This window comes from Impatiens glandulifera, chromosome 2, assembly GCF_907164915.1.
Source record: "Impatiens glandulifera chromosome 2, dImpGla2.1, whole genome shotgun sequence".
Taxonomy (NCBI): Eukaryota; Viridiplantae; Streptophyta; class Magnoliopsida; order Ericales; family Balsaminaceae; genus Impatiens; species Impatiens glandulifera.
The window spans coordinates 48565122-48637078 of NC_061863.1; the positions used below are offsets into that span (position 1 = coordinate 48565122).

Consider the following 71957-nt stretch of genomic DNA (forward strand, 5'->3'; position numbering starts at 1 on the left):
CTTATTCTGCATGCATGCATTTCTCGTTTATTTTTTCACGAGCATTGTACCTATATGTTTCTTTCACGAGCATTGTATTTTGACTGATTATTTGCTAATGATATTTACAAATGAAATCATTAATGTGACAAAGATTGTAACACATGAATGTGACAAAGATTGTAACAAATGTTATGAGGTGTGTGTATCTCTTCCAACTCAAGTAAATGACGTGTGTATCTCCTGAATTTGACAAACTAAGATATATAAACTAATTCCTCTTATTTAGGAAGTATTGCTGCTTAATTACGCATTGGATTTTCATACCTTATTCTACAAGTTTAGTTTGAACTGGCATTGTTAACAAGAGCTTATGACTCAAAAGCGTTAGGAAGTTGCTCATAATTGTATTACTATTAACATTTTCCTAATGCTTTAAGAAAACTTTTATTACTGTCACCACATAATAGATTCCATTATATGGATAAAAAATGGCTGGGGAGCTTGAGAAGTCATTATTGGATCATGAGAATTTCACCCGTAATGGGATTGATCTGAAAGTACATATAAAAATGATAGTACAATGTGATAATTAACTGGTGCCAATCCAACAGGAGCGGTTACCTTTAGATGAAGTATTTGAACAACTGAGGACATCACTGACTTTCTTGTGAAGAAGCTGAAGTTCTATTGAAGATATTTGGCCCTAACAAACTTGAAGAAAAGACAGTAAGCATCCAGTCTCCCTTCTGGTTAAACTTAAAATGTATGAGGACTGAGAGTTATAGGCATTTGAGTGTTAATACTTGCACTCAATATTGGAGGGGAATTGAAATGAACTCAACTACCGTGCTTGAACTGGATGTGTAAGTCACTACATGCATGTATAACTTTTTATTACTAGTAACTCACTAAAACTTACGGTTGCGTCTCGCGAAATCTCCAGGGGAGATTAGGGCTTCCAAGGGGTACTCTACCAAATGCTCAATGCATCAATTGAGGTTCTCATAATTGCTCAAGTCCACTTGAAGGCATATTCCCACAATAATGGTGGCGTTGTCACTCTCTTCTGAATTTGGTCTCTTCCGTCGTAGTTAACACCACTATGTAGTCTCTGCTTCTCTTTATTAAATTTTGAATGTTCAGTGATAAAGTTCAACAAAATAATCAAAAGAAGGTGGCTTATGTAAAAATTATAACTAGCTGGTCATTGCTCAATGGGTCTCTTCTTCTTAAGAATGTTGCCCATGGCTTTTTCAGTTTTCAATTGAGCAAGCATTTGTATTTCATTTGAGTTGTTACTTGCTAAGTTCTTCAATCATCAATATTATGAAAATATAATACTGGTAAAAGTTCTGGCATCATTATATAGGACTTGTAAAGTTAAGCTAAACTCAAACCTGCATTCTTCTCCAATAATTAATACAAAGGGCTTCAAAAAACTTGTGAAAGCTACAACAATTTTGTGAAGTTCTAATTTAGTTATCATTTTCCAAATCATTCTGTAACTTAACCAATTTTCTAAATAAGAATGTTCACTTTCTCCCTCGAATTAGTGTATCAACAATGAGTCTTCCTCTTTCCATTAAAAAAATAAAAGCTTGTCAAAAGGGAAAGACTTATATAGAATTTTTAAACTATAGTATGATTGTGTGGATCGCAGCAGCGGTATCTTGTAAGAGACTTTCTAGTAAAACAATCTTTGTGCTTGGCTCATAAATCTATAAAAGAATCTCACACCTGCAAAAAAATGGTAAAAAGATCATTCGCGAGACGCAATCGCGAGACACATTCGCGAGATGCAACCATTCGCGAGACGCAATCAACAATCACGATCACTCCGCAAGGCGAATCAACATGAGACAACACCGCATCCAACTTCATCAAAATCTACATTCAATCAAGGAGAATCAATTAAACACAAAAACATTCAACTATAAAGGAAATAAGGGTCAAATTAATATGTTTGTCGTTCGTCGTTCGCAGTTGTCTTCGCCATTCGCATGTGAAGAGAAAAAGAGAAAGGCGATGAAGAGAAGAAGAGAAATGCGGCAGTCTTAGGGTTTAGAGCAGAGAAGAGAGAGAATGACAAGAAACAAATGTAAAAAAAAAAATATTTTATAAGAGATGAGTTGCGCACTTGCGGGGCAATTTTGTCAAAAAAAAATTAAGTGGTCACCCGCGCAATATAATTTATGTGTTGGTCACCAGCGCATTTAAAGCCATCTTTAAGGTCATTTCGTGAAATTTCCCTCGTACGATGATGAAACTGAGTGAGAAGCTATATTATATTTCTCTGCAGAACTCATCCTCGGTCTACTCAAAGACATTATCTATTCGTTTCACAACTATTTTATTAAGATTTTGTTATATGTTTCCGCTTAAATCTAAAGGACAATCGGCTCATAAATAGCAATTTTTTTAAGGATTTAGCTATTTCTGCTCATATTTCAAATAAGATTCAACAATTTTCACAATCTTAGATATCATTACAAACAAATAAAAAAAGACAAAGGAAAAGAAAATTAATATAATATGAGATGAAAAAGGGTTTACTTGAAACAGCGAGAACTTAAAAGAGATGCATCTGGAAAAGCATGAGTAACAATGATGGAGTGATGGGATATTTTCTGCCCACCATAGTGACGACTGACGACGACGATGGAAAAGGAAAGGAACTGTCTGGAGAGAGAGTATTCTACGGTTCTACCTTGTGAAAGATAAAAAGACAGAGCGAGAAAACATTTGGGGTCATTTTAATGGCCGTCCCCAACAGGGCATAGAGAAATTTGGCAACAAAAGATCCGGACTGAAGTAGGGATAAGCTTAAACCCCTGTAGCCAATGAATAGATGTGTCTCTAAATGAGAATGACCTTCATTTCATTGCTTGTAACAGTTATAAAGGAGACAAAAAAAATGAGTAACAATAAGATTGAATATCTCTTGTGATTTAAATATATATTCTAAATATATGAATTATTCTGATGTTACCTTACAACTTAATAACACGGTAACACGGTGAGGAAGCAGACACCTAAGAAATCATTGAAGAGATAAATACATTACTATAATTTAGCGTCTAATTTGTATTCGTGTGATTGAAAATATAATTGTTTTTGTTATTCCAATCTAACGAATACAAAAACGCTAAATCTTAATAGTGTAGGTATCTTTTTAAAGATCCGGACTGAAGTAGGGATAAGCTTAAACCCCTGTAGCCAATGAATAGATCTGTCTCTAAATGAGAACGACCTTCATTTCATTGCTTGTAACAGCTATAAAGGAGACAAAAAAAATGAGTAACAATAAGATTTATCATCTCTTGTGATTTAAATATATATTCTAAATATATGAATGATTCTTATATTACCTTACAACTTAATAACACGGTGAGGAAGCAGACACATAAGAAATCATTGAAGAGATAAATACATTACTATAATTTAGTGTCTAATTTGTATTCGTGTGATTGAAAATATAATTGTTTTTGTTATTCCAATCTAACGAATATAAAAACGCTAAATCTTAATAATGTATGTATCTTTTCAATGACTTCTTAGGCGTTTGCTTCATCACCGTGTCATATATTGAGAGATAAATATTAGAATCATTAATATTTAAATCACAAGAAAATATTAAATCGCATCAATTACATGTGTCTCCCTTGTAACTGTTACAAGCAATGAAATGAATCACATTCGTATGGTTTAACTGTTTATAAGATGAGGTCTCTTCCAAGATAGATCTGCATAAAGAACAAAATGCATAAATATAAATATATATATATATATATATAATTCCTAAATTAGTGTTTTATCCAAAGATAGACATCTCTATAGAGATTAAAAATCTATACTAACAGAAAATAAATTTGTAAGGTGACCTACAATTCATGTGATAAATCACAATTTAACTCAGAATCATATCATATATATCACAAACCGATGTTGAAAGATGCAGAAAAATCATGGTAGGAACGAATATATACATTTTTTCTTATATGTAACGTCTATGACCTAATCGGCAGTCGACGAAAACAACAAAAATCCCTAGCAGAAACGAAGAGAAAGATAGAACGAATCAGACTTCTTACCTTTTAGGTTTTTGCCAACAAAACGCTAACGAGACGAAGAAGATGAGCTGCCGCTAGAGAAGATGAAGAAAACCCTATCAAAAACAAAGAGAAAAAACTAATATATTAAGAAAAATTGTTCTTATAAAACGACGTCGTTTTGTTAACGGTAGATTTGCACAATCTGAAATAATTGATCGAACTCCCAACAAATGACTTATCAAAAAATAATTATATTATTCGGATTTAAAAAATTGTGACGCACAAATTTGATTTAAACCAAAAACAAATAAAAAAATTATATAAAACAAATTATTAAAGTAATACAAGTATGCTTCCTAGTTATAGTGATTTTTGTTTTTTATAAATGAAATTATTTTGAATATAGATAAAACAGAAAAATACAAACTTACATACTAAACACTTTCAAAGATCGAATATTTGTGAAATTGAACCATTTGTTTTCTTCTTCTTCATGCTCAGGAGGACAGTTCAGACTTCAGATGGTGTTTATCATCCTTGTAACTCTATGCATTGAAATTTGAAACACACTCTGATTTTGCAGCCGCTTAATCTCCAAGTTATCTTCTACAGCTTCACGGCGAAAAACATCTGAACAGCGCGATTCTTATTATTATTGCGAGATGTTCCGATCCAAACATAGATCCTTACATCTCTCCTGCAGGAGATTCTACTTCCATCTATGTCTATCTTCCTTATCCAGCACCAACGCGTCTCATGACTCACAGTTGCGTCAATTGAACAAGAAAATCATGCAGTTAAATCGAGCTGGTAGGTTTCAAGAAGCCAGGACATTGTTTGATGAAGCGAATCACAAGAATACAGTGACATGGAATTCAATCATAAGTGGGTACGTTAAAACCCGTGAAATGATCAAAGCGCGCCAACTGTTCGATGAAATGCCAGAGAGAGATCTTGTGTCATGGAATACGATGATCTCTGGGTATTTATCATGCCTTGGCCGTGCTTACATTGAAGAAGGGAAACGATTGTTTGATCTAATGCCAGAAAGGGATATCATTTCTTGGAATACAATGATTAGTGGGTATGCAAGGAATGGGAGAATGGATTATGCATTACATTATTTCAACAAGATGCCTGATCGGAATGTTGTATCATGGAATGCTGTAATTTCTGGGTTCTTGCAAAATTGTGATGTGAAGAATGCAATTGAAACTTTTAATAGAATGCCAAACCGTGATGCAGCTTCTCTTAGCGGTCTTGTTGCAGGTTTAGTTCAGAATGGTGAGTTAGATAAAGCAGCCAGCTTTCTGCATCAAACTGGAAAAGATTGTGTTGCTGGTTATGAATTGGTTGATGTTTATAATACTTTGATTGCTGGGTATGGTCAGAAAGGCATGATTCATGAAGCTAGACGTCTTTTTGATGAGATACCTTCTAATTCTCCTGATCATCTGCAGAGGAATGAGTTCATAAGAAATATGATATCATGGAATTCAATGATCATGTGTTATGTAAGGTCAGGGGATGTTGTTTCAGCAAGGGATCTATTCGATCAAATGGTTGATCGAGATATTATTACCTGGAACACCATGATCAGCGGGTATGTGCACATTTCTCAAATGGATCAAGCTTCCGATCTTTTCCAGAAAATGCCCAACCCCGATACTCAGACATGGAATACAATGATCTCCGGTTACGCACAGATCGGTAAACTAGACCTTGCTCGTGATTCCTTCGAAAAAACTCCACATAAAAACTGTGTTTCGTGGAATTCCATTATATCTGGTTACGAGAAAAACAATGACCACAAAGGAGCAATTAAACTCTTCATCCGGATGCAATCAGAAGGCAACAAACCTGATCGACACACTTTATCGTCCCTTCTCGCTATTTGCTCCGAATTCGTATCATTAGAACTCGGCGTCCAGATCCATCAGCTGGTCGTGAAAATCGTCGTACCTGATTCACCCTTAAACAACTCCCTCATCACAATGTACGCTCGATGTGGAGCCATTGATCGAGCAGAATCAATTTTCGACGAGATGAAATTTAAAAAAGATGTTATCTCATGGAATGCAATGATTGGAGGATACGCAAGCGATGGATCAGCTACTAAGGCTCTAGAATTGTTCACCATTATGAAGAGTTATAAAATCAGGCCAACTTATATAACATTCATCTCGGTCCTGAGTGCATGCGCGCATGCTGGTTTGGTGGAGGAAGGGCGAAGGCAGTTTAAATCGATGGTTTGTGAATATGGGATTGAGGCGAGGGTGGAGCATTATGCCTCGTTAGTTGATGTTATTGGGCGATATGGGGATTTAGATGGGGCTATGGATGTGATAAAAGGGATGCATATGGAGCCGGATAAAGCTGTTTGGGGCGCGATATTGGGGGCTTGTAGGATGCATAATAATGTCGAGTTGGCTAGATTTGCGGCCGATGAATTGATGAGGATTGAACCAGAAAGTTCGGCTCCTTATGTTTTATTGTATAATATGTATGCTGATGCAGAAAGGTGGGAGGAAGCGAGTCGAGTGAGGATGTTAATGGATGATTGTAAAATTGTAAAACATCGAGGTTATAGTTTAGTGAACTTCTCGGCTCGATGATATATAACAATCAAATTCAATTATCGCATAAATTCCAATGACAATTCAAACTTTATAGAAAGCGAATTCTGAAAACACATTTTTCAGAATTTTTATTATAGAAAAAAATAGAGCAAATTCTTATAACAGTCTGTTGCTTTTAAACTGAAAAACACATTCTTTTTCATAAATTTTTGGATAATAATATTATAGAAAAAGGAAATGTTTAACAATTTTTTTATTAAATTCAACTAGTTACATGTTATTGAAAATAATAATAATTTAATGATTTAGATATTAAATTGTATGAATAATTTATAAAAATACTATTCAAAAAGTCAAACGGTTATACCATTAAATTTATTTGAGTATTAAAATATAACTTGAACCAATTAAACTATAACAAAAAATTTATACTTAATATATTGAGCAACAGATACAATTATTGTCAAATGATAATAGATCATTTACAAATATCACCTAAAAAACAATATAAATCATTAAAACATACATATACAAGAGTCTACATATGAAATATTAGTTTGATGAGTAGTTCTTTGTTGAAATAAAAATAATAATTTCAAATTCGATTATTTTATCACTTTTACTGCTAAGAAGGTTAGCAACATATACTCGAAAAATGATTACTAATATAATCGGAATGTATGTGCAGTAAATGACTCACTCTTAAAGAAAAATATTATTCGAAATAAAAAAATTCTAGATAAAAAATCTAATAAAATACACCCTTATATATTAAAAAAGTCATAGAACTAGAGGAAAAAATTATAACTTATTAAATAAAAAATAATAATAATCTCCACGACATAGGTTTGAATGATTGAAATTCTACATACTTAGATAACGAGTTACCAAATGATTGATGATAATGTTAATCATAGCTCATTAACAAAACAATTTTAATTACTTAATTAATATAATCTTCACAAAAAACACGGAGATTGCATGTGAGCTGGTGGCGGCGGCGACTAATTGTTGGATTTACTAACCTACCCTCCCATGCATGGCGGTTACCAAACAAAGGTACCCATTAACACTCATGACTCAATTCCTCCAGCTCACCGCGGGTGAGGACAATTCGGTCATCTTCCCTCCTTCCTACATTCTCTCCCCCACCATTTATTCAGCACTTCTCCATACGATTTCCGACATTCCCCACTTTCTTTCATTCGAAAAAACAGAGAGAGAAATGGAGTATTTGAAGGTTGCAGAAAACAGGGGATCGCCGAAGAAGAATGAAAGCCGGAGCCAGAGGGCGTTGAAGAACAACTTACTGGATGCGATCGCTCAGGCGAACAAATGGGGAGCTAATGTAGTCGTAGTTTCTCATAAGGACGATGATCATGGCGGATCGGTGAGGATGAAGATCGTACTGAAGAAACAGGATTTGAAGAAAATGTTGATGTCAATTAGCGGCGACGGCGGCAGCAGCAGCAGCAACCTGTCTGATTCGTCGTCGTTGTCACTTGAACAGAGAATGAATTTGATGAGGAAGAGGCAGTTTCTTAATAGGGGACGTCAACCACCACCAAAGGACGGTCACCGGAGTTCATGGACTCCTATTCTTCAGACCATACCAGAAGAAGCTATGTAATTAATAGTAACTCTGTTTTTTTGATCATGATTCATTTATTTTCTGGATCATAATTCAATTAAAACTTGTTTCTTTTTTCAATTTGAAACACACATACTAATAGTTGAATTATATTATTTTCATTGTGTAATTTTATTTTAACTTTTAAATAATAATTCATATTACTTTTTACAATAGTGTTAATATAACAAATTAATGTATATTTTTATTTAAACCTAACATGAAATTTGAGAAAGCCAACTGTATAACCCTCTTCTTTTTTATAAGGAGAGCGCATTTGAATATATTAAAAACATTGACATAAAAAAATAACATACAAACGTGCCTAAAAGCCACATGGACCGGACACAGGGTGGACCTCCGGCTCTTGGGCGTGGTTTGGGCACTGTCTGGACCGTGGTCAATGGGTTTAATTAGTGGTCAATGCGGACATCTTCTCGGTCAGGACGGAATCCAAGATGCGGGATTCCTCGATCGGATGGCGAGTGCTCGGTCGCGAGGCAGGCAAGGGACTTCCTCGGTCGGATGGCATGTCAAGCGCCTAGATATTTCGGTCGAAAACCAGGTCAAGGCCAGAAACATTGGTCGACCAATCTACAATTTGAAAATTACATGTTTTTGGTTTTTAGTTTGGAGACTTCAAACTCCAACCCAACGAGCAGGTAGAAACCTTCCTCTCATCATATAGAATAGGTTTATAGTGTCCTGATGTCATCACTCTGGTAACTTCAACAAAAAAAAAAAAATGGAAGGAAGAAGAGTTCTAAGGGAAGAAATGATATGTTATTGCATTTTTTGCTTAAAAAAATGATAAAATGTGCGGAAAGAGAAGAAAGAGAAAAAAAAAATAATAAAGTGTGCAGAAAGAAAAGAAAGACAAAATTTAAGTCATTCAGATTGTCTCACAGATTGTGTCACTGAAAATTTTGAATTTCAGGATTTGGGAATTCAATTCGAATTATATGTTTATAGAAGCTTCCTTAAAGTTTATTAGAACTAAAACTAATAGATAAAAAACTATTTAGCTTTGTCTTTACATGATTTTTAAAACTCAAATCCAAAAGTTTTTAGTCATTTTTGAATTTTGAATAAATATGCACCAAATCACTCGAGATTGGTTCCAAAATGTCATTAAATATCATCTACAAATTATTGGGAAGCTTATTAGGTTGTCATTAAAGAGTCGCTACACGTTTTCTTGAAAATTTGAAATCAAATTGAACGTGTTATATTTAGAATGATTAAGTTAAATTTAATTCGGCAAAGTTCATATCTTTGAATCAAATTTCAATCAACAAATTGAATAATACTATGTATTGAAAAACACATTAATTGAGATGTATAAATTTAAAACTTTGTTCATAAATAAATTATAATATTAATGATAACTTCAATTCTAATGAGTTGTTAAAGCTTTCGGCTTGATTATAATCTAGGTTTGAAGTTTATTACAAAGTTTTTAGAAAAAATTGAAAAGCTTGAAAAATAATAATGGCGGATTTTTGTAAGAGAAGACTTAAAGGCTAGGCTTATTTTCTTCATCTTCATGAGGAGGTCATTTTTATAGTTGGACCCGAGCCAAGCAAGTGGTTAAGTGTGTTAAATTCGAAACAAAAGTCATTAATGGAAGCAACTTGTTTGGCAGAATTTTATCTAGCTAATGTGACGAGCTAATATCATATAGAGGAAATGATCATTTTTAATTTTTCCTTTTGGTCTAGAAATGTTGAAGTTGGACTTTATCATTGTTTTTAAATAAGGCTAATGTCATGAGGATGAAGAAAATCTTGCTGCTTGGACGCTCCATTGGTGTTCTATCGAGGTTGGGCGATTCGTTTCTACTTAGGTTAATTTGGACAAAAACGACTTTGGTAGTTTAGTTTTCTCTCCACATTTATAAAAAAATTAATTAAAAGATATAATATTATTCTAACATATATTTATTTTATTTTATTATTTTATATTAAAAATTATCAAAATTTTAACTATTTTGAATTTAATTGATACCAACATTTTTTCAAAAAATTTAATTATTTTAGAATTAATTAATACAATATTTTTGTACAATAATTATTTATTTTATATTTGGCCTAAATTTTAGTTATTTTAGAATTTAAAGAATAAATGTTTGATTTGTGTTTTCCGAAATTTTAATTATTTCAAAATTAATTAATACATTTCTTTCAAAATAGTTATTTATTTTATTTGTATTCATTCAAAATTATCTGAAATTTTTTTAAATAGTGAGTGTTAAAAAGATGGTGTCTCTATCCAAAATATTTTTTATAAATCAAATTAATGGAATGGATCCAGAAATATTTGGTTTCCACTAGGGAGAATGTGATCTAATATTGGTGTGTTTGTAATTACTGCAATTTTAAGCACAATTATATTTTAAGTATTTTTAGATAAGTATGATTTATTAGGTAAAACCCATCTGGCTGGCACTGCATATGCACATGTGCATTATTGAAGTAAGAAGGTAGGAGATGATTAGATCATGATATTAAAGACTTAAAGTTAGTATCATTATTATTAATATATATATTAGATTTCAAAATATTACCATTTGTAAACAAGTTTTTCATTGAAAAAAATCAACTAATATATTTTTATATATAATAATTGAGATTTCAGAAAAATGCTGCCAAGAAAATCATTAATTTATTAAGACAAAATCACAATAAAAAAAAAATTAAAAACAAAAAAGTCTATACAAGTATATATGTTTTACCAATATATTATGTGAATGATATCCGCCAGTCAAAACAAAGCTTCAAAAAGGCGCTTCGCTTTCATTCTTCTCCTCACCAGTCAATGGCAATACCTCATCTTCTTCCTCCGATAACAAACTCCTCATTGAGCTCACTACGACGTCGTTTACTCCGCCAAAACAACCAAACAATCCTCCCAAACACTTGTCCTTAAGCTTTACAAGGAAACTCCGACTATCTACCTCCTCCAGCGCCGACATCGGCTGAAGATAAGACAACGCCGCCTGCTTCACAAGCGGATCTTTGATCGTAATCTCTCTCCAACTGTCCAGTCGATGACTCGCCATCGGCGATATCGAAAGCGATGAAGATATAGGAATCAAATCCTTCAGACTTGTGTATTCGGACGTAGTCTGTAATTGTAATTCAATCATCTTCATCTCTATATCTGAGATTTTGAACGCTTCTCCGATTGAATGCTTGACGCCGTTGACCTCTACAAACTTCTCCGATTCAGGTTTTAAAGGAGGATCCGAATCGAGATCTCCTATAATCATCACTGATGTCTCCATAGAAGATGAAACTAATTAGAATCTATTCGTATATTACTAACCTGTAATAACTGAATTTTCTCAATTCCGGCGGCAGAAGGAATAATTCGATCCATCATGCCTCCTCCTTCATCCAAATCTAGAGAGAGAGAGAGCGGTTGCAGCAATGGTGAAATAGAGAATAGTAATAGTATAGTTAAAACGTGAATGGAGTTGAGAAGAGCATTTTCAACGTGATAGAGAGAGAAAGTAGTTAGAGGAATAACAAGATGACACGTGTACAAATAGTGGGATGTGTGGGACCGGCTAACTGATTTTTAGGCCACGGTCAGTTGCTAGACAGCTGGCTGTTAGAGTTCAGTAAGCGCGTGGGCCCACCTAACTTCTTCTTCTTCCCTAATATGAACGCTTATTTTTATTTATTTTTTTGGGTATGGACGTGGCTTATCCTACATCAGCACACTTTGAGGTGCTGGACAATTATAGATACTATATGAACTCATCTTCAAATTTAATATTTTAAAGAAAAACAAAATGTAAATAAAATTTAGTTTAAAAATTAAATATACTTATTTACTGCACATTTTGTATTTATGCATATTATTTTAATTAGATGAATCATATTTATTAAATTACAAAAAAAAAAAAAAAAAACAAATATTATGTGTATCCTGACAGTATTAAATTTTTGTCACACATGAAAAAAACAATAAAGAGAGGAGCTTTCAACCATTGAACATGAAACTAGTTTAACATTAACTAAACTAATAGTTAAATAATAGAATTTATTTAAATTAAAAAATAAAATATTTTAATATGTTTTTTCTAATTTTGAATAAATTTATATATATTATTTTAATTAATTAGTGATTTTAAATTTAGTATTTTTTTAATTTTGTTGTGTATAACAATGTAATCTTATAATTCTAATTGACTAATATTATCTATAACAAGATAAATAGAATATTGTGTGTTATATAAAGTTAAATAGAAAAGCCTAAACGAAATATTAATAATGTAATCTTATAACTCTAATTGACTAAAATTTTATTTTATAAGTTTTAATATATTAACAATTATTTAAAGATAATAAATTATGTTATTAAAAAATTAATAGAATTATTGTTGAAATATTATAGTTTAATAGTTTATTAAAATATATTTTTTCTATTAGTTGAAGCTATTGTCTTAACTGTTATTGTGTGTCAAATATTAATTTTTTGGGGGGCCCTCTCAATAAATATGACACAAATTTATAACTTTACACTATATTATTTTTTAGATTTTTCTTAAATTAAAAAATAAATTTGAGTTGGGCCTGCTTGCTTATTATAACCATTCAAGATATGAAAAACTTCATTGTTTTCACATGAAATTCCATTTTTATGTTTTTAATGAACTCAAGCCATTTTGATGGATAAGCTGAGCTCTAATATGAGAAAAAAAAAACAATAATGTAATTTTCCCAAAACATAATCTTTGGGAAAATAATTTGGAAACTTACCATTGCAAATTAATAATAGAAAAGAAAAGAAAAGAAAAAAAGGTTTTTTTCTTTTTTTTCTTTTTTATACCTCTCAGAATCTGATAGCAAAACACTCTAGTTGCCGTACTGATACAGAACCCAATCCAATGAAGTATCCTTAAAAACATCGCACAATAAATATGATGTCATATGCAAGAGTCCCAGATATTTTGTTATGGCTCGGATGGGTTGAAGACACGGGTGGAGCCACTCATTGGGTATACCCCTAGGCCTCACTCCTAGATCTAACTAATTACATTATATAACTAATATATATTTATTCTATTAAAACACTTAGATTTAATATATTTATATAACTAATATATTTATATAACTAATATATAGTTCTAATTAATATATTATATAATATATTTATTTTATTAAACCATCTAGATTTAATTTTCTTAAATTAATAATAAAAAAATCTAACCAAGCAATATTTTTGTTCACAAATAACCTCCTAATTTATTCATTCCTAAATAAATAACTTACTCAATAATATATAATTTATCCCTTTCTAATTAAAGAACTTATAACTTATTCATTCTTATTTAAATCTAGTTACGTACCATTAAACTATATAATTTATTCAGCTTAATTAAAAAAAAATATGTCTCAAAAAATAATAGTCACCGTCATAATATGAAAATTAAATTTTTTTCTCACTACTCTTAGGTCTCTATAATTTGTAAAGCTAAAATGCCGACTTAGATTAAAATTCATTCTTTTATCATCTTTGTATAATTTCAATTTTATAGTAATTTGTGTCTACGTGGATCGTTTTTACATTATTCATGTTTCGATGATAATTTTCTTAGTATCTAATATATTATATTTCAAAAAGTCGTAAATCTCATCTTCGATAGTAAATGTCATGTTTTTTTTTTTTTTTTTTTTTTGTATATTTGGTCTAAGATATTTATTTTTCTCTCTTTGTTTTATTTTTCTAATATCATGCTTTGTTTCCTTGTACTTAATTGATTCATTCTTTTTAATATATTAAAGACTATTTAAAAAATATTGTGTTATATTAGTTTTTGTAAAAATATTTTTAGCCCGGATAGATTTGAAATCCTGACTCCGCCCTTAGGTTCAAGACGTAATTTCTTAATTTTTTTTAATTTAATTATTATTTTCTTTTTTAATTTATAGAATATTGGAACAAAACTCAATTATCCACTCGTTTTATATTTTTCCTGTTATTTTTTTAAGCTCATCTTAACTCGACGTTCCTGATCATATGTTTTTGTCTAGAGCTTATGTGTTTTATTATTGTCTAGTCCAAAATATATATATAGTTTTTCCGAAATAAATGTTCCGTTTTACTTGACTAATGAGATCAACAAATAATTAATTTTAACACATACAAATCAAAAATGAATTAAATAAAAAAAATCTTATTTTATTCAAAAAAAAAAGATCTAGTAATTTTTAACTTTGAATCGACCTTATCTACTATTGCGGGCGGCGGATAGAGAATGTCCTATTTCAATCTAGCAACTTGTTTAGGAGTGCACAATTCGGTTGATCTCATATAATAACATCATAGCTCTATTATATCTTTTGTTTCATTTCTTCTTACACAATCACAAACATTTTTTTTATTATGATGTATCACTGTAAATTCAATGCGTAATCTCAGCATTATTATCCTCAGCATTATTATCCTCAGCATTATTATCCTTGAATAATCTCATTTTTCAATTATTCAATCATTTCATTTGACCAAGTTTAATGTTAGTCAGATTAGTCAACATTAATATATAATGTTTCGATCCAAAAACAAGATGTTATTTGTAACAATAGTTTTGCAACCAGCTTTGTTGGTTGATTAATTGGTCTCATTTTATTCATGAAATGAGTTGGATTGGTATTAGTCTAGTTACGATAAAATCATTTTATTAGGTCAAATTTACTTATTCGATTTAATAAGTAAATCGAATTAAAAAATTTTATAGCTCGGATCTTTAATATAATATATATATATATTTATTTATTTATCATTTCTTTGGCTTAGATCTACATCCATTCTGATGAAACATAATCATACATCACTAAATCAAAATATTCTGATAGTTTTTCATTTTTTGTTGTAAGGGAGAGGCGTATGCATTGCATATTCATCTTAACAAATTTGACCATAAAAAACATATTATTATTGATTGAGCACAGCTTGTTTGATAGTGGCTTGCTTCCTTGAATGGCCAAACCACCTGTTGCATTAGTTTCAAAACATTAAAGTACTCTTGTAACATTTATATAAATATTTAGCAAAAAAAAATGTAAGAAAAAGGTGAACCTGATAATGAAATTAAAATGTGTGATGAGAAATTTACACATCCACATCACATATTATTGTACTATCTTCCTTTTCTTTCTTAGAAAAAATAAAAAAAATATTTGCATTATATATTATTATATTTATTATTCATTCATTCTTAAACTAAATTATTTTATTATTATAATTAATTTTTATTTTATTTTTTATTTTTAAATTTATTATTAAATATAAGTAAGTTAGTTTGAGAAGTTGAAAAAAAAAACAATATTAATTTAAAAATAACACCAAATCATTTCTAAATAAAAGAATAAAAAAATAACGTAACCCCACAATTTGATTGGCTGAAAAAATAAAATAATTTATCTCTCTTATCTCTTTCTTCACACTTTTATTTTTTCAACCAATAAACACGATATTCACTCACAAATTTCTTTTATCTATCCATGCTCAAATAAATAAATACAACACATTTCTTTTTTAACACTTGTGTTTATTTAAAAAAAAAAAAAAATTATCTTCAAACATATCACTACATCAAGACAATTATAATATATCACAATCATAAAGATAATTTATTAGATTAATATGAAGAATTACACTTAATTTTTTTTTTAATAATAACATAGTTGAATAAATAACTCCAATAACTGAAGAGGACCCATCCATCATCTCAGGCTCTCAAGTGCTCTCTATACAGTAAGCAAATTGTCTTCAAACCACATATGGCTGCAGCCGTTACGGTCCCGCCCAACCGCGCCGTCCTCCGGTTCGACCCTACAGGTCCCGCCCGATCTCGACGGCCTTCCACTGCTGCTTGGAATTCCGGCTGTAAAGTGACCAGGAATTGGAGTTGGAGCGGCGGCGTATCCTCCTCTCCCTCCCGCCGTGGATTATCAACGGTATTACTAGCCGGCTACAGAGCGGACGACTCGGCGCCTTTCGAGATGTCGGTTGAAAACGCTCTGAAGCTTTTAGGTGTACCGGAAGGAGCTTCTTTTGATGATATATTGAAAGCAAAGCGTACGATTATTGCCTCCTGCAAGGACGATCAACAAGCGATTGATCAGGTGATTTCGCTATATCCTCTGGACCTTATGCGATCAGAAGTAATTTATGCAGTATAATGATTTTGTTCTAGTATCATGTAAAGGAAACATATACTTTTTTTATGGATACTTAACTGAAAGTTAGATTCGTCTATAGGACGGTTATGTATCTTGTCAAACTTGAGGATATTCGATTATTTTGTATTTGATTGGAGTTCATGTCAATTTGCTTAATCATTATGGTCTTTCTGATTTTTAATAGACGGTTTTTGAGATTGTATGGTGCAATAGAAGAAATTGTACGACTGTTTTGCATCTAGGTCATAGCTACTTGCAGTATGGATTTTGTTCAGTGAGGAACATAAGATACACACTTCTTCAAATTCGGAAGTAGATGCATTTGATTGTCTTCGCAGTAATTCATAATATTGATTTACACAAAGCTAACTGCTAAGGAGATTCAGATGCTTCTGCATACTGGTGGGCTATTAAGATAGATTTATGTGTTTCAAATTTGATATAATATTAGTATTAGAACATTTTGAGGGAGTCCACCATTATATAATGTATTATCTCACAGGGGTCAGTGATAGACTGTCTTTTTCCTCCTGTCTTTGCTGCATCTGTAGAGGAGCTCAAGTGCAATATATAATGAACTATTTTGAGTATCCTATGTGTAAGATAATGCAATTCCCCTGTACTTTGGCTGGAAAAGTTTCAGTCCATGTTGAAAAGAATTTGAACTTGCTAGTATTTTCTTATCATGAAAAAGATACATTAAGGTGGAAATCTATGATCAACGAGGCATTAAGCATATAGCCTTGATTTGGTCAACCTTCTATGCTAATATAAGAACTTGACTAAGCTATATTTTTTCTAAACATTGGTAATGTAGCAGTAGATTTCTATTTAAGAGATTTGGACAGTCTTGCATTAGATGGGTGAAATAAATATTTACTTTTGTGTTCTTGTAAGCTCTAAAGCTAAAAGGTTTGTAACTTGGTCTCACATGACCGTTTTTAAGGTCACTATGTAAGTACATTTGGTTGACATCCTAAGCTAATTAATTGTTTCTTAAAAACTCCACTTAGCAGTGGATGTATCAGATTTACGATTTTATGACTATTTATCGCACTGAAGACCTAGTAACTTGATAAAAGTCTGTTTGATTGTATATACCCTGCCTGTGATGCCTCTTCTATGTGAATCTCCTTTAGAGAAATGTTTTTGTTGTAGCGTATGGAAAAGACTTTCATTTCTCTGAACATCTCCAGAAAGTGTCATCTTATCCTCAGAGTACATGATTCTGCTGCTCTATGATTGCCAGGTTGAGGCTGCTTATGATATGCTGCTCATGCAAAGCTTATCACAAAGACGAGCTGGAAAAGTTGAAAATAGTAACATTCTCTATGCTGATGTGAAACCCATTAGTGCACATGGAGATAATTCAGTATCTCAGTGGCTGCAGGTGTCCACAAAAAACGCATTCATCTCCATTGAGACACCGTCTACTGAGGATTTAGGCTTACAGGCAGGTGCATATGGCATCCTAACAGTGCTGTGTTATGCCAATGGAGCTGCCTCGCCTAATTCAGGAGTGTATGCTGGGGCTGACGTTCCTGGACTAATTTTGGCCACCAGTTTTGGGGCAACATTGTACTTCATGACCAGAAAGAATATTAAATTAGGTAATGATCCTTTGTTGATCATTATTTTTTTTTGTCTTTTACCATGGCTGATCATGAAACCTTGCACATTTCTCCAATAATAACATTGATACTTTCTGGAGCCTGCTAATTACTGCAATATGTAGCTTGAGAGCGATCTATGTACCCTACTATATTCCTAGTGTCAATTGGCTTACATCTTCCATCAAATTAAACAACAGTAACTTAAATGTTGTTTTAATCACCTCCGTTTATTTTGTGTTATCCAGGGAAAGCAACTATTATATCAATAGGCGGTCTTGTAGCAGGTGCAGTTGTTGGGTCTGCTGTTGAAAGCTGGTTGCAGGTTGACATTGTTCCGATCCTTGGCATACATTCCCCTGCTACCATAGTAAGTGAATTTATTCTCTTCTCTCAGTTATTGGTCTCCCTGTACCTAAGGTAGGGTGATTTCGATATTCTGCTATTAAGTGCATATGATATAGCCACTTGTACAAATTGGATGGTGTAAAACTAAAACCCGTTTTAATAAATGAATTTTCTGTTTGTGTAAGCTGTGCAATTTTCCATACTGTTCGTTTAATTTCATTTTATAGACACTGATTGCAGTATATAAGGAAATATTAGAATAGCAGCTATTAGTAATAACTTAGGCCTTGAAGGAATTTGAGGGTTTTCTTTTGTTTTATGAACTCTTGATATGACTGAATTGTGGAACTGGTTGAATGTTAGTGTTAATAACTTTGACCTTGTTTGATGTAAGGTTATTTGAACAACCAATTGGTTATTCTAAATAACCTTATTTGATATAAGTTATTGGGTAATATATATATATAATGATTTAATAAAAGATAAGAGGATAGTTTCATAGTTTGGCTAATGAGCATAGTGTTGATTAGGTAGCAATTTGTATGGAATTATCAATTCTTATAACTTACATCCAACAAGGCCTTGGGCTTCCCACTTCTAAGAAACTTGTACATTCAATTCCCATCAGAATCTCTTCTTGATAGCACGAGGGGGATCTTAAATGAGTATCTTACACCAAAAAGTTGGACAACATTACAAATCTACATGATAAACAACTAACTTGATTGTCAAAAGTACAAATCACCCAAAAAAAAAAAATCCTGCTAAATGCAAATAAAATGTTGTCTCAGCAAGTTGCTTTGACATAATGCATACAGTATAAAACTAATAACAGGGCGCCCTAATTTGGTTATTAAAATATAACCTGTCAGGTGCTGCCACCTTCATTCTGAGAGCCTTCTATACACCCAGTTTTTTCATCTTTTTCATTATCCATGCCATGACTGAGAATGTCTTCATACATCCTTAGAGTAGCTCTAGAGAACTCTGTCAACGACTGAAAAATTCCACCTAGGCCTGTCTGAAATCCGTTAACAGTGATCCTCCGAGTTTCTTGCATGCAATTCTGGTGTTTTTCCTTCTCTTCATCTACCCTCCTCCTAAACCCATCCAACATATCCTTCTTCTCTCCCAATAAATCATCATGTTGCTCAAATGGTTCTTGACTTGGGTAAAATTCCAAAAGTTTTGGCTCAGACATGATCCTTTGCTCCATCTTCTGGAACAAAACAATCTTTCTGTCTAACTCTTTTGCCAATCTATCTGCTTTCCTTTTCTGCTGCTGTTCATCCCCTTGCTGAACCCACAGCGCCCTCAAATCCTTCCCAAAGCTCCTCATCGAGTATGCAACAGCCTTGTTAGGCAAGTTCCCTACTCTAGTCAACCAGTCATTGCAGAGCGATAGCAAAGGGGGACCCCTCTGAACTCCACATAATCGAGATGAACTCCTTCCTCTAGAATAAAATTCGACCTCTGGTGCAATAAACAAAGACAGCCATCCTTTCAGAGCCTCCACATACGCCTTCTGTCCCACCATGTATTGCATCAAACAAGTTTTCCAGTTCTGAAGCTCAGTCTCTAGTTGTAGGGTTGCCAGCCGATGAGAGTTGTTGCAGAACTTCCCATAGGTAGGACAGTTATAAGATTTCACTTCATTAATAATCTTGCTCTGGATTTCATGAGATTCCAAAAGAATCTTCCAGTTTCTCATCAAACTGCAGAAATTTTAATAAAAAAAGGATGTCTTTTAAGTTCTATAGGATAAAAGAAAACTATCTTCTCAGCTTTTCTTACCCTTTCAATAGTTCAACAATTTGAGGCTGCAATTCTTCATCTCTCAGCTTCTCGATTTTGTTTGAGATAGACTCGGCTCTCCTAATTGCCACCACGATCCTGCTATACAGATCCTTGACTGCGACCTTTGTTTTATCCACACAAATTTCATCATCTCCTCTGGCATCATGATTCCTTAATTGACTGCACTTCTTCTCGTACAGTTTTCTTGTGCTGTCTCCAGACTATGGAACAAACACAAACATGTCCCATATGAAATCGGTAAATTCATAATAATGATAATTGTGTATAATAGGGAAGGTGTGTTTTTACCTTGACCTCTTCGAAAAGCTTTTTCTCCCATGCATATAGTCGTCCTAGAGTGAAGGAATGGCTCCCGGAATCCATTCCACCATAATCGTCGTCAAACAGATCATTATTAAACTCGTTCCATGAAGAACTTCTAGAACTCGAAGCCACCAGACTTTTGCTGGAGGATGACCGCGAAATGGAACGCCAAGTGATAGCTTGGATAAGTTTTGATGAGTTATCTGCATCAAATGAAATTTCATGACAACCAATGCAGACAAAAGAAATGGAAAAAAAGGGTTTAACCTAAAAAGCTCCAAAACGGAAGATTTTGTAGATAAAAAGATCGGACCTTTGGTTTCTTCCAAATCAGGTTGCATATGAAACCTAGTGGCTTCCAACATTCTGGAAACTTCTTTACCGGAATCGTAAGCTCTTATGAAATGGTCTTCAATGTCCTTGAGAGCTTCTAGAAGCTCTCTACCACTCTCTTGTGAATCAACAACCGTTAAACCATTTTGCTCTGCCTGGCTTACATCATCCTCTACTACCTTCACAGCTTGACTTCCATCGCATTCTTTCTCTACGTTCTTCTTCACTTGTTCCTGTACAACATTATTCGCGTCTTCTTCTTCTTCATTAGTGTTCTCTCCTTCCTCTTCCAGCTCTGGGATTCCTTCCTCTTCTCTAACCAGCCTCACATCCTCGTCTGAGTTTCGTCTGTACCCGCTTATCATCTCTGGTCTCATTTCATCAAAGGGGTTGAAGAAATCCCAGCCGTAATCTTGCTTTGGCGATGGCATCTGAGTGGGCATTTGCATATAAAAGTACCCACATTGTGGTCCTTCCTCTTCCTCTTCTCTGTGTAGAGTTACTTTTTCTTCTATGTCCTGTTCAGACGATCCATCAGATGTTGTCGAACGAAATGTTTCACAGCCAATGGCTTTCTGGATGGGCTCAGAAGGTGTTTGCTGAAGGAAGAGAGGATTGGAGACCATGTTTTCTTTCGTTGGAGACGAAGGAGGAGAAGAAGAAGAAGGGGGTGGTAAAGTGATGAGAAATGGCGAAGAAGGTGAAGAATGTCGAGCAACAAAGAGATTTAAAGCAGCTGCGACTCCATAGAGTGCTCGGAAGTATCTGCAATGGGCTTCTGCAAGAGCATACCTTCTATCTACGGCTAGCTTAAGCTGAGTCTTTCTCTCTCTACAGATAGAGACTACTTCTTCTTCCTCCAACTTGGAGGCCACACAACCCATTATAACACTACTTCTTCTCTCTCACTCTCACTGTGTTTTCTCACTGGCCAAGCCAAGCTGCTAAAGCTAATAATAGTTTAGCAGATGGTCCATTGAACTGGAGTGTTGGTGGGCAGGATTTTCAGTGTAGAAAAGAGCATTTGATGGAATATGAAAGATTTGGTAGGAGAAATGTTGAAGGTGTTAGAGATATGGAGAAGCTAGTATAACAGCCGTTTTATCTTGTGGGAAGAAGAGTGACTGCAAAAAATGGTGGTCATTGAGTTAGAGAGAGAGAGAAGAAGTAATGGCAAGGTGGTTCAGAGGGAAGGTGGTCTTCCCTTTTCTTTTTTTGTCGTCTTTATTTTTTCCACCACCCCGAGGAGGAGAGTGAACACGAGAGAGAGAAAGGGATGGAGAGAGTTAAAGCAGGAATCTAACCAAGGTGATGACTGGTGAGAGAGAGAGAAGGTAGGGGCTCGAGGAAGAGAGTGTAGTAAGCCGTGTTTGGATGCCAATATTAGCTGATCCTTGATTAGTCCTGTCCCATCCACTGAAGAAAGATTCATTCATTTTCTTTCTCAGTGGCGGGGGAGTGTGTAATGAAGAAGAGAGAGAGAGACAGATTAATAATAAATGAAGGGTGGGGATTGAGCACAGAGATTTTTGAAGAGAGAGACTGGCAAAGCCTGACTGAATAAGTTTAGAGAACAGAGGAGTCAAACTTGGTTTTAGTGGGAGACTCTGTGAAAGGAACCCTACCCATCTTCCATCCTGTTGAGAGAGAGAGATAAATTTTCATTTCTTCTTCTTCTGGAAAATTTTAAGGGTTAACTTTGGCATCTCATGTTTGTCCAAACCAGAAGGTGTCTCAAAAGTTGTTAACCTTTTGTGTCTTTGCATCGGCTTTAGCGATCTTAGCCTTGAAAACCCAAAAGTAAAACATTACTTTTTTTTTATTTTCAATTTTGTTAGTAAAAATGGGGAAATGGGGGAGATGATATATGTTAATTGAATTCCTATTAATATAACTGTAGTAAGGGTGATTATTGTGGGTAGTCTTTAAATTAATGACATATATCTCTTAATGTGGAGATAGTGCATGTTAAACCTTAACTTTTTGAGATTTTCAAAAAGTTTTCTAATAATCTTACTTGTCATGTTGGGATGAATAAGAAAATTGATTAGGGTGTATTTTCATGATAATTTTAGTAATTTGTATTTATTGTGACTTTCATTTAGGAACTTTGAGGATAAAACAGATAGGAATAAGCACATATTTAGGAAAGGTACATAGGACTTGGAAATTGTGGATCAAAGAGGTTATGATGGCACAAAACAAGGAAAATGGTGCATTTCTTATATGATATCAAGTATAAGCTAGGAAGTTCACAAGAATTTCCCCTGTTTTCATTTTGCCATGTTAGGTTTTCACCTTTTTTCTAATTTCTTTAATTCATGGCTTCACACATTTGAGCCCGTAAATAGCATTGTGTAGTCCACAAACATGTTTGAAAAATCAAGATTATTGAAACCTGGTAGTTATACCATATATATTTTGAAAAATATAGATCTAACATTGCATTGATGAATTCTTCATTGTCTTATCGAAACAAGAGATATCACTGTAATCTTTGTTTGGATTTGAGTTATTTAAATAACTCATTTAAATTTATTTAAATAATTTTGTTTGGTATTAGATTAAAAAAAATGAGTTATTAGTGAAAATCTTTAAAAATATTAATATTTAATGAATAAATATTTGTTTAGAAAAACAAATAGAGAGTATTTTGATAGATAAATTGATTAATTTAATTGATAAAAATATGTTAAAATTATTTAAATAACTTAAAAGACCATGTGGAACTTTATTGTAATAAAATGTTATCATATTCCAGTTGTAGTGTTGGTAGGGATTAGGTTTAGTTGAATAATTTATGAATTATTTAAAAATCTTGATTATATTGATTTTGAGCAAATAATCTTAAAAAAAAAAATACTAATATATAATTATAAAATAGAGTATTTTAACATATGAAATAATGTTATATTTAACTTTTTAGAAGGCCCCATATTAGTAGATGGAAGAGTTGTAGAGTTAGTGAGACACTTCCGCCACTTTAGTTAATTATTATTTGAATAGTCCATTTTTAGATAAGGCTACTATGCAATTCATTCATTCATTCAGATAAAAAAAGAAAAGGTTTCAAGCTAGTTTGTAAATCTGGTGTCTGAGTGAGACTGGAGTGGTGTGGCCAAGAGTTATATATACATACATGTAGAAAGCTTGTGTTTGTATATTATGAGAAGTCTTTTTCTCATCAAATGTGTTAATAGTTTATGATTTAGGTTCATTGAAAGATGAGCCTAAATTAGAGGTCATAGTAATAATAGTTTTAATTACTTTTTGGGAGTATGTAAATAACCCTTTTTTGGTTAGTCACGAATATGCCTGACATTTAAAACAGTGTTAAAGACAAGTAAAAAGCTGTCCATCTCTCTTTCATTCTGGTGTACCTCACACCACTCCTGTCCTTTTGCCTTGTAAAAGCCTGGACCTTGTTGTGTGTAACCCCAAAATAAATGGGACCCTTATCTGGGTCCTTATAGAGTTAGACCCATTGATGAAAACACTACCCATCATTAATTTACATAAGCCCAGAAAAAGAAGATATCCTTCATCATGAACAACAACAACAATAATAACAATATAACTACATTCAAGTAAAATAATAGAGTAGTCAGTTTTATTGGGGTTTTGAGGGGGTGGGTGGGTGTTTCAGATACCCAATCCAAGGTGTGATAATTATAACTCTAAAGAATTCTTGCAGCTACTAACTAGTAAAGTAGTATTCACAAATTTTCTACCAACATAATCTTCTCAATTAGGTGCAAGTGTATTGGAAGGAAGGGTTACTCCACCCCCTTTCACCGATAGATGACTACTGCTGCCGCGACTCACCACCATATTCGTATTTGAGTCTAGAAACACGACCATAACCGTTATGTCATCGTGGAAATGCCTACGCACTCCTCTATCTATCTTTTTCAAATCCGAGTATCTCATTTCTCTCTTCTTTGCAGCTTCTAGTAATGCAGCTTTCACTAACCTCCTACCAATCCCCTGCCAAAATCCCATTCAAATTAGGAAACAAAACAAAACAATTTGAATTCGTAAGTTCTGTTATGTACTCTTACATTGCGAGGATGGCTTTGAACAATATCAACAGCCTCTTGATTGCTCAAGTGTTCCCAGAGGCCATCCGATGCAAAAATGATAAATTGATCATTCGGCTGAATTTCGTGCACAGTTATTGTTGGATCTGAACTCAATACCGGCCTCTTAAATGGCTCGCGAAGTCTAAACTTTGCATACAATGGTTCCTTATTGTACTCTGCCTTCTTTAAATATACATCACCCATGGACCTTGAAACCTGCAAAATTACCATGATATACACATCATCATCATCAACATAAGAGAAGCCTACTCTAATGAAAAAATGTGGGTATTATAGTAACTACTACTTGCCTGTATAAGGCCCTTCACACGCCATACTCTGTGCTTTAAAACTACAATCTTTGAGTCATCAGGGTGCAAAGCTTTCAGTTCTTGTCTAACAGATTCTATAGCCACGTTATGTTCTGCTGAAAGCTGGATAGACAAAACCTCACCTGTTGATTTCACAAGCCTTCCCAAAACAGCTCGGGAATCGCCGAGATTGGCGATGTAGAGATTTCCATTGCAGATAACACCCACCAGGCAGCATGATCCAACAGCAGCAATCTGTGGCTTAATTGACCATTGTTTGGCAACTACTGAGAAGAATCCATCTTCAGTTGCTTGGAAAGCTTTTCTTATTACTTCAATTGACATGGATTGATTTTCTGCTGTAAACCCTGCACGGTTTTGAAACATATCATCATCAGGTATAGATAGATAGATAGATAGAATCAATCAATCATATAATTTCTTACTCCTGAGATGATGGAAGAGATGTTGATTGATGTATCTTGAAGTTTCTGGACCACCATGGCCATCATAAACGCCAATAAAAGTTCCATAAGGACCTGAGTCGTCGTCAAGTGTGCTGAGGCAGCCAGACTCAAGTTGGCTTTGATCCTCAAGCAAATTATTTGCTTGAACTACGGCCATGGAGAAATCTCCATTACTGTGTTGTCCAATATCTTTGTACCAGAGAAGGCCATCTTGGCGACCAAGTGTTTCTGAACCTGAATGAACGTGACGATCTGATCTTGGCTTGAAACAGGCTTTGAGCAAGTTCATTAACGCAGGTAACATAACCTCATCTCAATTAATAATTCTCCACATCCAACACCGTAGAACAACCATGACAGACAGCAAATTAAAACCACCTTCAACTGTTAACATGTGAAACCATATAAAGAGAAGAAAACACGAGAAAGGTAGGAGTTTGAAAACTTCTTTACAGAAAAGAAAGGGGGTGATTAGTCAAAGTCCAATTCTGGACTACATTTTCATATATCAAACATTACCTTTAGCAAATGGAGGATGAATATCTGAAGTGAAAAAAAGGGTTTATAGATCTCCTCAGGATTCACCGAATTAAATGTTGATTATCGCGTCTTCTTCCTTGGAGAAGGACCGGTTCGGGCTCCACACCAGCAGCTTTCTTTTGAGCTTTGAAGAGAAAAGTGAGATAGAGAGAGAAAGATATAGAGAGAGAGAGAATGAAGATAATGGTGATGATCAGATGAAGTGATTCCCATTTAAACTTGCTGTGGAAGAGCATCATGGAAGGACACGTAGAATATAATAATAATTAACTTTTTTTTTCTTTTTCTTTTTCTGAGATGTCTCCTTTTCACCTGCTATGAACAAAGTCATAAGCCTATGCTCTTTTTACACGTGGCGCTATCCCATCCCAACACTTGACAACTTCCGTGTCTCCTTGGCAATTTGTCTTTTTATTTTATGGGTGTTTAGAAAAAATAAAATAAAAATTATTTATAAAAAAAATTAATATAATTACTATTTTCATTAATAATAAATCATATGACTACAATAATTTAGCGATGGAGGGAAATAATGTTTTTTTTTTGTTTAGATTATTCAAATAATTTAAATCAAATAAAGTTCAGAGCGACGGATACATAGGTTCAAGAATCTGCTTAAAATGTTAATTAATTTTTTTTTTTTTTTGATAAATGGAAGTTTTGCTATTTTCTTTAATAATTAAATAAATAATGAATTAAAATTATAAAATTATAAAAAAAATATAAAGTAATATTACATTTTTACTGTTATATATATATATATTTACATATATATATTATTTTATTTTTGTAGGGATAGGCTGAAACATAGATATACTCTTATCCATAGTCTATCTCCACAAATTCAATATTAATGTATATATAATAATATTATTATTATTGATGTATTCATATTTTATATAGAAAAAATAGATCTCAAAATTGTATATTTTAATTTGAGTAAGTAAAATTGAAGAAAAGTAGTTGATTAATATATTTAGATAAGGATGTAATAATGATGATATATTCATACATAAATACTTGTGGATAGACTTCTTTTTACTTTAAGAGATAAAAGATTCATCATCTTCTAGAAAATAATAAAAAGGCATAATGAATGTAACTATAAAAGAAATAATGTGAATCCGGATATAAGATGAAAAAAAAAACATGTACTAAATGTTTTTAGATACATCATACACTTGTACATAAAGTGTTTTAAATTAAATTAAGAAATTACATTGTACATGATGGTGATGGTTTGAATTTTAAGTTTTGAGAAATAGTTTAATTTAATTATATATATATATATATATATATATATATATATATATATATATATATATATATATATATATATATATAAACTAAAACTATTTCTCAAAATTTTAAAAAATCAGGTATATTAAAAAAATCTTAATAAAATAGTAAAATATATTTTTTTAAACCATAGAATAATTAAAATGTCAAGAATATTATTTTAAGAGATTTTTCTATTCCTATTAAAAATCTTTTAAATTAAAATAAAAAAATCATGTTAGTTTTTTAAATTAAAGAAAAAAAATATTAATGTGAAAATAATATCAAAATGAAATAAAAATCTCTGATTGAAATGAAGAGACAATAAACTTAATTAACACAAAATAACTTTTCAAGTTAGCTACTAATTAAAATATAATTAATATATATATATATATATATATTAATCGTCAAATAAGTTATTAACTAATTAAGTGTCATTAATTTGAATCATGGCATATTTAACACGTACCTACTCATAATTGGTGTCTGAATAAGGTCCAAGTAAATAATTTGGTTTGAATTTTTTTTAAAAGAAAAATAATATTAAATTCAAATAAATCAAATCTTATCAAATTAAAAATTCATTTATATACACTAGTTATAATCAATAGATATTCACATTTCAACCCCAACAATGAAAAAAAAAATATCGACCTAAAATACAAAATGTCACAATTCAATTTAAAAAAAAAATGCTTTGAATTGAAGTAAAGAGACATGACTATGTAATTTATTCATTATCATTGTAATATAATAACTTTAACTCAATATATAGTTTCAAAACACAAAAGGTAATCTTCTAAAAGTTTCACAATAATATGAAATAAGATTGTAACAACGCGACAAGTACAATAGTCTCGGCTAAGAAAAAATTATATTTTTGTTTTATCCGCAATATCTTCCATGACCCCACGACATCCAAGTATTGAGTTATTAGGGGCCAATATTCATTATTGAATGACATTACTTAGCAGAAGTGGTCAAATAACATTCATTCATATATTGCATGCTATATCTATCAGAAATGTAACAATCAGTGTGGGGATATGCAAGTCAATAACATTATCCCTAAAATAAAGGTTCCTTTATTATTGTCTGATCTGATGGGGATACAACTTACAAATATGGAATTCTTACTTATTATTACTCCTTGTTACATGTGAAAACCATATATAAATATCAATATATAGTTTTGAATAAATGGAAGGAATTTGAGTCCACCATAAAATCTCTAATATATATATCTATTTGTTTCAAATAATTTTAACACACATGTATTAATGTATACATATATAAATTAAATCAATGCATGCATAGATAAAGAAAATTGATTGGTAATGTTGAAATTTAGGGTTAAATGTGCAATTGAAATTGTGATGGAAAAGGAAATTAGTGGAGGAAAATTCTATATATATAAAATCAATTATTTAGATTTTAGAGACATCTAATTTCCCCCTTCTACCTAACAAATATTTGACAAAAGAAAGTGTGACTTTTTATGACTTTTTATATATTTTGATTATTTGTGAATGCAATGTACATGAAAACACTAATATCTGTAAGTTAGATTTCGGTTTGAACAAAAAGAATTCAAATATTATTATTTTTTTTTTAAAAGAATAAATGAATTTAATTAGTAGCGAAAATCACAATCAAACTGTAAATTCTGAATAAAAGTGGTTCAATTCAAATTATAATATTATTTGATATAATTTTATCCATTACCAATTTAAACTTTATCGAAAAATCATATAGGTAGTACAAAAGCCTAACAAAATATTGTACATATAATGAATTAGTAAATTTTGTATTTCAAAATAGTTAATATTTGAAAAGGCAGTTCATTTATTTTTTTTAAAAGAAAATTATACTTAATGATGATATATGTATTAACCTCTTTTTTTACCATGTGAAAAAGTGTTCAAACAAAATCTAGCTTTCCTTTTTTATATTTAGAAAACCAATCTATAAAAGTAGAAAATATATTCCTTTCTTGCTATAATTTGTCTAATATTGGAGTGTGCATAAGTTTTATTTTTACCACTCAAATTTGAGTTGGTGTTGTGTTTTATTCGATGCAACATCTTATTTATCCGGGTGGAATTTCTATCTCGAATTTTTGTGATTCAGATAATAATCTCAACTATATGTGATTGTTTGCTACTTATACCAAGGCTCGCTTTGGGCTGTCCAGTATAGACAAACGTAAAATTTTGACCGCTAAAAAAAATATAAAAGAAAATGGATTATGGTGAGATTAGAACCCGTGATAAAATAAGAAGTCTAAAATTCTCATATTAAACTATTAGACAAGATAAATTTATGTTTTAAAATACTAATAATATCTTATTTATTTTATTAAATTGACTACCCTAGGGAGTGATTCAGTGAGTTTGTTGGGCTTACTCCAGAGCCGACCTTACTTATACCCCTCTGATTGTGTTGACGAACCTTTCTCGAGTTCATGCCTTAAGAATAAACTTAACATAAATTTATTTAAAAATCTTTTTAATTTAGATAAAATAAAAAAAATTAATAATACATAGTTTATTAAAGATTTCACATTGAATTCCATTCCCAGTGAAAGTGAAAGTATTTTTAATTGGTCTAACACCTCTATGTATCTAACCCTATACATAGCTCTAACTATAAATTATTTTAAAATAATTCATTGTCCAAAGTGGGTTGGGAGGAGGAGGATTCCATCATATTTTACACGTTACATCTTGTGGCGGTCGAATGACTTTGAGCTCCTTGGTCAAATTATTTGTAACATAAATCAATATATTAGCTGATTTTGTATTCATGTTTTTCTTTAAATCATCAATTTTATTTATTGAATTAATCATTGATTGATTTATTTGTTCAAATATCTATTATAGAGAATAATGAAGTTTATTGATACATGAAATATATTAAACTATTTTACAATTCCTAACCTATTAAATTAGTTCAAATGATAATAATTGGTGTCTATAAAATTAAATGTTACAGATATGATTCTTACCTAAAATGTCTTAGGTTGTAGTGTCGTATTAGCTCCCTAATTTTAAAAAAATTAGTCCTGGTTTATTAGCTAGTTGAATGTTAATTTAGAAGCTTGATTTTAGTTGTAAATAGTCAACTCTTACTTAACACAATATTTACTGTTATTACTTAAATATATGGATTCAGAAATCTGAGTTGGGTGGGCTTGAAAATAATTTAGTGTAGACTTAAAAAAAATAATATTTTTTTTATAAAATGAATGAATAAAGGTAAGTTTTTGCTATTTCTTTTAATAAATAAATAATAAATTAAATTGAAAAGGTTTAAGAAATTATGCATTAAAATCACATTTTAGTAAAAAATTTATTTTATTTTTTTCAGGGTAAACTGAATAGATCACAATTTTCACTACCTAAAGCTCATTCCTTAGAGAAAATTGACCCTATCAAAGTTTGAATATAAGATCATAATACATTAAATCAATTAAATTATATCAAATTTAAATAAAAATTAACAGGATTTTTTTTTTCTCTAGACACCTTAAATTTCGGGGATGTATATATATAAGCCCGATCTTGTTAAATTATACCTTATAAAACAGGTCCGGTCCTGAAAGAAAGAATCAAAGTTGTGATAATATAACAATGAAATAATTTATTTAATGGAAGTTGATCGACATAAGACTCCACTTGCACGAAATATTGTCCCACTAGTTATACCTATATATAAGAAAATTAATTCATTCTCATATTAGACAACTATATATATTCATTTAGAGCTCGTTTGAACGGAATTCTTTTGGAGTTTTTTCTGTAAAGATTCTACCACTTTTTTTTATAATTTCTCTATCAAATTTTAGCCAATAATTAAATCATTTATTTTATCAATTAAAATAATTTTTAAAATTTTAATTTTAAATAAAAAATATTTAAGTAATTAATTAAAACCCAAATAACCAACTTTTTTTTTTTTTTTTATCAAACACATTTTTTTGAAAAACAAACCCTAAAAAAGCGGCTTAGATAAGTTATCCCAGATCATCGTGAAGGAATTATCTCGATTTTTTTAATATTGATCGAGTACTATGTGATCATGTTAGTAGACCAGATTATTACTTGTCTTAATTTGTCTTAACTTTAATATTATTTTAATTTTGTTGTTAGCTAGATGTTCAAAATGATACATCTAAAAAAAACATAGCTTGCTTGATTGATGGACCAACCACCAAGAAACTTCTAATCTCATATTATTCGTATTGCGATTTTGGTGACACGTCATTTTAAATTAAATATTTATATATATAATAACACAAAAACTAGTGTTATTAAACTATTAAATAAAATCATGATTTTGGTCTTAGAAAAAAAAATCATTTATTTGAAAAGAGACAATAGAAGAAAGATGAAAATTTTAAATAAACAGAAGTAATCTTTTGATCAAGTAAGCTCCCATTAATAAAATATTCAACCAATATATCCTTGACTTCATTGCATGAGGCTTTAATAAGGGGGTAAATTTTTATTTTGTTTAGAACGCTATTTCCGCTACTCTCTTTCGAATTGTGACAAATTCCTACCGGTTAATCACATATCTCACCAACACACTTAACTAGACCGGACGGACTCGAACTCAGGACCACATTGAGGTTATATTCATCTCTTTATTAACCGCTAAGTTAGAAGAGGAAATCAAATTCTTATTGGATAAGTAATAAGGATAACATAGCATCCTTTCAAGTTCTTATTTTTTAACTCTTGGAAACATTTTTAGAAACTTTTTAATTTTTAGAAAAGATAAAGATTTTTTATTTAAAGGACAAAAATCTTACCATTTTGATCATGTTTGATTTGTTGTTATTGCCAAATCATGTAAGCATGCATAAAGTCTGTTATTTCACTTTATTCCATCTTCTTTGCCCCTAACTTGGCCTTTAACAATAATGCTCAATACTTTATTGTCAGATTCCAACTTTCCAAGTACTAGTAAATTAAGTTAACTAGAATAATTAATTAATTAATTAATTAATGTGACCATCGTGCTCTATTAATTAGATAAGATCGTCCATCAGTTTGTTAATTAATCACTAGTTCTAATTTACTATAAACCTTAATTTTCAGACTCTTAATCTTTATATAAACTTTAATTTAAATAGTTTAATTTAGTAAGTAAATATTCTTTCAGTTTATATATATATAGAAAGGTGAAGATTTATTTTTCAATTTCTCTAATGTTAAAATTTGTATTAAATAGAGATAATGTTGTAAAATGGTCCCATTTTTTTATTCAACAATCCGTATTAATAATAATATATAATTGTGCATGCATATTTAGTCTTCTAATTTGTACAAGGTTCCAAATCAAGAAAAAAAAACTAAGTTATTTGATCTCTCTATATATATATTTACAAAACAATCAAGTATTATTTATTCATGTTTCTCAATTGAATAGGATGAATCAATCTGCTTAATTAGTGAATTAAAATATATATATCTCATAACGAACCTCTGAAATATGTCACGATCCAGTGAACCTGTTGAATAACCGCCAAATTAGCAAAGTCTAATAATGAAATGTGGATAAAAAAAGACAGATGATCTTATCTTACAATGTTATTTTCAGGAACGGAGTAGTAGAACCCTTGGATGGCTATAACAGCTAAGTTTGAACTGACCAGAATAAATACATTTAAAGCATGTTTACCCATCCATTCAAATGCATTTGTCAATCTTCTAAAACCATAAACATCAACCTGCACAGATAAATAATTACAAATCTACTAATACTACTTAATGACAGTTCATATATTGGGTGTTTCGTAATTATACTCACCAGTAAATATAGAAACGAAAATGTCATTCCCGCAGCGCCAGTAGTGACCAGCATGTAACTTACTGAGTACAGCGACTTATTCAATGGCACACCTATAACACAACGAATTCATTCATTCATTCATCTCACAATTCATTAGCATGTCTATCTGATGAAGTGTGTAGCAGGACCCATACCAAGTATACAAAGGAACAAGCCCAGGAGACATAATGCAACAGAATACAAGAACCACCTCTGTAATCGCTCTTTATGGTCCTGCAATTTTTTAAATACTTTCATACATACATACAATGTTTCTTCCAAATTCATATCTTGATTTCTTTCTTTCTTTCTGGAAAGAAACCAGAGGTTTTTGCTGCTTTGGAGAGATTCTATTCAGAGAACTAAACAAATGCCTCCTTTTGGACTAGAACATACATGAGCTAAAAGGATATTCACCTGTAATTGAACAAGAATGTGCCCGAACTGTAGTCCCATTATGCTTGAAACACATGCACTCAAGGAACTGAAAAACATGTTAACGCTATATATATAAGCCAGGGAGATGTAACTACTTCTTCAAAGGACAGTAAAACAGAGAACAGGACTAAAAGAAGATTATCAGATTGCTCACCTTAGAATACCTTCAGGGTCAAATGGGGCAAGGCACCACGAAGGTGAAATCTCCACAATATGTTGATTTCCTGATGTTCCACATTCCTGTAAAAATATATATACTATAAACGTGTCCTGTAGCACTTTGAGAAGTAGCTAATTATCAATGAAGAATAACAAATTGATCCTAGAGATGGAGCAAAATAGAGAATTCACTACCATATGAATATGAAGTTAAAAGTTCAAAAACAGGAAAAGCACAAATAAAAAATAGGCTTGATGAAGGCATTACTGAAGCTGATTTTGAAGAGTAGTTTGGATGGAGGGCGTTTGAGGTGCACTTATCTTTGTGCAAGATGTTATCGATAGTTAGTGTTTTGATGTTTCTTAGAAATTCTTATCTAATCATAATCTCGGGAGGTTAATTGGCGTGATTCTAGAGGTCTTCCCTTTTATAAACATTGTTTAAGTTATTAAAAGTGGCATTCGTCACAACTCTGGTCATAGAAAACTTGGCATTTAAAAAATATCATGAATAAACAGACTGATGAGTAAAGTTAATGAATTAATAGACTGATGAAGTAATACATATGGACAGTTTTTTAAGTAAATTCAGAAACTCTACCTTCAAATTTCTGTACACAGGTTTCTTGTATAAATGGTTGATACCAAGAACATAACGATCTATCATTCCAGCAGCATTACATGCGGGTCCAAGATCACCTCTTCTTGAACATGAAACCTAAATCAAACAAAACATATTTTCACAAAGCCTGCAATTCCCACCTAGTAGGGTGTGGAGGTTCACATATATACATATATAACATTTTCATAAATGAGTGAGCAGCATTCTCAGATGCTCATAGAATTTATTGCAGATACCTTTCATTTTCACCATTCAAACTCAACTTAACAGTAAATGGATCAACTACTTGTAGGAAAAATTTAGAATAAAATTAAAGTAGCCTACCTTGTAAACAGTGGTACTGTTTGAAGATACCAGAGAAGAAGTTGAGCTCAATACTTGAAATTGCCAATCAGGAACATATAGACCATATGTCAATGCCAAGTATAACACCAATAAGGCACACATAGTGCACCTAAGGATAAAAATTAGCATTATTTAGCAATTTCTACAAAGAAAATTTACTGGGTGTGGACATATGTCACAATTACATAAGATCCTTGTATAAGAATCCCAAATGATTGTATTATCAATAACCAATATTTACATACGAAGGAAGATCTTAACAAATGAAGGGAGATTTCAGTGTCATTTTTTATGATGTTTTGAATTATAACTTACCAGTGATACAAATAAATACTGAGACAAGAAGTTCCTTTAGGCTTTCGAGTGGGAAGCCATATTTCACACAAGGCTGCAATTGCATATCCAATAGATATCCTCTGAAATTGACGAAAACAGTAAGAACGTCAAAGGATATTCTGATCACTTGCAATCAATTTTTCTGGGTGACTTCATTTAGAACATCTTACACAGTTACACTCCTCACATTGAAGATGAATGCTACTGCTAAAATTGACCTTACCTATCCTTGACATGGTAGTTAATATGAAAAACAAAAAAGAATGAAAGGAACACCTGCAAAATACCCATCCAACGTAGCCTTCCAATGTCTACTCCGTATGTCAGAGAAGTTGTTCCATGCAGATAACCCCCTGAAAATAAATAAAAATTTCACAAACTCCAACAGTTGTCTAATTATGAAAAGTTGTAAATTCATGCATGTTTTATTAAAAAACAATTGAAAAACAAAAAATATCTGGAATCATACTTAAACTTCATTTACTAAGACCAACTTCTAACAGTTTAAATTGATGATATGCATTTAACTAAACAACAGGCACAAAAAATAGGAAATCACCGCCTGCTAATGCAAATAATTTTTGGAACCCTAACCAATAGTCAATGGAAACAATAATCATCTTTTACAAACCTATTGATACAAACTTTAACATTTAAGAAAAAAAAGTTTCATTGCAGAATAAACAACCTAAGCAAGTATATGTGCTTTGGCCTTTGAGGATCAATTTAACAACAATTCAACTAAGCATGAGTGAATTTATTGAAGTGCTAAGGATGCATGCACAAGTAAAAAGATACTCAAACCTTGAAGAATAACACCATAAAGAAAGAGTTTCAAAGCCCTCATTAGTGATTTTTGCGAGGCTTCCACTCGATCTGAGACATTCTAAGGAAGAAAAAATAGACAAAAATAATACAGTGCTTCAAGGCCAAGAATCTATTAGCTAAGTGTTATCATATTAAATTAGCTTTCAGTACCTTAAAAACAAGTGCAAGTGATATTCCAGAAACGAAAAGAAACGAAGGCATCACAAAATCAGCCAGGTGCACACCATCCCATGGAGAATGACCAATAGAAGGAAATAATGGACCACCATAGTCCACAAGCATCATAATCTAAAAGCAAACAGCAGTTTACCATTACACAAAACAACAATTTAAGTTATAATCATTAGAATTCGTTGGCTAATCAACTTGCATAAGACAAATTTGATAAAACAATAATGTTGATGAACACAAATCTCCACCCTAACGTAAAATCTAATCCAATGCTGAAGATGATTAAGGATTCTGAGTGGAAATGTCAATATCAATCATGAAAAATAACTAAGGTAGCTCATTCTCCTCCAGATATTAGATATATTGTAACAAAAAGTGGCAGAATATAGCAAGCATGTTCAAGGTCAAACGTAAGAAACTAAAAGCGACAAAGTGTTAACACTAATGAACCAAAACTCGGAATGCGGAATAAAAAAAGGGAGGAAACAAGTATATTACAACTACGCAGAGGCCGCGAAACACATCTAGAGAAGTGACGCGATTTGGCCGTCCTTTTCTCTTGGCGGCAACCTCAATAGAAGGAAGTCGCTCCTGACCTGTTTCATCGGCCTTTAACGGCGAGTACTCGGCCATTTTCCGGCCAAACTATAGAACCGATCTCTATCTCTCTCTGCGTTCGTTATACGAGTGTGGCACAAACTGAGGAGCCGCCGGCGGCAGGCCGTCGTTGCGATTGAATGGAGAGATAGAGAGAGAGTCACTTTCGGTTGATATAACTGATGCCTAAAGTTTGAAATGGGAAATGGATGATGAGGTGGCGGAATATTATTTGATACAAATTGACCAAAAGTTACATAGCCCTACTCATTTCTTACAACTTTTTGCGTTCATCGGTGATTTAAAAATAATAAGTGTTATTAGTCTGTTTGCTTAAAAAGTTATACTTGTTTTTATTATGTTGCGATTTTAAAACATAACTATAACATTTTTTATTTTATTTTTAACCGTTTTAAGTTTATGAGCGGGTCAACCCATAATCCGACCCAAATATTCATTTACTCTCACATATATATCCAAATTAATTACAGCTCTCGATCCAGCAATCCGGACACTTTCAAAATTAAGCATCATTATATATATATAGATTTTAAAACATAATTATAACATTTTTTATTTTATTTTTAACCGTTTTAAGTTTATGAGCGGGTCAACCCATAATCCGACCCAAATATTCATTTACTCTCACATATATATCCAAATTAATTACAGCTCTCGATCCAGCAATCCGGACACTTTCAAAATTAAGCATCATTATATATATATAGATAAAAAGTTATACTTTTTTTGTTAAGTTGCGATTTCAAAACATACATATAGCATTTTTAATTTTATTTTTAACCGTTTTAAGTTTATGGGCGGGTCAACCCACAATCCAACACAAATATCAATTTACTCTCACATATATATCTAAATTAATCACAGCTCTCGGCAATTCGGACACTTTCAAAATCAAGCATCATTATATATATATAGATTATTTAGTTAAAAAGTTGAACTTATATTGTTACAATGTCCCGCATTCATCAAATTTGGCGTTGAAATAAAAATATAAAGTGTTAGTATCGTAATTGGTTAAAGAGTTGTACTTGTTTTGTTAGGTTGCGAGTTTGAAACATACCTATAATATTTTTTATTTTATTTTTTAACCGTTTTAAATTTTATGAGCGGGTCAACCCAGAATCCGACTCAAGTATCCATTTTCTCTTGTATATATATCAAAATTAACCACAGTTCTCAACACGGCAATCCGAACACTTTAAAAATTAAGTATTATTTTATATATATATATATATATATATTTCTACTTAAATGCAAAATAAAAAAATAAAAAAGAGTAAGACAACTCTTACATACAAAAAAAAAATATATATATATATATATATATATATATTTTACAGAAATATTCAGTCTTTTTCATGGTTATGAATTTTCATAATATTATTAATTACAACTTTAAAGGAATCCAATAATATTTCATTTGATAGTTTTGGAACTTAATTAAATTTTTAGATTTCTTTCTCAATTTGATTTGGACCAATTTCTTTAATATACTTCTAAAAATGATAATAAAAAAATATATTTTATTTTAATGTTTGTGACTTACATTTTAAATTGTTACAAATGATTCTTTCGTCTTGCACTCTAGCCTAATAACAAAAATAGATAGATATTTTCAAGCCTCTATAAGGTCTTAAGTTTGAGTCCGTTAGACAATACGTGTAGTTAAATCTGTTGAGTGTGATTGCTTGATATATGATTAACTCGCGGAAATTAATCCGCTATAAAGTTATTATGAACAAAGTTCTCCAAAGTATTCTAACTGAAAATCAAGCGTGTATCTCATGCACCCATTTTTTTTGTCTTGACCTAAGTAATTTAAGTGATTAAGATTATTTTTTAAATGAGTCTTAAGTTGAATTTTGAGATTAAAAGTATTTATAAAAGATAAACAAAGATGTATGGAATTATTATCCACCTCCTCATATTTGGTTTCATTAATTGTATATTTAAATGTATTTGTTCTATATAATTCAACTATCTATACAAATAAATTCTTTTAAAACCCATCCTTAATTCTACAAATGCTTAGATGGGTGTCGGCCAATTTCCCATTCCGTTATGATTCACACTAATCTTATCTATAATTTTTTTTATTAAATAAATATCGTTGACCAATACTACAAAGTACAAACTATAACATTAGAGAATTGCCCTAATACCTAATTAGTATTAAATTATGATGCAATTCGATTTGATTAGATAATAAGGATAATCCTATATTAATTAGGGAGGAATAATAATAATTATTATAAGTCCGATTCAATCACAACTAGCACCAAAACAAACAGTCAATCCCATCTTCAGTATGTTGAAAATGGGCCTATAAGTTGAAAGTATATAATGGATTTTTATCTTTTTTATCATGTTTTATTTGGTTTGGATACAAATTTATAATATATTTTTACTATATATATATGTTATAATTTATCTATACTCGGTTGTTTTTTTCATAAAATAATTTATTTGGACTTCTTTTTTAATCGTATATAAGTCTTGAACATATGATCTCTTGAACTCAGCCTTTTTATAAAATTAGTTTGGGGCATTGAAAACTTAGGGCTGGTTTTCTTTGAGTTTTTATAAAAACTCAAACCAAATCAATTTTTCAATCAATCATTTCTCACCAATCATATCACTCATTTCATTAACCAAAATACTAAATTACCCTTTATTTTAAATTATAATTTTATATTTTATTTATATATATCAATACCTTTTAAGTCTTTTTACTAAAAATAATCATTACCTTCTCAAAATCATCGCCCATCATTTAATTTTTCTCTCTCTTGGTTTTTCAAAAAACCTATAACGGAACAAGGCCTTAGTGGAGGATCTCATGGCTTGCTAAAGTTACTTTGTAAATTTTGCTATATTATTGTTGCTTAAATAATCTTTTTAAGCAATTATTTAGACAATCATGTATATTACATTGATCATAGGTGCAGCCACCTTGACTTAAGGTTACAATAATGCAATTGCAATTGTGGTAAGCTTTTTGGTTAATTACTTTCCTACTACCAACCAATTAGAAATATAATTGATATCCAAGTTTTCATTTTAAGAAGTATATGCCTTTCAATTATTTTAATTAGTAAGATAAATTTATATTGAAGTAACATAAATTTGATGATACATTAAATAATAAATATTTAATACTTTACTGAAATAACTCACGTCCATCCATCACTTTCACATAAAAGCCTTCTCCGTCTTATTTGAATTTAATATAGCAAATCATACAGTATTTTATTCGTTAACTAATTCATTAATCACAATAATATTTTTATTAAAAAAATAATTATAATTCCTTTTTCCCTAAATAACGGTAATAAAATGTGGATAATAACCATAAGTTTGTACATGGTTAAGTTTGGTTACGGGCTAAATACATAATCCCGTTTTTTCATTTTTTGTTTTTTTTTTAAAATAAATAAATAAATTATAATATATATATATATATATTGATTTATTATCTTACACAAATAACCAAAAGATCCAACCAAGCCAAATCATTCTCACTTTTGACAAAATTTTAGTAAATAATTTAAGCTTAATTATATATATGTTTAGATTTTAAGTTCAAAAGTAGTAAAGCTTTCCATGCCTTTATAAAGTGGATATTGGTTTGATTCTATGTAATGACCGCACAGTGTTGGATTTTATTTTTTAAAATAAAAAAAAGTATTATAAAATATATAATATTTTAGTGTTAAAATTAAATATATATATATATATATTAATATAACTGGTAAGGTAAGTCTAGATTCGGGTTATTTTAATAACTTAGAATTTGAAAAAAAGTAATGGTTTGTGAGATTTTGAGGTATTAGATATATTTTTATTAAAAAGACTTAAAATATATGATAATTATAAAATGAAAATTAATAATTTAAAGAGTATTTTAATATTGTGGTTAATGAATTAAGTTATGTGAATGAGAATAGAAGAGTGAGATGATATCTATATATATCTAATAACGCTTAATTTGAAATGTTGAGGGTGTACTTCACGCTCTCTCCAAAATAATTCTCATATCAAAAAGTATTTTTTCATATTTCTCTCTCTTCATTTATGAATTGTTTTCTTTCTCTATAAATATATTAATTAATTTTAATTTGTATATATATATTAATGTTATAATTATTATTAAAATATATTAAAATTTAATATTTCACATATACACATTAAACCAAATATTTATCTATATTAATTGAGTTTAACATTAAATACTAATTATAAAACATTAAAACCTGCAATAAAATCAAGAATTTCAAATATATATTATATTAATTATAAAATGTAACTTTCAGTTATTCCATTATATTAATTATAAAATAGAAAAAAAAAGTTATCATGTTTAACATTAAATACTAACTACAAAATATTAAAATCTACAATAAAATTAATAATTTCAATTATATATTATATTAATTATAAAATTTAACTTTCAGTTATCATATTATATTAATTATAATATAAAACTTAACCGCAATAAAATCAAGAATTTCAAATATATATTATATTAATTATAAAATGTAATTTTCCGTTATCCCATTATATTAATTATAAAATAGGAAAAAAAATGTAGTTATCATGTTTAGCATTAAATACTAATTATAAAACATTAAAACTTACAATAAAATTAAGAATTTCAATTATATATTATATTAATTATAAAATTTAACTTTCAGTTATTATATTATATTAATTATAATATAAAACTTAACTTTCAGTTATCATATTATAATAATTATAAAATTTAACACAAAAACAATAATTATGAAAAACATAAATCGTGTAACTGCAATTAAATCAATATAATAAATCAACCCAACTTTTTATCTTTTTTTCTATCTAAATATTTGTTTTCTTATAAATAATTTTACATCAACAAGGTTCAATTTAAGGGAGAAGAGTGATATTCTGCCTATTCGGTCTCCTTTTGCGGCTTTCACTGTTTTGGTTTTTTTTTCCAGGAATTTTATCATTTTAGGCAACTACAACAACATGTTATCTTTTGAATTTCATCTTGGTTAAAGTGAGTAATAATTAAATTATATTAACATCAATTTCTCTATCAACATCATTATTTCATTCAATAATTAAATTGGTAATATGTTATGTTTCACCAATCTATTGTTCATTGTTTTTTTCCAGGAATTTGATCATTTCAGGCCGCTGCAACAACGTCCTATCTTTTGAATTTCATCTTGGTTAAAGTGAGTAATAATTAAATTATATTAACATCAATTTCTCTATCAACATCATTATTTCATTGAATAATTAAATTGGTAATATGTTATGTTTCACCAATATATTGTTCATTGTTTTTTTTTTCCAGGATTTTGATCATTTTATGCCGCTGCAATAACGTCCTATCTTTTCATTAAATTTTATGACTAATTAATAAAATAAAAATTTTAAATACATATAATCTCTTTATTCTTAGCATAATATTTTTTTTCTATTCTTCAATTTCTTTTTTAAATATTATTATTACTTATTATAACGTTTAATTAATTAATTTATTATTCATATTATTTTATAATATTTGTCATACTTAATATATTTATATTATATTAATAATCTTTTTATTATTATTCAATCTAAATATTTTTAAAATTACTTTAGTTGAAGTTATCCAATATAATATTCATCCTTCTTTTGAGTCAAAGTAGGAGTAATGACTATATTTTATGATTTAATAAAATAAAAATAATTTTTTAGGTTAAATATATTTAATTTTTTTAAATACATTATAGTTTTATTAGTTGAAAAAAGATGATCTCTATCTTTTGAGTATAAGATTTTTTTTCTATTCCAAACAATTTGACATGATAAAGTTTAATGTATTTAATAATATTTATTTTTAATCACAAAAGAAATAAATAATTTTTTTTGAAATATTATTATAACATTCAATTAATTATTTATTATTTCTCATTATTTTTCAATATTTATCTTTATTCTCATTTTTAGTATATTCATATTATATTAATAATTTATTATTATTATTAACATATGATATATAAATACTTTTTTTTATAATAAATGTGTTTGTTATGTCCATGACATCTAATTTTTAAATATTTGGTCATTTTTTCACATATATTTTCGTTAATTATAACAATCCAATTATTCACTTAAATATTCTTAATGTTTTTATATAAAAAATGTTATGCATAATATATTAAATTTTCATAAAAATAAATAACTATTTTTATAGAAGATGGTGAATCTTTTAAAAGCTAATACAAGATATTTATTTTTAATCATAAAAGAATTTTTTTAAATATATTATATTTATTATTTATCATTATTTTATAATATTTGTCTTTATTCTCATATTTAATATATTATATTATTTAATTTTTTTATTATTATTCAATCTATATTTACATATAAATATTTTTAAAGTTTTTTTATTTTTACTTTTTTTTTTATTTTAAATTTTATTTTTATGTTTATATTTTATACTAACTATTATAATGTCAATTCATATCAAAATATCATAAAATGGACACACAAGCCTCCATTGGATTGGAATTCTAGATTTGACTACGGATGACAACTACAAACATTTAGTTGCAAGAGTTATGTACATGTGGGATGCAATAAATACTAAAAAAAAAACAATGAATTGCTAAGTGTTGATTTCTTATTAATAGACAAGGAGGTAAGTGTGTTTAATATTTTGTTATATATTAATGTATGTTAGTACAAACTAACATGTAATTTATAGGGTGCGGTTATTCACGTCAGCATCGATCGTCAATTTGTTTCAAGACATCGAAACTTATTAAAGGAGGGTAACATGTACATATTTCAAAATTTTTGAGTTGTCAAGTCAAACGCTCAGTACAAACCAGTTCCAAACTCTTTAAAAATTTTGTTTAGCTACTTTCTGAGATTCTAAATATTCCCAAATATAAATTTAATTTTTTTGATTACAAGGAGGTTATTTCTAGAAGTGACAATTGCTCACAACTAACAGGTAGTGTTTTGATTAACTATTGTCTTTCATTTAATTTTTAACTTACATTTTCCTTTTTTATGTTATAGTTATTATAGCTCGTCTTATCAGTTTGGCTCTAAGACTTTTAGCAAAACTGGATATAACACAGTTGCAAAACGTGGTTTAAACCTTCAATTTGATATGTTGGTCATTTATAAATCTATAAGTTAAATGAGTTCTTTTTTTTTTACTCTATTAAATATTTTAATTTATTAAATATTTTAATTTTTACCTTTTCTATGTGTTATTTTATAGTGGAGAAGATATTAATCTAACTTTATGGGGAAACATAGCCGAAAAATTTGAATTTGTTGAAGGATCTAACAACAAGATCCTATCGTAATAGTTGTGACCGACTTTCTTGTCAAGTTATACCAAGGTATGAATTGTAAAAAAAAATATGTTTATGTCTTAATATGTTTGTGTTAACCATTTTTATGTGCTTTCAATAGGTCATCATGTCCTTTCTTCAACAACGGCCACACAAGTTTTTCAAAATCTAATGATTCCAGAGGTGGTGACTATGCGAGAAAGGTTGATATTGTCTTTCTTTAAACAATACTCTTTGATTAAATATTTGTTGTTTTAATGACTATTATTTTTGTGCCACCTTTACTCAACTAATTGTATATTTGCTGTCCATTCATCTCAAGTATGTTTGTTGGATGATACTGTTGAAAGTTCGAAGTCTTTACAAGATGAGATGATGAAAGATCGACACACAATTGAGGAATTATACAACCTATTGTCAAATGAGGAAAGCAAGGTTGGTAAAATTGGTATTTCAATATTTTTGTAGTTATCTTACTGGTTTATTAATGTATGCAACTACAATGATTGGTTTTACTACTCTTGTGATGATTGTCGCAGAAAAGTAACGCTCGAGGGCGATGTTTTTTTTTTTGCAACTCATGTGTTAAAGTTACAAAAAATCTTACTCCAAGGTGTTTATTTTTGTCTCTTTGATCATTAACAAACTATATTCAGATATTTAATTATAACTATTTTGTTTTTTCATTAATTATTTTGTATCTATTTTAGATATAAATTAGAGATTGAGGTTGGTGACGAGTTAGGAGCTGCACTATTTGTGCTTTTTGATAGAGTTGTAAATAAGTTAGTTAATCTAACTGTTTCAGATTTTTTACAATTACATCCGAGTTGTGACAAAGATTTACCATTGTCGTTATCATCAATGTCATCGCAAAAACTTGTGTTCCAAGTTAAAATTACTGATTACAAGCTCAAGAAAAAATCACACAATTTTACAATTATAAAAGTGTTTGATCCAAGTCAATCACTCATTACTCAACAGGTAAACATATTTTGGATATCTTTATGCTCAACTTTGAAACGTGTTTTATATATTAAATTAAATTTTGTTAAGGGAGGAGCATCAATTTCAGACAAAATTGTTAAAGAGGTACTTATTCAATTTTTTTATCAAATAAATTGTTTTTTTAATCTATTTTAATGTCTTATTTAGATATTTGAAAAGTTTATATATATTTGATTAAATTTTATTAGGGAGGATCATCAATTTCAAACAAAACTGTTAAAGAGGTACTTTTTCAATTTTTTGTGATCAAATAAATTGTTTTTTTATTATCTATTTTAATGTCTTATTTAAGTTTTTGAAATGTGTTTTATATATTAATTAAATTTTATTAGGTAGGAGCAACAGACAAAGTTGTTGAAGAGATAGAAAAAAAAGACAAAAAATTTAGTTTTTATTTTTTATTTTACAATATTTTTATTTCATTTTATGGAAGTTGTTTTTTTATTAGTATACATTATTAACTATTATTATAATATATGATATCTTAAACTATACTAGAGTTATACATTTATTTGTTTTTATGAATGTTTGTTTAATATGTGTTAACTTAAATTTTTATTTTGCTTTCAATAGTTTAAATTAAATCAAGCCTTTTGATTTGTATTGTATTATTATTATTTTCAGTTTTAATCAATCATTCTTTTTTTCTCACATCATGTATATATTTCATAATTAATTTTGTATAAATATATTTTTCCTTACATAATTTTTCCACAATTATTTATATATTATTTGTTTATTATTTATTTTTATACAATTTACTTATATTATGAAACAATTAATAATAATAATTTTTTTTATTTTTTTCTCTAATTATATATATATATATATATATATTATATTTTCTCTTCATATAAATATATTCTCTTTTATTAAATTAAATATTTTACAAAAATTTCGTTTATATTTTTCCCGTACAACGTAGGGTTTCATACTAGTTTGATTAGTTTGTGTTATTTAATTATCATTAGTATGAAAATAACTTGTTTTATAAGCTTAGTTATTTATGTAAATGAGTTTAAAATTTAATAAAATATTTTTTTTATTTTATCTTTTTGTAAAGTAAACAAGATTTTTTTTTTTTAAATTAGAGTTAAGAGTGAACATAGAAATAGTAAGAAAACAATTTGGAATATAAATTATAAGAAATAAAATTAAAGGATGTAATAATATGTAATTTTAAAAAATTGTCACTAACTAAACAATGAATATAATTATTACTATTTTTAAAATATTGAAATATATACATATTCCTTGTTATGTAATAAAAAAAGATTTGGGTTCTTTCGTGGAGGTGACCTACAACTTAGTTAAACACTTGTCTAGGGTTAAACTTATTTAAATAAAGTTGAGGTTATAGGTTGTCTTTCTTTGCCTGGCTAACATTGGAAGGAAGAAAGGAAACAAATATTTAAACATGCTTTAGTTATTCCTAATTATTCGGTTAAATGAACCAAACTTATTATAAAGGCAGATTATTTGAAAATATATATATAAAGTAGCTAACACCTAGCTAGCTAGCTACTAGGGAGGCTAGCCAGCCAGCCAGCCAGCTAGATAATGTATACTTTCCTGCAGGCTGCAGTGAACACTACTGATAAAATGCATATATATTTGGCAGTGCACATGGCATTAATAATAGGCTTTTTATTTATTTATTTATTAAATTTAATGGAAAAAGACAGGCAGAGGTGCCGTGGTGGAAGATGAGTATACATGTCACTATACCCTCATCATGCTTCTTCACCCATTTTGGACGTTATAAATTTCATACTTTTATTTGAGAAATGATTGCGGAGATAATTTGAAGAAAAAAAATTTAGAGTGAATAACGTGACATAATTTGTTGCAAAATTAACAAATATTCTATCTTTTATTACTTTTTTCTCGCACCTTATATTTTTTTCATATTTTGACACCATCATATTCCATTCTCTCCCAAATTCTTTCTCTTTTATTACTCATCTTTTACTTAAACTTAAACTTAGAAGGAAATATTTTATTGATACCTTTTAAATTAATAATTAGCTTATAATTATTAATAAATATATGAGATAAATGATAAAGGAGGTCCGGTCGGTTCGGTGGTCGGTAAGTTGTCATGGAACTTTCCCATTGTTAACGTATTGACCGGGCCGGTGTGATGTGATTTCATTTAATTAAAATTTTATAGGTTTTTTTTTTACATTTATTATTTGTTTAGTTTTGAAGCGGTCCAGGACCCCATGTAGTCAAATGCTTTTTTTTTTATATCATTATTTACCTTTAAAGCAGTTCTGAAGTCTTATTTGGTCGGATTTAAAAATTATATAATTAAAATATTTTTAATTTTAAAATCATATTTATCCTATGTATATAAAATATTAAAGTGATATGAAATATCTTGTGATAGTTTTGTCTGTATATATGATAATCACCGTGATATGATCTGGCCTGTCCTGGTCTCAAGTATTAATTATAAGGTGTAGTACGAATTACGTTCCATTGTTAGTAAGTAGCATCAGCATCGACCGACAATAATATTCATCTTAATTTAAACAAATATTTAATTAACAATACTACCTACAATATAACTATACAACTGCTACTGCCTAGCTTAATTTAGTTAATTTAAATCTTTGTTTTTTTTTTTTGTTTTTTTTCACTTAATTTAAAAGAAAATTAATTTTAAAAATTTTAATAATTATTTTATCTTAAATAAATGAAATAGAAAAATGAAAGATAATATATTAAATAGTGATTGTTTTAATATTTAGATGGAAAAAATGAAGATGAGAGAATTGAAGTGTCAAAATTTTAGCTACGACTATTTTGAAGGAAACGTTTGATCCGAATTAAATATAGATAAATATATAAATATATTAAACATTATGGAGACTTCGTCCCTTAATAAAATTTTACTTTTTATAGGACGTAAACAAGTGTTTTCGTTTTAACAAGACATTATGTGTTGATAAGATATTGATAATTTTCATTTGGGACATTGATACAAATTGTTCGCAAAGATGATTTCATATAATTTATTTTGGGAAAAACTTTTGGAGTCAAAGATTCAATCCAAGATCTCGTTATTTGAATTGAGCGTTATTCACGGTAGAATTCTTACGGATGATATGTGCATGAAAAATAGTGTATTATTGCTAGTCGTTGTTGTATATGTCACGAAGGGTTGAATCGGCAACTCACTTACTTTTGCATTGTCGATGATTGACTAGTATTTTGAGAACGTTTGTAGAGTATTACTGGAATTCAGTGGGTGATGCTCGTATTTGGGTAGTTGCTGAGAAGTTTGAATTGATACAACTAATATGACAAACCTACATATTTGAGTTAACATTTCAATTATCATTTTGATGAATTATCTAGTTGGAGATAAATCGTCGAACTTTAAATGATCGTAGTTTTCTGATGTTTATCATTCTATTATGACGTTTTCTAAAATTCGTTTAAGAGAGTCAGTAAATTCTGATGTCGAGTAGTTAATCGTTCTTCTTAAGAATTTATGAGCTCGATTATTGAGTACTATTTTTTTATTTTAATGTCATTTTTTTTTGTTGTACTTATATGATTTTTTTTATTTTATTATAATGGACCATTAAAAAAAGAAATTACCTTAATTACCGCTAAGTCATAATAATGAATATATTGTAATATTTAAATACATTTGATTGTAAGCTAGCTAATTAACATACAGGTGGTCAGAAGTGTGGTCCGGATTTAATTTTGGAAACTGATACATCGAAATCGAATCATTCATTCATAATTTTGTCTCTCATATTCAAAATTCATAATAATTCCACGTCACTACTTTCAATTAATTAAATTAATTTTCATGCACCAAGTGACGATGATCAAGAACACACATGTGGCCTTGTTTGATAAATATTCGATTATATTTGTTTTATTATATATATAGATAAAAAAAATGCAATAACACATTGAAATAATCTTTAATAAGACAACCCAATTTCTTATCAATGATGGCCTTCGACAGATTTGTAGTTTTTAATCTTCATTCACTTATTAAAAAACAAAAAAAAAAAACAAAAAAAACAAAAACCCATTTTTCAGAATGATGAACAAACTCTAATGTGAATAAAAAAAGATCCAAAACATAGAACTAATTTCAAATAAAAACTGGTATGCTGGTTTTCTTTGGAAGATTACAAACAGGACAAGAACTCATGAAAGGTTCACAAGCATAACAAGAACATAGATGTCTACAAGGAAGAAAGATAACAGAGGAAATGTAGGAATTACATCTTCTGCAAATCCCAATATCACGCGATTGCGATTGCGATTGCGATCTACTATCTTGACAGCAAGATCCTGCGTCTTCACAAATATCATGAGCGTTTTCCTGATCTTCAATTTGAGAAAGTGTATTTCTGAGTGAAACGACAATTAGTTCATTATGCATGGCCATTTTCTGTAATTCTTGATTCTCCATCTCCATTTTCTTCAAGAGTTGTTGAAGCTCCATAGACTTGATATTTGCCATAATAATTTCATCGTCCTTTTGTTTCATTAATAGGGATGCATTTGCGAAGATTGATGTAAACTGTTGGTTCATTTGTTGTTGTAACATCAATCTTAGTCTCTCACTCTGTTCATGTTCGATTATTCAACATTATTAACAATACATGATGTAAGATAAGATTATTTGAAAAAGTAAATTTGTTTATTACCTGTGAATCGATGAATTGATTGAGCTCTTGGTTTTGTTTATCCATCTCTGAGTATATGATTTGAGAAAGATTATTGAAATACATCTGTTCTTGAACCGCCATCTCACAAATATATTATATATATAATATGAAGAAGAAGAAGAAGAAAAGAAGATGTTTCACTTTCAATAACAGGGTAGAAGAAGACGTTAAAGTTTGGGTATTTGACAAGACGAGTTAATAATAATAATAATAATTATTATTATTATATATATATATATATAATAATATAATAATATATAGAGATTTGAGAAGGTGACGTTGAATAATATATAAATATTTTAATTAAATTAAATTTTCCATGTGCGGTCATTCAGTCTATTCTTGAATGCAATTGTTTTAGGATCAGGCTTATTCACACATCATTCGTTTTAAACGCTTAAATAGGTTTGTTTGACTAATTGTGTTTAATAACCTTAATTAATCATTCATTTTATTATGTAATTAATCTTATGCAATCTCACCATTTATTTATTTATTATCTTAGTAAATAAAATTTACCTAAAATGTGAAAATTTGTGTTTGGATTCTATTTTGAGACAATAGTAACAGAAGAATTCCAATAGAAAAGAAAGAGAGTGATTAAAATATTTAATTTGTTGATTTTATAGAAAGAAATGAGCGTTTTAATTGTGATTTGAAGAATTAATCGTCACAAAAGAACGGATTCTTTTGGCTATTATTTTTACGGGGAATTGATCATATCATGGATATTGATATAATATATTTACTTAAAATGAAAACGGGCTATATTTACTTTTCCTTTTTAATGATAAATGAATATGTATAGGCTTGTTTATCTCGTGAATCGTTCCATATTACTTACTGCAACGGCTATTTATTCACCAGTAATTTTTAAATAGTTCAGATTTAAATATTCAAAGTTTTTAAATTAAAAAAAAAATCACTTTAAATAAATATGATATAAAAATGTATTTGTAAGTATATATCCTTCAACCACTTTTCACATACAAAATAATATATATGACTAGTTTAATTCAGCTTATTATTTCGTCATGTGCCTTATTCGTTAAATGTTAAATTATATTTTATAGTATTTAATTCATTCGAAACACTAATGTTGAGACTTAGGTATGTTTATGTTTAATTATTTCAATTTATCATTTTTATTTATTTTAGAGCCATGTGTGTTTATTAATATATGGGGTGACTTATTCATAAAACTAATGTAGCTAACAACGTATTACATTATAAACGGAATCAAATTAGTTTTGTTATGATAAAATATTTATTTTTGAAAGAGAAATTTGAACAAGTAAATATTTTAATTTTAGAAAGTGAAGTAATTATTATAGGGAATAAGATAAATTATATATACAGAATAAAGACGGGTCCATATTGCTAAATATGTATATATATATAGATATATATAGATAGGAATAACCGTATGAGTTACCCTAGTTAATTACGTTGGTTGATAAAAATAAATAATTTATATAGATGTTTAGGTCCTGTTTGGCGGTGCACATGTCATTAATAGTATTTTTGTACATGTTTGTTTTATAATATAATGATTTCAGCAGCTAGCTAAGTGTTAAGAAAATTGAAGAAAAATACAAAAGAGAGAGTTTAGCGGTGGGTAGAAGATGAGTAAGTAAGTAACTAGACACGTGACTCATGATCTCATCCTTTTGCCAATCTTCACCCATTTTGGACGGAAAGTTTGATGGAATGATCTAATAATTGACTTAAATTTGCATATGATCGAAGCCTAATAAAAATTATATTCCATTACGTAACGAGACGGAATCCTAATTCGTTGAGTGTCGTCACATTACTCGACAGGAATATTTTTGTCCAAAAAATAGGAAGCGATTATTTGCACAATTTAAATTAGGAACTAATCAAGGTCATTTAATTAAATTTCCCTTTTGGACGGTATATATTATTATTAATAATCCATTCTTTTATTTTTATTTTCAAAAACATTTAGATTTTCTCTTAGGTAAGTAATTAAGTAGCAGCTAGTTAGCTAACTAGCTACGGAAAGAGTAAAAAAGGAAATTATATATATGAATTATTTGAAGATGAATGAATGATTAACTTTTTATTCATTATATCATTATTTACTTTTATGATGAATTATAATAAATTTGGTGGGTCAATGGCTGGTTTGAGATTATACTTAATTGGGTTTTTTTTTTTTTTTATCAAACTAACATGTATCCCGTGCAAATACACGAATAATAATATAAAAAATCGTGAAAAAATATTACGGAAAAAATATATATAGCATTTTTAATTTTATTTTTAACTGTTTTAAATTTATGAGCGGGTCAACCTACCATCCAACCCAAGTATTCATTTACTCTCACATATATATCGAAATTAACCACAGCTCTCGACTCGACAATCTGGACACTTTAAAAATTTGAACTTATATTGTTAAAATGTCCCGCATTCATCAAATTTGGTGTTGATTTTATAATATAAAGTGTTATTAGCTTACTGAGTTAAATGGTTATACTTATTTTTGTTAGATTGCAAATTCAAACCATATCTATAGCATTTTTAACCGTTTTAAGTTTATGGGCGGGTCAACCCACAATCCGACACAAGTATCAATTTACTCTCACATATATATTCAAATTACTCACCGTTCTCGACTCGACAATCTGGACACTTTAAAAATTAAGCATCATTATATATATATATATATTAGTTAGCTAAAAAGTTGAACTTATATTGTTAAAATGTTTTGTGTAATCAAATTTGGTATTGAATTTATAATATAAAGTGTTATTAGCCTAGTTAGTTAAATGGTTGTACTTGTTTTGTTAGGTTGCAAATTCAAACCATACCTATAGCATTTTTAACCGTTTATAGACGGGTTAACTCACAATCCGACCCAAATATTCATTTACACTCACATATATATTCAAATTAACTATACATCTTAACCCGATAATCCAGACACTTTAAAAATTAAACATCATTTTATTTATTTATATATATATATATATATATATATATATATATATATATATATATATAATGTCATATACGATATTCGAATTATCAAAATTTTAGTAATTTAAATATTTTCTTAACAAAACGTCATTTATATTATTTTAATGTATTATTTTCGTTTTTTTAAATTAATTTTATCACGATTTTAATTAAATAAAATGATATTTAATTAATATATGTTTTGAATATGTTTTATTAACTTGTGTTATTTAAATAACACAAAACCCCGAAGAAAGTCATAATCTATTGGCTCTAGTCTAGTTATAATATATGGTACTGATAGTGTCGGTTGAAAATTAGGTATATATATATATATTCCGTGTTGGCTGTTTTTTTTATTATTATTATTTGAATTGGCCAAATAATTAAGTCTATACAAGAAAATGAAAATTATGACGTTCGATCTCCATTAATTAATAATTTATATACTTGTTTTATAAAAATGATCCATCCACATGATGCATTTTTGGTGGTGGTGATGTATATATATACATGAGCTTAATTAATTAAGTGATTACAAATGTAGTGGTGACAATTTCTTATGACAAATTAAGGCTGTTAATTACTTAGGAGGGATATGGCAATATATGATATATAGTGTTATTATTAATTAATTAATGAATTAATTGTGACAATTTCCCACATAAAATTAAATATATTATGTATAATAATGTTGGAAGAGGAGGAGGCGGCAGGCAGAAGCAACAAAACATCATTCACATACATTGTTTAAAAGTGGCCATTCATTATTAGTTTATAACAATGACTGTTTGCTTATTAATTATAAATTATTAGAATTAAGATCCAGATTTAGATTTAGGTCACCACGTACCAACTTTGATATGATATGATTACGCGTGTGACATTAATTAATTAATTTAATAGATACAAGTACGTACTACAACCCAACCAATTATTAATTACATATAATTGCATGATGATTAAATTAAACCGTGTGTAAATCAGTTGATTATCATTCATGCATGCATGATCTCAAATAGTTTATTTATTTTGAAAAATATAAGTGTGAATTATTATTAATTATTGTTATTTTCCTAGCTAGCTAGGAGGACTAGCTATATATCTTAATTAATCATCTAGGCTAAGCAACTTTGACCAATTAACAAGAAAATAAACATGCCGTTCTATTCTCCTCCATTTAATTTATTTTATTTGTTTTCATCCATTCTCATTTAATTAATTAATTAATCTTCCAATTGACTCACCTACCACTAAATAATACAGTAATACAGTATATACGAATACTATTCTTAAATCAAATGTTAATTGGCTACGAATAGACACTACATCAATATGAAATTCATCTCACCAAACAAAACAATTATATATTTGTGCTCCCATAATTGATCATTCAAAGAGATGCAAAATGTATCGCTAAGGCAATAATAAATAAATAAAATCAAGTTGAATTGATTCATTTAATTGCATGTACTTGTATATATAACTATAAATTCTAAGTAAAAGAGAATGATAATCAACACAATAAATAATTATAATTATGTGATAGACTAAATGAATAAATTTTTAATAGTAGGTATTAGATAAACTTTTAATTAAAAATGGTTTACCATATATTTACGAATTCTTAACAACTTATTATTTTTATTTAAATAACAAATCATCACAATTTAAATAATAATAAATTCATACATTAATTATTAAGTTTAAATTAATTTTATTATAATTATTTTCTTATTACTCATTTTATATAAATAATTTAAAATTATATATTATTATTATTAATATATATATATATATATATAGTTTATATAATTTGAAAATATATTTATTAATTTATAAATTTTAATAACTAATAAAAAAATATTAAATAACTTTAAAATATATATATATCATGTAAAAAGTGAGAGATGGAGAGTTAAAAAAGAGAAAGTCATGTTCCTTACAAATAAATTTTGTTATTCACAACCTTAAAATATAAATATACTAATCATAAGTTGAGAGGTCTCTACAAAATTAAAAAAATATACTAATTATTTAATTTATTCAAATCCCTAATTTAATGGTTGGATTGATGATAAAAAAAAAATAGAAAAAATAAAAGAATATATAGATGTTGAAATCTATGAAGTAGAAAGACATTGATATAACATAGAGAAGTTAAAAGATGTAATATGGTGGCTACAATATTAGGGATACAAAATTGCAATACAATATAATATGGAAAGATACAGAAAAGGAATAATAGATTGATTGATAATATATAATTAACACTATTATATTTTTAAATTTTGGAGTAAATTGGACTTATGAAGTTTCATAATTTGCCTCTATATCAAAAGTTAAATAACTAATTTTTAATAATACATACTATATTAACATTTCATAATTCATATATTTAATGGAATTCGTAATAAAATAATATACATTTAAAATGAGATTTGTTACATCACTTGCACCAATTAATATCAATAGTTTTATTTTTTCTTTCTTTTTATATAATTTTTTTTTTATATATAAACTATTCTATATTTCTTATATCTTTTAGTCTATCATTACCAGATACTTGTAAAATTGCAACTATAGAAATGCATAAATATTTTATCAAACTTGCTCATAAATAAATCCATCTAATTCTGATAAAATAACATTTAAAAAGTCTGTACAAGTTTTTAAAGTTTATTATGATTCTTCTCTTTTACTTTTGTAAGCTTTCTTATTGGGTTATTTAATTGTGAAGTTAAAACCCATTAAATTTGGAGAAAATAATTAGTTTTATGTTAAGGAAAATAGGTACATATTGGGTTGGGCCTGGTCCTGGCCGTCTAACTAGAAGAACTGGTTTATGAGTTTGGGTCATGTTTATTGGATTATTATTTATGTCTTCAACATCAACATTTAAATTCTTTTATATGTCTTCAAGAATTTAATGACTTGTTTAAATCCTTAGTGCAGTTAATTAAGTGTTATAGTTTATTAAAGTTAAAAATGACTATAGAAGTCTCAAACAAATAATCTTCAAATAATTAACACAATGCTATAATTAACTGCACTAGAGATTTATTTACTAAATAACTATATGATGTATTTTTTTTTAATAATTAATGATTTTTTATTATTACTGACATTTTCAAAATAACAAAAAAATATATGAAAAGATAATAATAACTTTGTATATTTTTTTAATATTTTTTTTTTCTAATGTAGGGAGTAGCATGATTCTCACCATCATCAATTCCACTTAAATTGAACGCATCACCTTTAATATTTTTTTTTTCAGTTGACCTATTATTTAAGAATTAATAACATAAATTATATATTTTGTCCAAAATTTAATTTTCACACTAATTGATATATATTATTTTTAAAAAAAATTAATGTGTATAAAAATAAAAATAAAAAACGTTTAAGCATAACGAAAAAACATTACATTCAAAATAATAATAAAAAAAAAGATTCTCAATGAGTTATTAAACTCATAAATTCTCGAGATAAACGATTATCTTCCCGAAAAACTCTACTGATTTTCTTTAACGAATATTAGAAAGCGTCATAATAATAGCATTATGAAAGTTTTACGATTTGATAATCCAAATATCTAGATATTTCATATTAGCCGCATCAATTCAAATTTCGCAACTTATTAGAATGAATTTTGATGAGCACATATTTATATTATTTTTACTTTTGATATTGATATCCATAAAAATATTATATGCCATCCAACACGGTCCCTAGCTATAGTTGGCCTTTTTGTCACCCACCATAATAATGCATTTTTTTATATTTGTTTTTTTGACACATTTTTATTTATTTATTATTGCTAGTGAAAGAAGATTTAAATATTATTTCATTGATATAAAAAATGTGTTACAGTCTCCAAAAATATCTCTTTGTAATAGATAAAGAGTGACCATTGTTTATATTCTTAATCTTTGAAAAAATATTAATAATTTAAATGATTATCACAACAACTAATGATGATGAATAGTATTGAATCATGATGTTCTTAATTTCTTAGTGGAAACATAGTTGAAAAATCACTATAACAAAATAAGTAAAAAAAAATGGTGTCTTTATTAAATTCAGATCCAACATTTTATTAAATTCTTCCCGATCTTGATCTCAACCCATTGCATATTTCTGGGTCCAAATTCTGGCTGTGGACTCGTACTTGATCTTGTCTGTCTTGCACATATGAGCGATCTCGGGAACAAGGGGATCCTCTGGATTCGGATCAGTTAAAAGCGAACATATCGATAGCAAAACCTGCAATTCGAATCGATAATCCATCAACAACAAACATATGATTCAGTATTTTACTATTATTCATGATTCTCACCTTTGATATGGTTAGAGCAGGACTCCATTGTTCCTTGAGTATGTCCAAACAGATGTTTCCATTACTGTTAATATTAGGATGAAAAACCTTTGTTCTGAAAGCAACCTGCAAAGTTTTACAGAGAAGAAGATATTATTAGAAATGGAAATTATGAGGGAGGGTTGATCAAGAATCAAGATCAAACAAATCTCTCGACCTTGGGGGGTTTGAAAGGATAATCCGGAGGGAAATGTATGGTGACAAGAAAAACCCCGCCTGCATAAGGGCTGTCGTTTGGACCCATTATTGTTGCTTGCCAATGAAACATGTCTTCACCAACAGGACCTATTATAACAAAGAACAAGACATCAAGGTTTCATCTTTATCAATATCAATTTGGAATTATGATGATGATAATAAGCACCTGCACTGCAAGAGGTAGGCGGATCTCTATGCAAGTCCTTGAGCTCCTTCAAGATTCTTCTTGACGCCATTAGAGAGAAGATCAATCTGTCAAACAAAGTATGAATGTACTGTCTGAAGAAGATGAGTTGGTATTTAAATCTCAAAGTGTCTAATGGAGATGAGAATCAAAGGGACCCATTTCATTTTCTGAAGAAATGTAGACGCTAGAGCTAGTCAAAACAGTTCAGATTCCATGAATTGGTTATCTTCTGGAAAGTGGGGAATAATAATATCAAATTTCAGAAGATGGCCTTCGTTGGAAAAGAATCTAATCTGGACAATACCTTTACCTTTTTCTATCTTTTATTCTGGGCCACAAGATGAGCATGAAATTCCCTGTTATATTATTCCAAAGAAATTGACCAGCATGATTCCACCACTATTATCATTTGTTAAAACCTTGAGCAAAACCAGTCTCAAATACAAAAGGCAGCAGAGATCTGTTTGATTGATTCATTCATTGATAAAATACATATCACAACACAAAGTACAAACTATGAATTCATATGATGAAGATGTTTATGTCTTACAAGAGACTACAAGCAGCAGTAATCAATATATTTATGTCTTGTTACTACTACAAGATACTGCAAGCATTTTGCCCTTTCCTCTTCTTTCTCCTTTTCTGCTTAGGTGGTTGAAGAACCACCTTAATTGCAGCATCAAACACAGCCTTCACGTTTTGCTGGGTTTTTGAGCTACATTCAATGTAAGCAGCAGCACCAATTTGCTTTCTAAGCTCTTCTCCCTGAGTTGTGGAAATGGGCACAGCTCCAGGATGGTCAACGAAAAACTGTTTATCTTCTCGAAGATCTGCAGGGAGGAAGGAGGAGGAGAAAACAAATTAAACAATGACAAAGATTCTTTGATCATTTCATGATAAAAATCTGAGAAGAGAGTCTAACCGAGCTTTGTCCCAACAAGAACAATTGGAACTGCAGGAGCATAATGCCTTAATTCAGGAATCCACTGAAAACATGGTGGAATGCATCAATCAGCAAACAATTCTTTGATCATTTCATGATAAAAAGTGCTATTTTTTTTTACAGAAACTGACCTTTTTGGAAATGTTTTCATAGCTCGCCTTGCTAATAAGAGAAAATGCTAGTATGAAAACATCAGCTCCACGATAGCTCAAAGGTCTTAGTCGATTGTAATCTTCCTGACCTGTTTGTTTCCTCCCCCACAAATGAAAATTAACAATCAGAAAAGAGAATCAAAATGGGTAAAACAAAACCCTAGAAGAAGATTGTCTTCCCCTTCCCCTTCCCCTACCCCTACCTGCTGTATCCCATAACCCCAAGTTCACAGTGCTTCCATCCACAACAACGTTTGCACTAAAATTGTCAAAAACAGTGGGCACGTAATCCTACAACAAACCCACATTCATTTTAACGCAACTAATCAAGAAATTGACACTTAAAGATCTGTTTCCTTGAAATTGACCAAAGAAGATGATGGGTTACTCACAGTAGGAAAGGTGTTGCTGGTATATGAAATTAGCATACAAGTTTTGCCCACCGCTCCATCGCCGACGGTGACACATTTTATAAACCTCGAACCACTCATTTTCCCTTTTCTTTCCCCGACGGCAACTTCCTCTCCGGCCAAAGAACTCGTTTTGCTTCTTCTTGGTGCAGCAGCCAGGCAGCAGTTTAGTAGAGAAAACCTTCTCTAGAGAGTATACAATTATAAACCCTAATTTGGATGTGACAGAATTGATTAATTACTCTGCAAGATTACACCTAATCAAAGAGACACATCATTGATGTGTAGGGATTTGGGTAGAGAGAGAACGGAAACAGGACATGGACAGCCACACTCACATTAATTCGATTCGTCTTCTTTAGTATGGAATGGATTATTTGAAAATGATAAAAAAATATAATTTAATGTAATATAAAGTAATTAATTGTGGGGATTGGATTGGATTGGATTGGTTGATGAAGTAGTTATAAAAACTATTTAATAATTAATTAAAGGATTAAAATAGAAAGTAATTATGAATTACCAAATTATAAACTAGAAAATCTAAAATTGCCTAAACCGAAAGGTGCCGTCAGAAATGGGGGGAGGGTCCTACAAAATTGGGGTGTGGGGTTAGATGATTGGGGAAACTTGGCTTTAAAGGTAGGTAAAGTAGACAAGGGTAATTAATAATGGGAAAGTGAGTAAAATATTATTAAGATAGTAAATATATATATAATTAAATGCATGGTCCCATTATATATAATGAGTTTTTTAGTTAAAATAAAAATAAAAAATATGTTTGATGAAAGTATAAGGCGTTGTTTGGTTTGGGTTATTTAAATAACCCAATATATTCAAATTTTTTTTCACTTCCCCTTTTATCAATCACATCACTCAATTCATTACCCAAAATACTAAAATATATTTTATTTTAAATTACTATTTATTATTTTATTATTTTATTATTATATATCAACCCCTTTTAAGTAATTTATCAAAAATATTCTTATCTTCTCAAAATTATCACTAATCATTATTCATTTTTCCCTTCTAAGTTATTACAATAACCTAATCCGAACCAGTTTTTTTAATTGGTTTAATTATTAAAATATTATTTTATATTCAATAAAAATAAAGTAAGAATATTTTAATTAATAAAAGAGAGATTTTGATTGTTATAATGAAAATGATGTGATCGAATAATTTTTTTTCTAAAATATTAAATAAAACTAAAAAAAACTGATGTAAGTGATTATTAGTTTTTTTTGTTTTATTGGGATTTTTCCAAAAGAGAAAATGTTTTGATTATTTAAAAAAAATAGTTTTGGAAGTGTTTTGTTGATAAAAATATTCTTACTTTTTATCTATCTATGTTGAAAGTAATTTTAAATAATTAAATCAAGGATAATTTTTGTATTTTGAATGATGAAAATAGTGATTGGATGGATGAAGTGATGGTTGACTTTTAAATTAAAATTTCTTAAAAAATTTAAAGATCAAACAAGGCCTAAGGGTGAAATCTTTATGTAGTTAGGTAGGTTAGGTTTAATGAACAACTAAGTGGACCTCGTTGGTAATTTACTAACTATCCAACCCCACGCCACCTACAAAATTTAATTAATCAAGCCAGCACTACAACTACAATTCTCATTTCTCAACTGCTTAATAAAAAAAAAACACAAAATGTTAGGGAAGCAAATTATCATATGAAAATCTTGTGGGGGAATTGAAACCATCAATGCTTCTAAGCAAACAAAAGACTTTGACTCGTTTTTATCGTCGGATTGATTTTGTAGTAACAAGCTAGATAATCTTTTTCAAAGAAGAGATGACTCGCCAATATCAATAGTTAAATATGTTTTGATCTTGCTTTATGATCCAATCGCAATCCTCAATTCCCATTGGCCCAATTTTGTAATATATAATACTATTAATTATATATTATAAATTATAAAATGTCTCGTTTCAACTTAAAACGTTTTCAGTTGTAATCGAATTCGAGATATTTTGGTCTATTAAGTCGATTATTAATTATTTTTTTCTCTATATTATATATATATAAAATAAATAATATACTAACTTTTTCTCTATATTATATAATAATTTTATAACTATATTGAAATTTATAAGTATTTTTTATTTTTTTATAAGTTCTATACAATTGTATAGGTTGGAGTATATAAGTTATTTACCGGTACAATATCATAAAAAAGATTAAATTAATTAATTATGACAATTTAATGACTTAATTGAAATTTTATTCTAGTATTTTTTTTTAAAATCGAATATTACTAGTTAATTGATAAATAATTATTGTATATTTTTTCGCTTACAACTTATTATATTAATATTTTTTATATATATTTTGAAATATTTTTTTATACTAGTTCATAATGTTATATATTTAATTTGTATATATAATTTATTTTTGATAAAGTTTTGTAACCTCAAGGAATCGCTCCCCTCCCTAGCTTGACACGCGTTGTGAACACGTGACAATACGCGGGAATATCGCGGGGAGGCTCGATGTTTGATGTATTTCAACCTTAGTTTGTGTGTCAGACTTCTTTTAAAAGAAAACATTATTTTAAAAGATGTTTAGAATAATGCCTTGGAACTTTGGAATTAACCATGTAAAAATAATTAATTTTGTTTAAATTTTAATAATCTGGGGACCAAATAACAATTTGGTTAAACCCGGTTTAAATTAAATAAACATAATTTAATTTAAAAAATTATTTATTTGAAATCAAAGTCGTCAAGTATTTTTGTGAAAATCAATAACATGATACGTATATAAACGTATTAATACTAGAATTTCTGGAAGGGGTTTGTTTCTTAGTTACGTTCAGGAAAAGGCTTTCGCGCTATATCCATCGCGTCCGTCAAAAGACAATTTTATTTTTTTAAATAAACAAAGTCTAGCTATTAAAGATTTATTTATAACATTTAATTTTTTTAATTAGTATTCCGATGGTCCTAAACAATGATATGTTTAGATTGCGTAAATAATTGTTCAAAATTATTTAAAAGGGCATACATGCGATTGCGTTGATATAATACTGAGTAAAAACCCTAAAAAATATCAAAAAAGTGTTAGGATTTAAAACTAATTCCAAACAAGGTCTTATCCCAAAATATTAGTTTAGGAAATATCCCGAAAATATAAAAATATCATTTTTTGGCCTTTCGGGATTATTTGAAAATGAATCCGGGTTCTAAAATTACAAAAATAATTTTGGATTTTGAAAAGATGAACGAAATAGGCCTTAGGACTAGATTCCTAGGGTCTGGGTTTAATTTTAGTGATCTAGGCTCGGACGAGCTCGGTCTAGACCGAGACTCGATCCTAGGCTCGGACGAGCTCGGTCTAGACCGAGACTCGATCCTAGGTTCGAGAGGCTTAATCCTAAACTTGGAATGCTCGGTCCCAGGCTTGGGAGGCTTGGTCCCAGGTCAAGTTCACCAGTCTAGGTTATCGGTCCTAGGGTTAGGTAATTCTCAGTCCTAAGTTGGGATAGAACTCGGTCCTAGGTTAGAAAAATCGGTCCTAAGCTAAAGGGAGTGATTGGTCGGGTTTCTCGGTCCTATGTCTTAGGTATCGATCATGGGGCTCAGTCCTTCCTCAAGAACACCGGTTGTGATCCTCGGTCCTAGCTCAAGAACACCGATCCTCGGTCTCGATCCTAACTCAAGAACACTAGTCCTTGGTCTCGATTCGGACCAAAGACATTCGATCCTATTTCTCGGTCCCGGTCCTACAGGACTCGGTCCTAGGACCGAGTGTTCTTCATTTGATATAAAGAAATGGTAGGTCTTATAACTTTTGATTTAGATCATGAAATCATGAACGGTAAGCTACAATTATTTCATATGATTATGAAGAACAAAAGCTCTAACATAAATCACGATCATTGGATCCTTACATAGATCAATTTCTAAAAACTATTTTTAGGTTAAAATTTGGGATATTTCAAATTAAGCCATTTCAAGGCTTGATTTTTATTCCATTAGCTTTTGAAATGATAAATATAGTTGAACATAACCAAAACAAGAATATCATTACATAATTAAAACAATTTTTAAAGATGGAATCAAAATCCAAAATTTTCAAAACGACAGTTTGATCAAACACGATTAAAACGATATTACAGTCATTGAGAAATCATCCCAACATGTTTAAAAACATGTTTAGTAGCTTTTTGAATAAAAAAATCAAGATTAAATCTCAAGAACATTAATTTTTAAATATCCACTTTTCAAACTAATTTTTCGAAAATTTTAATTTAGGTTGATTTAATATGATATTTTCAACAGAAAATTCATACATGACATAGAGAATGATTTTAAACAAAGAAATCACATAATTAAACCCTAACACAGATTAAACTTGAAAATTTTGAAAACAATAAAATTTTCAATCACAAATTGATATACAAAGCTTCTGGATTCATACCAATAGCTGAAGAACACTCATTAGATGTGTTGAAGATTTTCCAGAAGCCTAGATCGGAGTTGTGGTAGCCGAAACAAGTTTTCACAAAAACTGTTCTTGACCAAAATCTTCAAACTTCGATTTGTAATGTATTAGGCTATGATTGTTTGATGATTTGGTAGATGGGTGCCTAAAGACTATTTATAGTCAATCTAGGTTAGTGAAGTAGAGCAATTCAAGTCGAAATTGATCTTTGACGAGCTTATCCATAATTCTTATCCTAAACGTGGCAACCTAGTTCTAGGACAAGGTAGGGTAAATAGGCTTAGGGCTATTGTAGGCGACAATAAGACAAACACATGGGAAGAAAAACGAAGGGATAATGTTGAGTGTATGTGGAGATAAGTCTTCTAGAAGAATCGTCGTCGGCGAGTCGCGATTTCAGTGAGCGTCTTGGCACAACGAAGAAGAGGACCCAAAATAGAGTCGTTTCGTGGCGTCGTTAGGCGTTCTGTTCAGTCCGTCAACGTTTGGGCTAACGGGATTAGCCTATCCCGTTAGTTGATCTGGTGGAGCGGGCTCGCTGGCTTCGTTACAACGGGCTGTGTGGCGCGTTCTTAGGCGTTGGATGATGCCTGAGTGTTCATCTGTTGGTCACAGATGCTGCTGCAAAAATTAAACATAATTCATGTTGCATTGGATTATCAGTTTTACTTTTTTATAAAAGGTTATTTAAAATAGATTTTTAATCCCTTTTTTCGCGTTTTTCTTTACCAAAAATTCCACAAAAATATTTCTAGAATCATCATAAAAATCATGTTCATATTTTTATTTTTTTGATATTTTTGAGAATTTTAGGGTATTTATTTAATTGTTTTAAACTACAAATTAAACATAATTTATGTTTAAAATCCTAATTTAATAATTTCAACCCCTTATTGGGTTTAATTTTTGTAAAATAAATAAAATATTTTAATCTCAAATTATTTTTTGGATTTTTATTTAATTTTTCTAATTAGAGTTTAATTCAATAATAATTAACCCTTAATTTGATTTTAATTTCTCGTTGGGTTATTTTGAATTTAAAAATTCAAAATATTATTTTTATATTATTCAAAATAATAATATTATAAAATAGGTAGGTCAATTTTTTTATGTTTACAAAGCTCATAAATATTATATTTTTTTTAGTTTGTGATACATAAAATTTGAATTTGCATTGAACCTCTTAACCACTAGTACCTATTCGTTTTACATTTTTTTTATTTGAACTGAATTATTAAAAGGATCTGTTTTCTTTATAAATTAACATTTTTTATAAGAATTCTGATGTATTATTAATTAATTTTTTTAAATGAGATTATAACTATTAACCAAATAAATAATCGGGTACCCGACCCAAGTTTAACAAACAAACAAACAAACTTTTGGTTCCTGATTTACCTTACTCGATCGAGCAGGCAGGGCAGTCAGTACCCGACCTAGGTATCCGTTTTCATACATACATGCATGACGTATAAACATTGCAAAAATGTTACTATATTCTAAAATGGACGGCTCATTGACAAATGATAATTTTTAGAGTTTATTTTTGTAACGGCGATCACATATATTTATATTTAGTGAATTTTCTTATTGGTACTTAAATTATAATTTGATAATTTATTATATAATAACTTGAAATGAATTGATGAATTTTTACTATCTGGCTACAATATTTACCTTTAAATGAATTAAAAAATTTACTTTTATCATTAAAAATTCAACTATTTTTAACTATAGGTCGTTTAGATATTCAATTATTGGTTTTCATGACCTTGGGTAACAAAATGCTTATATACAGCTAAAAGACTGTGAAGTGTGGATAATTAGGGAATAATATGGGAATTGTATACTAATCCATCTTCTATCATTTTGTATTTCTTTCTGTATAATTAACACAGGTTTTATGTCACAATTGGGGTCTTTTGAAAACATTTGTCATGCTCAAATACTTTACTTCATGTGATAAATTGTGTTTAGCTCTATTTTGGTGTCTTCATATTCATATTGTCTACTTGGAATTGACACCGACATGGAATTGTATTAGGACTGGAAACTTAATTCCATATTTTAGGCTTTTCGATTCTTAATTTTTTTTAACCGTCAATGGAAAAAGAATGTGGTTAAAGTTTAGCGACAAAAAAAGTAGACCGTTAAATTACATAGTTCATGTTTGAGTTATGAAAAAACAGGGTATTCATGTACAATGAAAACATATTTTGATTTAAAAAGAATAATATAGAGTATTTTAATATTTAATTTTGTAAAATGGAACTTAATTCCATATGTTAGGTTTTTCGAATCTTAATTTTTTTTAACCGACAATGGAAAAAGAAAGTGTGGTTAAAGTATAATGACAAAATGTTTTAAAAAATGTAGACTATTAAATTACATATAGTTCATGTTTGAATTATGAAAAAACAGGGTATTCATATACAATGGAAAAATATTTTGGTTTAAAAAGAATTATATAGAGTATTTTAATATTTTAATTGTAAAATGGATGCAATATTTGTTGTTAATTTATAATCACACCCATTAATATCTTATATTATATAATATAGGGCAAATTACCTAGGTGACTCTCAAATTACTTTGATCGCTTACTTTTAGCTCTCACATTATTTTTTAAAACAAATTACCCCTTAAACTTTCTGAAAGGTCACCAATGATCCTCAAACTATAAAAAAAGTTTCACCAAAAGCCCTTTTGTCAATTTTTTCACAACATAACTACCTCTAATTAAAACTCTCATTTTCAACAATCATTCTCTCTATTTCTCTTTCTCTCTATAGATTTACAGAAGAAAAATATAGAATCATCTCTCTCCTTCGCTCCAGTTCTCAATCTCTTCTTTCGCTAAAGATCTCGTAGGAGTCTTAAGATCCATCTTCTTTCGATCGAGCACGAATCTACCTTCAAATCAATCGTCGCTCCAATACAAAATTACCTCAAAATCCATCCTTGATCAAATATGAATCTATATCCATCGACATTGTTGCTCAAGGACATTGCTAAAATGTCTTGGGTAGGACCAACAAATATTTACTTGTCATCATCTCTCGCAAGCTATCTTGACAAGAAGTTGATTGTATTGTTGCGAGATGGAAGAAAGCTTATGGGCATACTTCGTTCCTTTGACCAATTTGCAAATGTGGTGTTGGAAGGTGCTTATGAACGAGTTATAGTTGGTGATATTTATTGTGACATTCCTCTAGGTCTATATATTATTCGAGAGGAGAATGTGGTTCTAATTGGAGAAATGAATTTGAAAAAGGAAGAACTTCCTCCTCACATGACCTCTGTTTCAGTTGCAGAAATAACAATGGCACAAAAGGTGGAAAGAGAAGCTTCGAATCTGAAAAGTACAATGAGAAGGAGAATGAAATTCCTTGACATGGATTAATTGATGATTCTTGTGATTGTGTATTTATGAATCCATCCATTTCGACCGAGTCTTTTAGTCTAAACCAAAAAACCTTAGGTAGTGTTTCTTCTTTTCCATAGATTTGCATCATTTTTTTAAGGAGAATCCTTAGTTGAGAGAGAATGGTCTGCTAGAGAAGCCCTAAGTTGTGATAAATGTTTGAGTTCTTGATATCGGTGCGAGAGAAGTGTATGCTAGAGGGTTAAAGAGAGACATGCGATAAAGTTTATATATAGTATTAGAGCAATGGCTTGAATGATTAGACCTAAAAATTGCAATTTTGGTTACAATCGAGTATACGGTTAGTACTTGTTGTTGTATACTCAATTCTTAGTAGAGAACCAATATGTAAATATATTTGTTTGATTTGTTGAATGTATTCACATTATATGATAGATCTTTTGTATTTTTAACTACAATGACTCCTCAAAAGCAGAGGATGAAGTATATGATTGGAAAATCAATATTTTAGGTCTTAGTACATGAATGTTATAAACTACAACATGTGTTTTTAATTGTAGTGTGTTACTACTCTTTATGTTTATAATTGTAATTTTTTTTAGTTTTAATTACAATTCGTAAAAAATGATTATTGATATTTTTAGTACTTTTTAATGAATATTATTAGTTTGGCATTAATGTTGCAATTGTGTAATCACATTCACATTTTTATCTTATTTGACATTATTGTATAAAGCAAAAAAACTTAGAATAGGAAGTTGCACTTGTTTAAAACTCTGTTTCAATCTATCAATATTTGTAATAAAAAATATTTATAGATTGTAATAGAACAAATTATTTTCAATTTTGGTCATAAAACAAAATAAAAAAGAGTCAAGATTGAATATGTTAATAGTTTTTGGGAGAAATAATTCAAGGGTTAAAAATCAACCATCAAAATAGTTGGAGGGTTAATAGTAAGCTATCATAATAGTTGGAGGACTTTTAGTTAGAACCGTTATGTTTAACGAAAAAATTAACAGAAGGGCCATTAGTGACCATTTCTGAAAATTTAAGGGGCGATTTATTTTCAAAAATAGTTTAAGGGCTAAAAGTAAGCGATCGAAGTAATTTGAGGACCACATAAGTAATTTGCCCTATTATATAATGGGGTAATCTATACGTTTAAACTATGCTTCAAATATTTCTTTTTATATGATCTTGTATGATATTACTTCATGTATATTTATTTTTATTTAAATTGTTATTTGTATATTAATTTTTGATTGAAATTGTTCCTTCTATATTTATTTTTATTTAAATTTACAACATAAACATTTAAAAGTATTTAAAATATTATAAAAAATCATAAATTTGTGTTGAAAAAATAGGCACAAAATTCACTTATATGTGTTATATCTATTTTTATTTTTCTAAGTTCTATTGCATACAAAACGCATATATTATGTTCCATTTCCAGACAAAGATGTTGTTGACTAAGGCGATGACGAAGTTGTTATTCATTCGTCTCCTTAATATTTAGATAGAGATATAAGTCTGTAAGTAAACCGATCGAACCGCATACAAGTCAAACCGGTCAAACCGAGAAACTAACGGTCCAAAATAGCTTGAACCAAACTCATCTAGTTCGGTGTATCAGTTCTTTGGTTGCGGAACCGTGCCACTAATCGACCGAACCACATGTTGTATTTTAGCTTAAATGAAGCTCACAGTTCTTTGATTCTTTCCTTCACTCTCACTCATGCTTCTTCAACTTCGACGCAACAAATCGAGAGATTAACCTATTGAATGGAGAGGCTATCCGCCTTCGGATTCCTTCATCAATCACGCCATTAACAGTTGCTCTATTCCTAAGACTCATAGTTAGTTCATAGATTAAATGTAGACGTTCGACCAATTTCATTCTAATATTTCAATTTCAACTTACGATTTAGCTTATTATAGATGCAAGGTAATATCTTATTTCTTTTCTTTATTTGAGCTATACAAATATAAATGTTTTAATGGACGAACGAGGTCGAAGGGAGGGTTTCCTCATATCCAAAGCAAATCGTTTTCTATACTATATTCTATTGAGTTTTCTGTACAAAACTTTCATTTTATGATATGAGATGAAACATTGATAAACAATAGGTTAATAAAGTTTCTTTGTTTATTTTCAGTGTATAAATATTGAAACAACTATTTGTTTATTGGCTAGAGTAGAAATTGTAGAACAATGATAGAATATGCTAGAGATTTAGGAGTTTAGGACTTGAAGAGGGAGTAATTCTCCTTTGAAGATAGGGCCGATTCTTTCTGAAATGATATGATATATATATTAGAGAATTTAGAACAATTTTCAAGCTTTGGTAGGATCACATTTGAGTGCATTGAATTTTTTATGCACTACTTTAGTGTTCAAGTCATTTGTTATTGATTCCTTAGTTTTTTAAGTACTAAATTATATTCATATTTGATGTTTCTAAATTATATTATTATTACCAAGAGTCTTCGGTTAATGCTCTCGGGGATATTTCTTTATTATATTCACCGAGAGCTATTTTTTTCAGCCTTTGTAGATAGTTTTAATGTTGCCTCAAGTTCGCCTATTTATTTATTCTTTTTCTCTCTTCTTACTTTCAATGCTGCTCCGATTCCGATTATTCACCGCCATCCGATTTCAATAGTCTTCTGATTCTGGCATCTCCGATATTCTTTCTTCGGTTTCACGTTGATGACTTCGATCCATCACACAGGAACAACATCAGTCGAGGTATCTCTTCATCCCTATGTTTCATTTATATGATGTTAGATTCTTACTTTAATGTGAAGGTTTTGTTGGATTATTGATTGTTATATCTACTTGTATGAATACTTTTGAAACTTGCATTGTTGCGTTTGTTAAGTTTTAGGTTAAGTTTGTTAATTTGTTGATTTGTTGCTTCCTAGTTGATTCTCATCCGTTTATTCGCCCGATCAATAGCTCGTTTAGTAGCTCTAGCCTTATGTTCTTGTCAATCCTTAGAAGTCACCGAAAAAATTTACATTACCGAGGGCATTCATTAGCTTTCAGTTATTTTTTAACTATTGGTGAGGGCATTCATTTGCTCTCGGAGATAATTATCATTACTTGCTCTTGGGGATATTTCTTCATTATATTCACCGAGAGCTATTTTTTCAGCCCTCAGAGATAGTTTTAATGTTGCCTCAAATTCGCCTCTTTCTTTCTTCTCTTACTCTCTTCTTCCATTCACCGCTGCTCCGATTCCGATTATTCACCGCCACCCGATTCCAATAGTCTTCCGATTCCGACATCTCCGATCTTCTTTAGGGCTACAAATGAGTCAAGCTACTCGTGAGCCACTCGCGAGCCACTCGATCAAAGCTCGACTTGAGCTTGACTTTGACCAAACTCGAGCCGACTCGTTTAAAATCCGAGTCAAGCTCGAGCTCATATAATATTTGCTCGATGACTTGTCGAGATTTTACGAGCCTAAGTATATAATATATATATTTTATTTATTTAATATTAAAACTCAAATAATATATTTTTACTCTCTCTTTCTTTTCAAAGCCCATATGAAGACCCACAATCCATAAGTAAAACCCTAATTTCTAACCTATTTACGACTCTTTATCTAACCTAATCTTCTTCATCTAATCGCATCTTCTTTCATTCTCATCTAACCTAATCTTCTTCATCTAACCTAATCTTCTTCATCTAATCGCCTCTTCTTTCATTCCTCCTTCATTTTCTCTTCCATTTTCACCATTTTCTTTTGCTCACTCTTTACCGTTTTTTCACTCTTAAATTTATTTTCACTTTTATGATAACTATTGTTTTTTATTTTTATTTAACTTTGATTTTTTTTTACCTTAAGGAAATCAGCAACAAAGAAAGGAAAAAACTATTTTATTGGTGAACTCAGTGTTAAGGTAAGTCTTGTTCATCTATCTTTTTTTCATATATTAAATGAAATTTATGCTTATATTTTTGATGAATATATACATTATTCTATACATTATTCTATACATAGTTTGGATGAATATATAAAATAACACTGATTGGTTATAAAAAAAGACTGGTTATAAAAAAAGACGGAAATAATTTTTTTTTAATAAATTATATATAATAAAAGTATATTATATTTAATATTGAAAGAGATAAAAAGGGTTAATATATTATATATAATAAAAATAATATTAAGATATAATAATTAGTTTAGTAGAAAAAGAAATAAAAATGGTTAATATTTTATTTATAATAAAAGTATATTATACTTTATATTTTATATTGAAAAGAGATAAAAAAAGTTAATATATTATATATAATAAAAATAGATATTATGGATATAATAATTAGTATGTTATAATATATAATATATATAATATATTACGGATAAAAATAGTTAATATATTATATATAATAAATGTTTATTATATATAATATTGAAAGAGATAAAAAATGTTAATATATTTTATATAATAAAAGTATAATATATATAATATTTAAAGTGAAAAAAAAGTTAATATATTTATTATATATAATATGGAGAGAAAAATATATATATATATATTATATATAATATGTTTAGAGAAAAAAATAATTTATAAGATTAATAATATATATTATAACATATAAAAAAAAATAATAAATTGTTGATATAAGTTAGATTCTTCCTATAATGTTTGAATCTTGTTATACTTGCACCCAAATAATTATTATGTTACATACTAAATTTTATCACCTATTTAATTAATTTTTCACTTTTTCAGAAAAAGAAGACATATCAAGAAATTTTGTTGCCGGTATCTACCTCAAAGTAAGTTAAATTTTAGTTATTTGTTTTAATATTTATTTTTTATATTAATTATTTTTAAGATTAAACATTTCATATTGTTGAATGCATGTAG

The 71957-nt window shown here is 29.3% G+C and overlaps 9 protein-coding genes across 9 annotated transcripts; 3 read left to right on the forward strand and 6 right to left on the reverse strand.

Moving 5' to 3' along the window:
• Nucleotides 1-2576: 2576 nt before the first annotated feature.
• On the forward strand, nt 2577-6706 carry LOC124924798 (pentatricopeptide repeat-containing protein At1g62260, mitochondrial). Its single transcript, XM_047464789.1, has 2 exons — nt 2577-2692; nt 4618-6706. Exons 1-2 carry the CDS (start codon nt 2577-2579, stop codon nt 6647-6649), a joined length of 2148 nt encoding a protein of 715 aa, XP_047320745.1. The 3' UTR covers nt 6650-6706.
• Nucleotides 6707-15969: 9263 nt separating this feature from the next.
• On the forward strand, nt 15970-18580 carry LOC124926548 (protein CHAPERONE-LIKE PROTEIN OF POR1, chloroplastic-like). The gene is made up of 3 exons (XM_047466797.1): nt 15970-16381; nt 17688-18048; nt 18297-18580. Exons 1-3 carry the CDS (start codon nt 16037-16039, stop codon nt 18470-18472), a joined length of 882 nt encoding a protein of 293 aa, XP_047322753.1. The 5' UTR covers nt 15970-16036; the 3' UTR covers nt 18473-18580.
• Nucleotides 18581-19034: 454 nt separating this feature from the next.
• On the reverse strand, nt 19035-22471 carry LOC124926546 (protein ALTERED PHOSPHATE STARVATION RESPONSE 1-like). Its single transcript, XM_047466794.1, has 4 exons — nt 20831-22471; nt 20503-20720; nt 20191-20414; nt 19035-20111 (listed from the first exon to the last, which is right to left on the reverse strand). The coding sequence occupies exons 1-4, from the start codon at nt 21732-21734 to the stop codon at nt 19265-19267; spliced, it is 2193 nt and encodes a 730-aa protein (XP_047322750.1). The 5' UTR covers nt 21735-22471; the 3' UTR covers nt 19035-19264.
• Nucleotides 22472-24420: 1949 nt separating this feature from the next.
• LOC124926547 (probable protein phosphatase 2C 46) lies at nt 24421-26097 on the reverse strand. Its single transcript, XM_047466795.1, has 4 exons — nt 25690-26097; nt 25244-25611; nt 24912-25148; nt 24421-24837 (listed from the first exon to the last, which is right to left on the reverse strand). Exons 1-4 carry the CDS (start codon nt 26012-26014, stop codon nt 24595-24597), a joined length of 1173 nt encoding a protein of 390 aa, XP_047322751.1. The 5' UTR covers nt 26015-26097; the 3' UTR covers nt 24421-24594.
• Nucleotides 26098-33115: 7018 nt separating this feature from the next.
• On the reverse strand, nt 33116-36962 carry LOC124924799 (heparan-alpha-glucosaminide N-acetyltransferase-like). The gene is made up of 12 exons (XM_047464790.1): nt 36767-36962; nt 36248-36385; nt 36074-36155; nt 35546-35622; nt 35249-35349; nt 34913-35042; nt 34568-34684; nt 33962-34077; nt 33787-33853; nt 33525-33603; nt 33349-33440; nt 33116-33268 (listed from the first exon to the last, which is right to left on the reverse strand). Exons 1-12 carry the CDS (start codon nt 36899-36901, stop codon nt 33116-33118), a joined length of 1287 nt encoding a protein of 428 aa, XP_047320746.1. The 5' UTR covers nt 36902-36962.
• A 12362-nt stretch (nt 36963-49324) lies between these two features.
• On the reverse strand, nt 49325-49983 carry LOC124923635 (E3 ubiquitin-protein ligase BOI-like). The gene has a single exon (XM_047463596.1). It carries the CDS (start codon nt 49829-49831, stop codon nt 49370-49372), a length of 462 nt encoding a protein of 153 aa, XP_047319552.1. The 5' UTR covers nt 49832-49983; the 3' UTR covers nt 49325-49369.
• Nucleotides 49984-56999: 7016 nt separating this feature from the next.
• On the reverse strand, nt 57000-57876 carry LOC124924085 (SUMO-conjugating enzyme UBC9-like). The gene is made up of 4 exons (XM_047464136.1): nt 57686-57876; nt 57479-57606; nt 57283-57387; nt 57000-57209 (listed from the first exon to the last, which is right to left on the reverse strand). Exons 1-4 carry the CDS (start codon nt 57753-57755, stop codon nt 57066-57068), a joined length of 447 nt encoding a protein of 148 aa, XP_047320092.1. The 5' UTR covers nt 57756-57876; the 3' UTR covers nt 57000-57065.
• A 271-nt stretch (nt 57877-58147) lies between these two features.
• On the reverse strand, nt 58148-59509 carry LOC124924084 (rac-like GTP-binding protein 5). Its single transcript, XM_047464135.1, has 5 exons — nt 59197-59509; nt 59008-59095; nt 58784-58893; nt 58632-58695; nt 58148-58539 (listed from the first exon to the last, which is right to left on the reverse strand). Exons 1-5 carry the CDS (start codon nt 59293-59295, stop codon nt 58304-58306), a joined length of 597 nt encoding a protein of 198 aa, XP_047320091.1. The 5' UTR covers nt 59296-59509; the 3' UTR covers nt 58148-58303.
• Nucleotides 59510-66692: 7183 nt separating this feature from the next.
• On the forward strand, nt 66693-67090 carry LOC124928025 (sm-like protein LSM1B). Its single transcript, XM_047468549.1, has one exon. The coding sequence runs from the start codon at nt 66693-66695 to the stop codon at nt 67077-67079; it is 387 nt and encodes a 128-aa protein (XP_047324505.1). The 3' UTR covers nt 67080-67090.
• Nucleotides 67091-71957: the final 4867 nt, after the last annotated feature.

What these genes read in the sequence shown, in the direction of transcription:
- LOC124924799 (XM_047464790.1), bottom strand. Translation starts at nt 36,901, where the DNA reads ATGGCCGAGTACTCGCCGTTAAAGGCCGATGAAACAGGTCAGGAGCGA. An exon ending in CACTTGCACTTGTTTTTAAG is followed by an intron (nt 36,156 to 36,247) that starts GTACTGAAAGCT and finishes TTTCTTCCTTAG; the next exon opens with AATGTCTCAGATCGAGTGGA. An exon ending in AGTATTTATTTGTATCACTG is followed by an intron (nt 35,043 to 35,248) that starts GTAAGTTATAAT and finishes TTTTATCCTTAG; the next exon opens with GTGCACTATGTGTGCCTTAT.
- LOC124926548 (XM_047466797.1), top strand. Translation starts at nt 16,037, where the DNA reads ATGGCTGCAGCCGTTACGGTCCCGCCCAACCGCGCCGTCCTCCGGTTC. An exon ending in ATCAACAAGCGATTGATCAG is followed by an intron (nt 16,382 to 17,687) that starts GTGATTTCGCTA and finishes TATGATTGCCAG; the next exon opens with GTTGAGGCTGCTTATGATAT. An exon ending in CAGAAAGAATATTAAATTAG is followed by an intron (nt 18,049 to 18,296) that starts GTAATGATCCTT and finishes TGTGTTATCCAG; the next exon opens with GGAAAGCAACTATTATATCA.
- LOC124924798 (XM_047464789.1), top strand. Translation starts at nt 2,577, where the DNA reads ATGAGTAACAATGATGGAGTGATGGGATATTTTCTGCCCACCATAGTG. An exon ending in GTATTCTACGGTTCTACCTT is followed by an intron (nt 2,693 to 4,617) that starts GTGAAAGATAAA and finishes CTGATTTTGCAG; the next exon opens with CCGCTTAATCTCCAAGTTAT.
- LOC124926546 (XM_047466794.1), bottom strand. Translation starts at nt 21,734, where the DNA reads ATGGGTTGTGTGGCCTCCAAGTTGGAGGAAGAAGAAGTAGTCTCTATC. An exon ending in TGATTTGGAAGAAACCAAAG is followed by an intron (nt 20,721 to 20,830) that starts GTCCGATCTTTT and finishes CATTTGATGCAG; the next exon opens with ATAACTCATCAAAACTTATC. An exon ending in AGCTTTTCGAAGAGGTCAAG is followed by an intron (nt 20,415 to 20,502) that starts GTAAAAACACAC and finishes TTTGTTCCATAG; the next exon opens with TCTGGAGACAGCACAAGAAA.
- LOC124923635 (XM_047463596.1), bottom strand. Translation starts at nt 49,831, where the DNA reads ATGTTACAACAACAAATGAACCAACAGTTTACATCAATCTTCGCAAAT.
- LOC124924085 (XM_047464136.1), bottom strand. Translation starts at nt 57,755, where the DNA reads ATGGCGTCAAGAAGAATCTTGAAGGAGCTCAAGGACTTGCATAGAGAT. An exon ending in ATCCTTTCAAACCCCCCAAG is followed by an intron (nt 57,388 to 57,478) that starts GTCGAGAGATTT and finishes AAAACTTTGCAG; the next exon opens with GTTGCTTTCAGAACAAAGGT. An exon ending in CTGCTCTAACCATATCAAAG is followed by an intron (nt 57,210 to 57,282) that starts GTGAGAATCATG and finishes TTCGAATTGCAG; the next exon opens with GTTTTGCTATCGATATGTTC.
- LOC124928025 (XM_047468549.1), top strand. Translation starts at nt 66,693, where the DNA reads ATGTCTTGGGTAGGACCAACAAATATTTACTTGTCATCATCTCTCGCA.
- LOC124924084 (XM_047464135.1), bottom strand. Translation starts at nt 59,295, where the DNA reads ATGAGTGGTTCGAGGTTTATAAAATGTGTCACCGTCGGCGATGGAGCG. An exon ending in CCAGCAACACCTTTCCTACT is followed by an intron (nt 59,096 to 59,196) that starts GTGAGTAACCCA and finishes GGTTTGTTGTAG; the next exon opens with GATTACGTGCCCACTGTTTT. An exon ending in ATGAAAACATTTCCAAAAAG is followed by an intron (nt 58,696 to 58,783) that starts GTCAGTTTCTGT and finishes CCATGTTTTCAG; the next exon opens with TGGATTCCTGAATTAAGGCA.
- LOC124926547 (XM_047466795.1), bottom strand. Translation starts at nt 26,014, where the DNA reads ATGTTACCTGCGTTAATGAACTTGCTCAAAGCCTGTTTCAAGCCAAGA. An exon ending in TCTCTTCCATCATCTCAGGA is followed by an intron (nt 25,612 to 25,689) that starts GTAAGAAATTAT and finishes AAAACCGTGCAG; the next exon opens with GGTTTACAGCAGAAAATCAA. An exon ending in TTCAAAGCCATCCTCGCAAT is followed by an intron (nt 24,838 to 24,911) that starts GTAAGAGTACAT and finishes GGATTTTGGCAG; the next exon opens with GGGATTGGTAGGAGGTTAGT.